Genomic DNA, 72,089 nt, shown 5'->3' with positions numbered 1-72,089 from the left:
TGTCAATTTTTGTGTTATGACTGAAGATTTTCTTTTTTGACTACTTTTATTGATACCTTAACTGCTGCATCAACTGCTACTTTACTGCTACCTTAAAAATTAAAACTCGATATAGAGCAGTAGCAATGATTTGTATTTTTATGCTACTACTCCATTTACAATTCATTTTTTATTACTACTGCTCTGTTAAGAGTTTTATATTTTGAAGGTAGCAGTAGTTTTAAAAAAACAAGAAAACGAAAAAAGACAAATGCTACTGCTACCGCTACATACACTTTTTTGAAGCAGTAGTTGTAGCAACAGTTAAAAATTTGTTAGTTATCGTAGCTTTTTAAACACTGATAATGACTGCACGTCATTTTAAAGCGCCTTCAGCTTGCTTTCCAATCCCGTTTAAAAATTTAAAGTCGGACAGAGACTGAATGAGTTCGAAATCGATAAGTTGACGAACATCACTGAAAACGGTTTTTTCAGAATAACTTCTGATTTTGAGGGTGTTTCTGAAATTTTTTGACACAATTTCTAATGTAGTCCTATAACCCACGCTAGGTCGTTTTCCAAGTTTTTTTCCATCGTAGCGCCGTGTAATTTATTATTGTGAGTAATATATGCACAGAAAAAACTATTTCTTAAACCGTTTCAATTCAAATATTTGTCACATATTGAACTGGTTTCAATTATTTCATAATTAAATCAAGTATTCATTTGCTCAAAAACAAAATTTCTTGATATTTTCTATTGAGTTTTGAATTTGATTATTTTGACAATTGAATATATAATTTTCGTTATTGGTTGAATTTCAAATACAAAAATTATTGAATAGATAATTTTCGTAATTGAAAACACATTTTTGTTATTTTTTGTGTTTCAATTACGAAACTTATCTATTCAATAATTTTTATTGTTTGTATATTCAATTGTCAAAATAATCAAATTCAAAACTCAAACTTCAATAGAAAATATCAAGAAATTTTGTTTTTGAGCAAATGAATACTTGATTTAATTATGAAATAATTGAAACCAGTTCAATATGGGATAAATGTTTGAATTGAAAAATAAATTTTTCTGTGTGGAAGCTATGACAAATTATGGCCGATCGCCATTTGGTCCCTATATGGGAGCTATGGTCAATTTTGAATCGATCTGCACAAAATTTGTAGTTGTGATTTATTTTTATATAAAACTTATTTATGGAAAATATTGATATCAAGTATTTATGAAGTATAAATCTAATAGTTAGATTTAAATTTATAAAATATAAAATTTTGTATGCGTGAAACTTTTTATATGGAAGAGATAACTGTTCGCGATTTAGAATTTTATTACCAATAAAAACCTGATATTTTAAAAATATATTTTGATCCTCCATTAAAATATCGAGAAAAACTAAAAAAAATAAACCTGAATATCTCTTCAACTAATAGAGATAACCTACACATGTAAGCGTATTTTTTGTAGATCTTCTCAAGGACTATTTATGTTTTAAATTTCAAATGGATTTTTGGCGATTTTTTGAAAAAAATTTAGACCCAAGGTGACCAACTTTGTGGGGCCGCCCCATTTGCGCTAGGAAGCTGAACAAATGTTCATGTGAAATTTCGTAACAATATCTCCAATAGTTCCCGAGATACCGAATTATTTCCAAAAAAACGTTTCTAAACCACAGTGCATCAGTACTAACACATCACACCCTCAACATTATGGTGGTGTATCGTACAAATATATTTTAGATTTTCCTTGTATATAAAACCGAGTTTAAACAAATTTAATTTCTTCATTTATGTATTTCGTACACCTACACATAACGCTTATTTTGTTATCTGTTTTGTCTGCCAGAATTTTTTATTGCCTTATAGATGTTATAATGTTTCATGGTAACGTATTTCAAATATTTCTTTCAAATTGAATCTTAAGTGTTATAAGATTTTATGAAATAAAATAAAATTAGTGGATTCACGTTTCATTGTGTCATAACGTTCTACTATTTCACATTGTAATGCACAGTGGTTACCTATATATGGACAAGCGGTCAGAAATCAATATCTCAAAAACTAAAAAACTATTTTGTTAGGAAAAAATATTAACAACTGTAGCCATTTGATGTTGGAAGGGTTAATTTGCTTATAGATTTGTTTTATATGAAATTATGAAATAATTTTTTTAAATTTTTATTCTATTCGTTTGAAATATACACTAAAAAAAAAACTAAATTAATAAGTTATATAATGCAGTATGAGGTATTATTAAGTAGTATAAGGTAATAAGGTAAAATAAGATATTAAGATATATCAAATATTAAGCAAATTTAAAATTCCTTGACTTAAACAACTTGTTTTCTTTGTTGGTATGTTTCGGGCTCCAAAAATAAATGGATATGAACTTAAAAATACCGATATTTTTCGTGTATGTTGCAAATACCGATATTTTTCGTGTATGTTGCAATCTAAACTGTGTTAAAATCCTATTGAGGCTCTGTGAAAAAAGCACCAAGCAATGTGACTAATACTGATTATGTCGTGTAATTTACAAAATATAAATTCCTTCCACACTATAAAAGACTACATTAAATAAATTTTGACCGCATGGCACGCTTGAACTTTACGTTTAACCAACAAAAAAATTAAAAATAAGTAAGAAATTTGGTCCATATAATACCCTACACTAAGTAAAAGAGCAAACACATTTTTCTTTTAAAATTTCAATAATTTATATTTTTGAGTGATTTTCGGAAATGGGCCTTATATGGGGGCTATGACCAATTATGGGCCAATCACCATGAAATTAGGTCGTGTGATTTGTGTCTATATGAAAGTTTACTATGTTGAATTTTATGAGTATACCGACATTTTTAAGCGATTTATGCAAGTTAAAGTGATTTTCGGAAGCGGGTCTATATGGGAGCTATGAGTAATTATGGACCGATCGTAACAAAATTTGGTGACATGAGTTTTGTATATATAAAACTTATTTGGAGTGCAATTTGTGGAGATACATTTATAAACTAAACATTTATGACCAATAAAGTCCAATTTCGGAAGGACATTTGTATGGGGGCTAGGTGAAATAATGGACTGATTTCAGCCAGTTTCAATGGGCTAGGTCCTTGGGCCGAAAAAATAATATGTACCAAACTTGATCGAAATATCTTCAAAATTGCGCACAAGATTTACATGGACAGCCAGCCAGCCGACCAGACGGATGGACGGACGGACATCGTTTAATCGACTCAGAAAGTGATTCTAAGTCGATCGGTGTACTTTAAGGTGGGTGTTAGACTAATATTTTTGGGCGTTACAAACATCTGCACAAACGCCTAATACCCTCCCCACTATGGTGGTGTAGGGTATAATTACCCCTAATACAAAGTGTTAAGTTAGTAGTGGTGTCTTTTACAGCCAAACAAGAGCAGCAGATTTGAGAAAATTCAATTCGAAATTGCCATCAACATTTATTTTGATCAGCATATAAACTCTAGGAGGGCCCTTAACAAACAAAAGTTGAATTTTGGCCAGTCTCAAACTCCATTTTGGTGAACATTGGTAAAAAATTGTCCTAAAAAAGTTTTGAGATGCATTTACAAGGGGAAAAAATTTAAGTTTTTCAGTTTTTGTAAAAATTTTGCCATTAAAAAAATTACTTTTTCAATTTAATTTAATAGAATAGATATTTTTACGTAATTGTCGTTCTAATGAGACATAGAAAACAGAAATTGGTTAAAAATGTTTGTTAGGTCACCGTATCATATTTACTAATAATCTTTATTGTTATTATTTATAGTTATTATTCATTTGATTCATTTGTTTTATTTTCCATTTTTTATTGTATTAAATTTGTTCATATTTTTGGCTCACTGTTGTCACTGTAATTTGTTAGCATTTTTGTTCATACTAATCACTGTAACTTATTTTGGTAATGACCCGTTAGTTTTTATTATATGTTTCTCACTTCAATTCTTGTAACAAGTATGTTGTTGTTGTTCTTAAAAATGCAATATATTTAGTATTTTGTTTTTGCATACATTCATATACATATAGGTACATACTTATTAGTAATAAGTTGAATTGGTACATTGGAAGTGAGAGACAAATAATAATACATACAACAACAACAGTGTAGCCCTTATTTACATGATCAATTGTTAAGGTAGGGTCACACACGGCAAATATTTGCTCAAAAAAGCGTAACCACTTTTTTAGCACAAATTTGTTTGACGTGTTTACTCTTACAAGTGTTTTGTAAGATCAAACAGCATCAAATAAAATTAAACTCAATTTTTTGTTTTGAATCATCCTAAGTAAAATAAGTTTTTGAAATAAATAAAAGAATTCAAATGTATTTTATTTAGTGGTTACGTCTTTTTCGTCAAATATTTGTCATGTGTGACCCTACCCTTAGGCTTAAGAACTTTAATTTTAAATAAAGAAAACATTGTCATAGTTGAATTCAAGCAAGAATCATCTCCTCTTTTATTTTGTCGGTACCACGGTCGCAATTTCTTTTAGTTTCGGTTTATATCACTGCCCAACAAACCTTTTCAGCAACATATAGACTACAATTCGAAATATACAGAATTGCTCTATATCGTTGCCGGTGAAGAAAAAGCTCTTCATCGTACATTTTGGCGCCCAACGTGGGGCAAGATATTTATCCAAACTTTTGCTAAATTTGTCGTCCTGCCGGTCCGTGGTACATTCCATTTGTTCGTTGAAGTACATCTTAAATCTACAAGTGTACAGGTCGTGCGTGAGTGGATTGTTCGTTGTTAAACAAACAAAAAAGAAAAACAATTTTGTTAAAAAAGAAACTTTGTGGTACAAACTAAAAATAAAAAAAACAATTTTATTAAAATAAAAGCTTTTGTGAAAAATAAAGAGACAGTGTATTTAAAAACATTTTGGAACAAATTGTTGTGGCATAAATTGAACAAACATATAAATTAAAAATATTTTTTTTTTGTGGAAAAATAAATAAAAAACAGTGACTTTAATTTTTGCCGCTTATCGTTATATACAAAAATACATAACAGTGCGTGATTTATTTGGTTCCAGTATATAGTGTAATATTTTCTGTACATCAAAATTTTTGTCGCTCGCAATATTGCGGTACATATATAAAATAAATATATAAGGCTTGTATATAATCATTTTTTGGCGTAAATTATTGGCGTCGATTACAGTGCTAATCACAAATTGTGTCTCCATTTTGTGAATTCTTTTTGGAAATTTTTTGGCTCACCTAACCCAACTTTTTGAAACTTTCGAGATGACTTTGGAAGAAGTTAAGCAGCAACGGGCTAATACTAAGAAAAGTATAACCCGCATCAAAAACCAAGTTGAAGCCAATGGAAGGGGTGAAGGTAAGACACTTTCGTCAGCCGAGTTGAAGTGCCGTTTGGGGATTTTGGAGTCATATTTCAAGCAGATACTGACGTATCAAACCCAAATTGAGAAATATGATCCTGATGACAATGGTAGGCCCGAAATTGAAGACTTGTACATCGCAGCGAAGATGAATATTCAAGCGCAACTTGGTGAGGATGTCCACAATACAACCATGTCCGACTCTACAATTTGTTTTCCTGTTAACAACAATAAATTGCCTCAGCTCAAATTGCCCACATTTAGTGGTAAGTACAGTGAGTACAAAAATTTTATAACGTCGTTCAACCAAGTTATCGATCGTGAGTTTGGTCTATCGAATATCGAAAAATTTAACCATTTGCTGAACTGCCTCCAAGGCCAAGCATTGGAAACGGTCAAGGCTTTCCAGATCACTAATGAAAATTACCCAAAGGCTCTGGAAAGGCTGAAAACGCGTTACGACAATAGCTCACTGATTTTTATGGAAAATATTACCACTCTATTTGAACTTCCAGCCATGTCCAAATACAATTGCGCACAATTACGAAGTCTCGTTGATAATGTTTCTGCTCTTTATAGCTCTCTTTTGTCTCTAGGCTCAGATAGTGACATTGCTAATTCGATGCTGATCTACATAGTTTTGGAAAAGGTTGATGATGAGACAAAAAGAAAATGGAAAGACTCTTTGGATTTCACTGAACTGCCATCATGGGATGATTGCTCCAAGGTTCTTGAAAGGCATTGCCAATTTTTGGAATCGGTTGACACCAGCCATACAAATGTGGCCCACCGTAAGCCTGACAATCATCAATCTGGTAAGTCCAAATATAAAAGCTCAAAAACTGGCTATTCTTTTTCGGTTTCGAAACGTGTTTGTGTTCTTTGCACAAAAACTGACCACACAATTACTCGTTGCCCTCGCTTCAAAGATATGGATGTCGGTCAACGTTTTGAAAATGTCAAACGACTAGGGCTTTGTCTTAATTGTTTGTCAAAAGGGCATCAAGTTAACAGCTGTTCCTCTACATTCAAGTGCAAATCTTGTTCTCGCTTGCATCACAGTTTGCTTCATCGGTCTCAGTCAGCTTCTAGGCCCTCGTCCCCGACTGCTGAACCATCTACTTCTCGTGCTGCCTTGAATGACTCTCATGCCTCGGTCCATACTCATATGGAAAAATCCTCACCGGAACAGGTGCTTCTTGCTACTGCCATGGTTCTAGTTCGTGACGCTACAGGTCACTATCAATTCGGACGTGCTTTGTTGGATTCTTGCTCTCAATTGAATTTCATTACGGATGAATTTTCTCAAAAATTGCACTTGCCTCGTAGAAAACAAACTACAGAAGTCGCTAGCATTGGTAATACTCATAGTAAAACGAAATATAGGTCGTCAACAAATGTGAAATCTCGAGTTACTGATTTTGAAGTGTCCCTTTCATTTTGTGTCACACCTCATATTTCTTATCAACCTGATGCTGAATTAGACGTCTCAACCTGGAATTTGCCCCCAAATACTCAGCTTGCAGATGAAAACTTTTTCAAATCAAAACGAATTGACTTGCTTATTGGTACAGAAACTTTCTTTGATATTTTGTCAGTTGGTCAAATTAAACTTGGTCCGAATTTGCCAAAATTACATAAAACTCTATTTGGATGGATTGTAGCTGGTCGTTATTTATCAAACCAATCGAACGATACTGGTTCTTCTTGTATGCTATCGATGGAAGAGGAAGTTGATTTAAAATTACAACGATTGTGGGAAATCGAAGAAATTCAATCTGGCTCAAATACTTTGACTCCAGAACAAGCTGATTGTGAATCGTTTTTCAATAATACTGTCCATCGTGAATCTTCCGGTAGAATTGTTGTTAAATTACCATTCAAAGAATCCGCTGACACTTTAGGACTCTCGCGAAATATGGCTCTTAAAAGATTTGCATCTCAAGAGAGACGATTTGCTCGTGACAGCAATCTCAAATCACAATATGTGAATTTTATGAAGGAGTATGAAGATTGTGGACATATGAGTCTTGTTCGTAGTCCCCGCTTAGATGTGCCTCATTATTTCATCCCTCACCATTGTGTTTTCAAACCTAATAGTACTTCAACAAAATTAAGGGTGGTCTTCGATGCGTCCTGTCCGTCATCATCTCAAAGGTCTCTCAATGACATTCTTATGGTTGGTCCAACGATTCAAGATGAGCTGTACAAAATTTTACTTCGTTTTCGTCTTCATCGTTTCGTTATTACAGCTGATATAGTAAAAATGTATCGGCAAGTGCTTATTGACTCTTCCCATAGAAAATTCCAGTACATTTTGTGGAGAAATTCTGAAGAAGAAGAAATTCGCACTTATCAGTTGAATACAGTTACCTATGGAATGTCTGCTGCTCCCTACCTAGCCATTAAAAGTCTTCACTATCTCGCAGACCAGTACATGGACCAATTCGAACTTGGTGCAAAAACTATAAAGTCATCATTTTATGTTGATGATTTTATCGGTGGTGCAGATTCAATAGAAGAATTGACTAAAATTAAGACAGAGGTGAATGAAATTCTAATTCGTGGTTCGTTTCAATTGGACAAATGGCACTCAAATCATAGAAGTTTTCAAGACGACAAAACTATAAAAGATCTAAATATTGATGAATTAGCTGTGACCAATGCTCTTGGTATTACTTGGGATCAACAAAAAGATGTATTTCTATTTTCGTTTACACCTAAAGTTCAAATTGATGGAAAAATCACCAAAAGAACAATTTTGTCGCTCTCGTCATCACTTTTCGATCCCTTAGGACTCTTAGCTCCGCTTATTATAAAATCCAAAATCATCATGCAAGAATTGTGGATTCTCAAAATTGGCTGGGATGAATCTATCCCTCAAGAACTACATTTGGCTTGGGAATATTTTGTTTCTGATCTCAAAACGTTAAATTCCCTTGAAATCCCTCGTTTTTGTCTCGCTGCTGAATCTCAATCAGTTCAACTTCATGGCTTTTGTGACTCATCAATTCGCGCTTATGGATGCTGTTTCTACTTTCGTGTTAAAACTAATTCAGGAAATGTCTCTGTTCGTCTTTTTACTGCCAAATCTAGAGTTGCCCCGACGAAAAGAAAATCATTGCCAAAACTTGAACTATGTGGCGCACAACTTTTGGCTAAATTATACTCTAAAGTCAAAAATCTTTTCGCAATACCAAATCTTGAAGTATTTCTATGGACAGATTCTCAAATAGTTCTTCACTGGTTAAAGCAACATTCTTCTACGTTATCCGTTTTTGTTGGCAACAGAGTATCGGAAATTCAGGATCTAACTACTGGCTGTATTTGGCGACATGTTCCAACGCATTTTAATCCTGCTGATATCGTGTCTCGTGGTTCAACTGTAGAAGAACTCGCTTCATCTATCTGGTTCAATGGACCAGCATTTCTCACTCTCGGTGCTAGTAAATGGCCTCCTAATAAAATAGATCAACTATCCATAGAAAATCAACAAGATATCGACCGAGAAAAACGCAAAACTGTACTCTCCCTGGAAGCAACATCTAATTACATTCTGGATTCGGTTGAAAATTATAGCTCATATTTAAAAATTATTCGTATTGTTGCGTGGATGCTCCGTTTTTCTCAAAAAACAAAAACTAATATTTTCCATTCTGATTCTTTACAGCCCCAAGAATTAGAAAACGCCTTGCTCAGAATAGTTTTTAATCTACAGCAACATCATTTTCAAGATGATATACAACGAGCTCTGAAGAAAAAAGATCCTCAAGGTGCACTAAAGTGTCTCAATCCCTTCATCGATTCATCAAATGGATTCAACTTGCTCAAAGTCGGTGGTCGCTTGGAATTCGCAGCAATTTCTGAAGGTCAAAAGCACCCTATAATCTTGCCCAGCAAAAATCATTTCGTCGACTGTTACGTGCGTCATCTACACATCAGCAACTACCACGCAGGACCCAAGGCTTTAATGTCGTTAATCCGCCAGAGATTTTGGATCATCAATTCAAGAAACCTATGTCGTCGTATCGTTAATTCGTGCCCACAATGCATTCGTTATCGCCCAAGGTTGCTTCAACAAATGATGGGCAATTTGCCCGTAGAACGACTTAACCCTTCAAGGCCCTTCGCCAGATGTGCTGTTGATTTTTGTGGTCCAGTAAACACTTACCTAAGAATTAGAGGGAAGGTACCATACAAGACATATATTGCTGTTTTTGTTTGTCTCGCAACTAAAGCAGTCCATCTAGAAGTTGTATCAGACTTATCAACAGATGCCTTTATTGCTGCTCTTAAAAGGATGATTGGACGAAGAGGTCTACCCACAGATATATTCTGTGACAATGCCACCAATTTTGTTGGTGCAAACTCTAAGTTGGCTCAACTAAAATCGTTCCTTTTTGATCCTAAAAATTCCAATTTTATAATAAATTATTGCTCAAATCAATTTATTAATTTTCGCTTTATTCCCCCTAGGGCACCACATTTTGGCGGATTGTGGGAGGCGGCCGTCAAATCGGCCAAGGGACACCTAACCAGGACCCTCGATAACACAAGGCTCACATATGAGGAACTTGCAACTGCAATGATTGATATAGAAGCAATTCTAAATTCGAGGCCTATTTCGCCCCTATCATCCGATCCCAGTGACTTTGAAGCCCTTACACCAGGCCATTTCCTGATAGGCGCTCCCTTACGCAGTTTGCCAGAACGTGATGTCCCTCCAATTGAAATCAATAAACTTGAGTATTGGGCCCGAATAAGCGCCATAAAACAACATTTTTGGAAGAAGTGGTCCCACGACTACATAAACGAGCTCCAGACCCGCAATAAATGGACTAGCACCAACTCAAATATTTGTACTGGCTCCCTAGTAATCATTAAAGAAGATAATTTACCACCGCAGCGTTGGCTCATGGGTAAAATCATCAATATTGTTCGTGGTAGAGATGATCGAGTTCGAGTTGTCGACATCAAAACAACAAAGGGAATTATACGTCGCCCTATCCACAGACTGGCTTTACTATTTTCTTGAAAGTGTCCTTTCAATGGGGCCGGAATGTTAGGTCACCGTATCATATTTACTAATAATCTTTATTGTTATTATTTATAGTTATTATTCATTTGATTCATTTGTTTTATTTTCCATTTTTTATTGTATTAAATTTGTTCATATTTTTGGCTCACTGTTGTCACTGTAATTTGTTAGCATTTTTGTTCATACTAATCACTGTAACTTATTTTGGTAATGACCCGTTAGTTTTTATTATATGTTTCTCACTTCAATTCTTGTAACAAGTATGTTGTTGTTGTTCTTAAAAATGCAATATATTTAGTATTTTGTTTTTGCATACATTCATATACATATAGGTACATACTTATTAGTAATAAGTTGAATTGGTACATTGGAAGTGAGAGACAAATAATAATACATACAACAACAACAGTGTAGCCCTTATTTACATGATCAATTGTTAGGCTTAAGAACTTTAATTTTAAATAAAGAAAACATTGTCATAGTTGAATTCAAGCAAGAATCATCTCCTCTTTTATTTTGTCGGTACCACGGTCGCAATTTCTTTTAGTTTCGGTTTATATCACTGCCCAACAAACCTTTTCAGCAACATATAGACAACAATTCGAAATATACAGAATTGCTCTATATCGTTGCCGGTGAAGAAAAAGCTCTTCATCGTACAATGTTAAAGTTATTAAAAATTTCCCAGGCCACTGGAACAATAAATATAGGAACGAAATTAACATATTTTGATATATATTGAATATAACCATGTTTACTTGTATATGAGTTTTTCGCTTCGTAGGATACCAAAAAAAATGTTTTTAACTATACAGAAAAAACGGATTCGTAATAGCAACTCCATTTTCAAATTTTTAAAAATTTAGTTAAACAAATTTCAGAATTTTTTGATCATCTCATTTGGGATTTATTGAGAATATATCCATATCAATAAAAATCAAATATCGTTCATTGGTAATTGCATCAGTAGAGAACGGCCGGACCGATTTAGACAAAATTTTTTTTTTAAATGTTCGTTATAGCCCAACTTAGGTTTTTACGGAATGAAAAATTGAACACTTTTTTTAGTTATCTAAAATTGGTAAACGGCTACATCGATTTGGCAAATTTGTTGTTTAAATGATCATAGTAATCCAATTTAAGTTTTTACTGAAAGAAAAATTTACGATATATCTAAAATTGCAGGACGCCTGGACCGATTTTACTAATTTTTTTTAATGTTCGCAATACATAGTCCGCAAAAGTTTTTACATAAATAAAAATTGTCCACGTCCACTAATACGCCCACATATTAAATACATCTGCAAAATACATCTGTCTGTGATCAATCATATTTCAGACCAAAATTCGATTACTTATACAAAAACTCGCAATAGTTTAAATCGATAATATCTTGGCCAATAAGCGTTTAATCATGAAAAGCAGCTCTATCTGTGATCACTCATATTTCTGACCAAAAAGTCGATTTTTATATAAAAACTCAAAATATCTAAATTCGCTAATAACTTGGCCAATAAGCGTTTAATCAAGAAAAGGACCTCGATTTGTGATCACTCATATTTCTGACCAAAATTCGATTTTTTATATAAAAACGCAAAACATCTAAATTCGCTAATAACTTAGCCAATCTGTAATCACTCATATTTCTGACCAAAAATCGATTTTTTATATTCGATTTTTTATATAAAAACTCAAAATACCTAAATTCGCTAATAACTTGGCCAATAAGCGTTTAATCAAGAAAAGGAGCTCGATCTGTGATCACTCATATTTCTGACCAAAAATTGATTTTTATATAAAAACTCAAAATATCTAAATTCGTGATCACTCATTTTTCAGACCAAAATTCGATTACTTATATAAAAACTGTACATTGATTTACATGTATTCTGTTGTTGCAAGAACTATGAATAAAAATTATCATTCAATAATACGTTTTTTTTTTCTTTTTAACTATTTTTACCCTTTTCAAACCGCTTCTCACAAATTCACAAATCGAACACAAGCATTTTTTAACTTGTACAGCTATTAAGGGTTAATTTTAATTTTTGTGCTATTATTATAAATACTAGACATCATGTTATACTTTTCTTGAGTTTCATCAAAATCGGAACAAAAATATATAACATTTCGCTATTTTTCCATGAGAAATTCCAAATATTGAAAAATTTGACCTTTGACCTTCTCGATTTAAGGGTTAACGTTTTCCGATTTTAGTAAAACTTTCAGACTATATTTAAAATTACATGGACTATAATATTCTGAATAGCTTTTACTTAAAAATCATAACAGTAAGGAAAATCGGCTCATTCGCCAAATTATGGCCAACAAATTAGTTTTTCTCGAAAATCGCAAAATTTAAATCGTAGTTACCAAGTGATGATCAACAAATTCTGAAATTTGTTTAACAAAATTTTAAAAAATTTTAAATTGGAGTTTTGAAACGCCGTTAAAAAAATAATTTTGTTTGGTCATACCAGCGAATAGGTTAACGGTATCCTACGAAGACAAAAACTCATATACAAGTAAACATGTATATATTTTAAGTAAAAATAAGCTCTAATATTATTTCTCAAAATATGTTAATTTTGTTCCTACGTTTCTTGTTCTAGTGGCCTGAGACACGTTAATGGCTTGGCGATTTTTCAATTACTTTAACATTTTTTAACCAATTCTTGTGTTTTATATCTTATTAGAACGACAATTACGTGAACATATCGATTATTTTAAACTAAATTGCAAAAGTAATTATTTAATGGCAAAATTTTTACAAAAACTAAAAAAATTGCATTTTTTCCCCTTGTAAATGCACCACAAAACTAAATCGCAAGTCGGCACGGGTTACAATCATGATAGAAAGACAAAATTTAATATTTAACTATAGTTTTATATATATAAAAAAATTAGCTAGTAGGGAATAAAAATATGAAAAAATTATAAAAATATCTCCTACAAGATTTAATTTTGGATCGTACAACTCATTGTTATGGTACCACCGACCTGAAAAATAATCTGTTTTCCTTTTACTCTTGAAAACTATGGCAGCCGCTTCACCGATTTCATGTCAAGTGAACCAATATTTAAATGTCTGCCGATCGGAATGAAATTTGCACCAAGGTTAGTGGATAGTAATTGAGACAACATTTTTTAACAAGATCGGTCAAGAACTATCTTTTACATTTAAGCCAAACGGGTGGTTTTTCTCATCCATGTAACTTAGTAACTATTGTTCTTAGCAAAATTTGTCCCAAATAGTTTAGATTGCAATTTTTCGAAATATAATTCGAAAAATAATTTAAATTTTTTACTTTTTTTGCAAATTAATTTTTTTATCAAAAGGGCACATTTTTTTCTCAAAATAAAGCTTAGGTATTTTCCTTGAAGATTTTTTTTTGTCGCTTAGTGCGATTTTTTACTTTTTTTTCAAAATGGACCCTTTTTTATTTATTTGGTAGATATCCCACTCACACCCCACTTAAAGGAAAAGACTCTCTTTTGAGAAAAAAAAAATAAGAAAAAGGCAATATCTCCAGATTTTGACCTGATTTTTTTAAAACGGATTATATACCATTAGATTTTATGGCCCAAAATATGGGTGTTTGGAAGATTTGTTCATTTCAAAAGTTTAAATTCTACTTACAGTATAATCTATGAAACTAAATTAAAGGTTAATATGTATTCCAAGAAATGCTAAAAACCTGTCCTTACTTAAATGTTTAGAAGTCATTAAAGCATTGATCACTTTGCGTGAAGGTTACACTAAAGTAATTTAACTTAAATATTTCACAATTAACACACCCTTTAATTCACTATTTATACCCTACACCACCATTGTGGGGAGGGTATAATACGTTTGTGCAGATGTTTGTAACGTCCAAAAATATTGGTCTAACACCCACCTTAAAGTATACCGATCGTCTTAGAAGCACCTTCTGAGTCGATTAAACGATGTCCGTCCGTCTGGCTGGCTGTCCATGTAAACCTTGTGCGCAGAGCACAGGTCGCAATTTTGAAGATATTTCGATAGAATTTGGTACATATAATTTAGTCATAGTTCCCATATAGACCCGCTTCTGAAAATCACTTTAGCGTGCATAAATCTCTTAAAAATTTTGGTATATACACAAAGTTCAACATAAATAACTTTCATATAGACATAAATCACACGACCTAATTTCATGGTGATCGGTCTATGATTGGTCATAGCTCCCATGTAAGGTTTACTTCCGAAAATCACTCACGAATATAAATTATTGATATTTTAAAAGAAAGATGTTTTTGCTCATTTAGTTGGTGTAGGGTATTGGTTTAGGGTCAATCTCGACCATACTTTCTTACTTGTTTTCTTTGAAAATAATTCCTTTGATAAAAAAGAGAGAAAAAAACATTCAACAACACTTTAATCAATTTATGGTTTATTAAGCAAACATAAAAATACCTTTGTATTTAATAAGTTAAATATTTTTTTTTGTATTTATTTTATAATTACACATCTTTAATTTCATAGCACACGCTCATTTAAATCCTGACGACCTTCACACTGTTAAACACTGAATGCAAAAATTAAATGAAATAACATGAAAAATACACACTTGCAACACTCACTCACTCACTCACACAAAAGCCATGTTGAGTGACTGACTGTGTATGGGTGAATGAATGAATAAATGACTGAATGAGTCATTTAAATGCAAGTGCTAAAGAAAAATCTTTTATATACACAAATATACACATATGTATGGATGGATGTTCATGTACATATAGTGGGGAAGTGAAAAAACGACAAAACTTAAAAAAAGAATGTTGCAACAACATTTCAGGTTTTTTGCGCGAAATTGTATGTATGTATGGGTATGTGAGTGCTTTTTAATGTGTCATTTAAGAAAATAAGCGTAAATATGGAGTATGTAGTTAAAAAATGTTCATATACAGCTACTAACACTACCAGCATAACTGCTACTCAGAAAATGTATTTTTGTGAATAAGTGGAATTTTAAAATGTAGTTGTATTTAAATTCAACTGCTTAATGCATTTAAAACTCACACAGATACATAGACAGTGTCGGTCAAAACACACTGGACATAAACTGCTACTATTACTAAAGGCAAAACAAATTGGATTGTTTAAAAAAGATATAAATGATACGAAATGTTCCAAACATGATTTAACTAAAAAATACAAAATTATAAATGTTTTTGTACTTAAAAAAGAAAAATAATAAATTTTTCAGTTTTCAAAAAAATAAGGTATTTTGGTCTATTTTCAGATACATTATCTCAAAAGTAGATAACAGATCATCATTCCTTTTGATTCCATTGATAGATATATTTTTTAAGAAAATAATAAATAAAAATTGTAGTGTTTGCTTTGTGTTTGTCCACGTAAAACGATAGTTTTTCAATATTTCCCAACTTTCTTCTATTCAAATCATCTTGAAAAAAAGGGTTTTTGTTTTTCCTGTCGTGGTAGCGATTCTCGTGGAATTGTCCATATAACCGTGAAAACCCATTAGACATACCTTCTTTTACGGATTGTGAGCAATATTTTTAAAAAAAAAAAATTTTAAATAAATTAAAAAAATTTGTGTTTTTTTAAATCTTTTTTGGAATACATAATTTTAAATCATAATATCCTTTAAAGATTAACATAAATAATCAATATTTGACCTGTGTAATACTGATCTATTACACAGGTCAACAGCAAAAAAGGCTGCATTAACCACTATTAACCACTGATGCATCATGGATAGATTTTTTTTAAATTTTTTTTTCTAAAATTGTGAATTTTTTAGTTATTTCTCCATATAATTTATGATAACTCAAAAAGGGTTAGTTCGATATTATTGAAGTAAACTTAGAAAAGTTTAAATTTATATAACCTTTAATCTTTTTGTGTTTTAAAAAACTCATGAAAAATCGAAAACGGCAGAACTTGTTCAGGTTTACTACTTTGTCATAAAGCCGCATATAATAGCAACAAAATAAGATATTGAAGATAAAAATCGATTGATTATTTTCGAATTTATTCACAATTAAGTGAATTCGCTCATTTTCACAAAATTTAACTTTTTTGTTTGATATACATAAAATTCAGTACTTAATGTTCTTCTTTCGATTGATTGAATTTTGAAAACATTTTCCCCATGCTATGTACAAATTTTCACATATATATTGCGTTTCAATCGGCAAAATAATACATTGAAGCAAAAAATGTATTATTTATGTGAAAATATAAAATTTTTTTGTTTTAAAAAAATCATGAAAATCGAAGAAACTTCTCTATAGAATTTTAAATTTGGACCATATTTGTACCACAATACATCAAAATTGTGTAGTGGTTTAAAAAGCCTCTAAAATTTTTTCGATTTTGTTGCCCTGTGTTATCTATCATATGTTTATCTTCAGATTATTTGGATGCTTTAAAAATCGGATTAGTGTATTAAAAGCAAGGCTCTGATTTGTTTGTATCCATGTTCAATACTGTAAATATACAAATTAAACTTTGCAATGACCACAAGGTTTTTAATAATTGGTTTTCTTTTCTATTATCGCTTTTTAAGTCTTACCATTTCTAAGCTCACTGAGGAAACGTTTGATAGTGATGAAGGAAGGATGATTGAAGTAAGTCAACCAACACACATAACAAGAAATATTAATACATATGTATTTTGTTTTTAGAATCCATACATATAAGGTGATTCCTTCATACCACTAATAGTCCGACCAGGAATTGGATTTCAAGACGAAACAACTAATATGAATCACGACGATAAAGAAAATAGTTTAATGTAAATAAGGAGTGAGATCGAAAAATTCTTAACATACATATATGTTTATAAAAAAGAAACCACTAAACTTACAGCTTTAATTTTTTTTTTATTTGATTGAAATTATTATTACAATTTACAAAAAAAAATATTTTTATAGTTTTAATCACTAGTGATGAAATTTTGAACCTTTTTCGGAAACCCTTCCATTAACGTTTTTATAGTGCTTTCTGTCACTTTGCTCGAACATGTAGTCCATCTCCGTTTAAAATCTACCACACTTTTGGACACCTTTTTTGTACTCTTCAATTCTCTTTTAACAAGAGCCCAATATCTCTCCACTGGCCTTAGCTCCGGGCAGTTTGGAGGATTTGCCTCTCTTGGTACAAATACCACATTATTGTTCTTGTACCACTCAAGGGCTTGTTTGCCATAGTGACAGGATGCCAAGTCAGGCCAAAAATAAGTGGACACATTATGAAGTCTTATGAATGGAAGCAGCCTTTTTTGTAAACATTCCTTGATGTAAATTTCGGTATTTATAGAGCCCGTTGTAACAAATGAGTGGCTTCTTTTGCCGCAACTGCATATTGCTTGCCATACCAAGAACTTTCTGGGAAATTTTGTCTGCTTTTGGGTCCTAAACTTTTCTTCAACATTCCCTCGAGCATCAGCAACATAAAATTTTTGACCTGGAAGTTGCGAAAAATCTGCCAGAACATACGTTTCGTCATCCATTATGCAGCAAGAATATTTTTTTATAAAACTTGACTTCAATTTCCGTGCTCTGTTTTTGGCCTCTAAATTTTTAGTAGCGTTCCTGTCAGGAACTTTTTGAGCCTTGTATGTTTTTAAACCTGCATTAGCTTTAACTTTTCGTACCAAATAGTCCGAGCACTGAGCTAACCGGGCTGCTTTCCTACCGGATGTGTTGGGAGCTCTTTTGAAAATGCGTTCTATTTTTTTGGCTTTAGAAACATCATGTGGACCATTCCTTCTACCTGAACCAGGTTTTCTATCAACTGACAAGTTCTCCCGGTACTGTTTAATAACATTGGAAACAGTTTGACGGCAGACCTTTGTATGCTTGGCCAACTTTTTGTAAGACCAAGTTGGGTTTTGTTGAAAATATTTAATAATTTCAGTACGCACTTTTTTCTGGTCACTCATTTTAATCAGATTAACAAAAAAATTAATATAATTGACATTACACATAATAACTGACATGTTTTTCAAAGGTAACTTGATCAAAAAAAAATTCAAATAATACTTGGGTTAAAAAATGTAATGAAAAACGTGTGTTAAGAATTTTTCGATCTCACTCCTTATAAGCTTTTTATAAAGCAAAAATAAATTTTAAATATTTTTTAATTGGATCAAAAATATTATTTTATTAATATTAATTTAAAACCAAGTAAATTTTTCATTGATTTTATAAAAACAATGTTTGAACTTTTTGTAATTTTCAAATACTAAGTTTTACACAGAAAAAATTACATTTCAATTCAAACATTTATTCCATATTGAACTGATTTCAATTATTTCATAATTAAATCAAGTATTCATTTGCTCAAAAACAAAATTTTTTGATATTTTCTGTTGAATTTTAGTTTTGAATTTGATTATTTTGACAATTGAATATACAATTCTCGTTATTGGTTGAATTTCAAATACAAAAATTATTGAGTAGATAATTTTCGTAATTGAAACACAAAAAATAACAAAAATGTGTTTTCAATTACGAAAATTATCTATTCAATAATTTTTGTATTTGAAATTCAACCAATAACGAAAATTGTATATTCAATTGTCAAAATAATCAAATTCAAAACTCAAAATACTTGATTTAATTATGAAATAATTGAAACCAGTTCAATATGTGACAAATATTTGAATTGAAACGGTTTAAGAAATAGTTTTTTCTGTGTATGAATAGTGTAAATATAAAAAAAATACAAATTTCAGTGTTCAGTAAAAAAATTATTTGACTTTATAAATTTAGTAATTGGATTTGAATTTTTGTTTTTTCTGTGTATTTTTGAGAAATTTTATATTGAACGATTTAAGTTTTATTTAACTTAATACAACTATAAGTTTGTTCTGGCTCACTATTTACTAAAATAAATTAATTTTAGACCGATATAAGTAAAATGGCAGAAACAATATATTGCACAAAAAGAATAATAATATAATATTGCGTGTGTTACTCAAAAATGAGGGATTTTTTAAAATTTTAAATTTATAGCCATTGTTAGCTATGACCTTTTCACATCTTTCTGGCTACATATGGATTGCGAGCCAAAAGAAATGCTCATCTTTTGAGGCCAAGCACGAATCAAGTCAACATCGTATACTCTGTTTCAAAGTGAAGTGTATTCTAGAGAGAGATTTCTGCATCGATCGAAACAAATAGTAGTAGAACGGAGCAGGGTCTGGACTATAAAGCGAGTGAGGAAAAACTTCCAAACCACTTCATTCTATATAGTTTTTAACATATATTGCATTATGTGGCCGAGTGTTGTCATGATGGAATATTAATGTTTCATGTCTGGCCGAATATTCTGCTCATAATAGATAGAACCCTTTTGCTCCCACCATACATGTTTGCAAATTTCCCTGCTTTTGGATGAATCCTGCTACTCGGAGACGTTTTGAAGTTGCTGCTTGAGTAGATCCCGTTGATTTGTAAGTTCTTGTTGAGTTTGACAACAAACTTCATAGAGTAATGCCTTCAATACTTGGTCTTCAAAATGGCCTGAGCGATCTTTGTCTAACGTGTCAAAATCACTACTTCTGAACAGCACAAAGGATCTCTCTGACATTAAAACTCATTGAACACATTCACCATAAGCTTTGGTTTTATTTCAAATTAAAGAAGTAAAGCAAAACTTCCCATTGCTGGCACAAAATTCGACATTTTCGAAGAAAAACAAAAATTTGTAGTTTACACTATGTTCAATAGCTAAGAGAGAATAAATGACAGATATATACCCTTTAAAATGGCATATAAGTTATTAAAAACAAAAACCGCAGATTGCATATCCTATCTTGTCCAATATGTTTTGACCGATACTGTAGGTACATACGTACGAATACAAATAGTCACAGCTATAAACAGCAACTCCTGTGTTCACACAAGAAGAATTTTTAAATTGAAATGCATCAGGGATTCTTCGTACGAAGCATACACGATAAGTGTTTTCAGAGCAGTAATGCAATTAATTAGCCTCAGCCCAGAATATTTCCTTTCCTATCATTCTATTGAGATTTGTTAAAGATAAGCTTGTCGATGAAAATTGTATTCCTTGATCATTCATTTTAAAATACTCGTATCTTAGCTCACAACCGAGTTAAGTACATTGATCAGCGACTCTGTTAGGCTACCTGGTCGTATTATATAAAACAAGTAAGAGAGCTATATTCGGCTGTGTCAAGTCTTGTATACCCTTCACCAAATTATACTTCAAGATAACAAATTTTAAATATTTTAGGTAAACAAAATTAATTTTTTTTAATTTTTAGAAAAAAAAAATTTTTTCGAATTGTTTTTTTAAATTTAAAATTTTTTTTAGTTTTTTAATTTTTTTTCTAATATCTAGCGAAAAAAAACTTTTGGGGAAAAAAAAATTCGGGTTAAAAAATAATTTTTCCGTTTTTGACCCATAGTAGGTCCAACTTACTTTGAAATATCTATCATTAGATAATAATATACTTTTTAGGGTCGGAAAATTATATTGTGGATAATTATATGGTGATAAATTGTAGAAGGAAAGGTGGTAAAATGAAGAGAAAAGCTTTTATTTGACAACTCTGGAATTGCGCGTTATGTTTGCTATTAGTGCAGGTTGCAGCGCCTCTGGTGGTGAGATGGCGCATTATTCAAGCCAACAAACTTTATTTTACTTCGGTGGCGTTTCAATGTTATATCACCGAAGGAGGGCGCTGTGATAAATATTAGTTATTAGTAAACTATAATATTATTGTAAACTGATGTTGTTGATTGGCAGCGGCTGGGAATCGAACCCAGGCCGCAAATACCATATCAAGCTTAATGAACAAACGCACTAACCACTTAATCCACAGCACCCTCATTAACGTTGTGAAATGTCAACAGTGATTTAAATACTACAGTGATTTACCAAAAAAATGTAATAAACATTTGATTTTAATCTACAGATTGGCTTTTTGGATGTATACACTTTTCCGATTGCCCTCTTATTTCAACTCTGTCTATATAGTTGTGCATGTTTGTGAGTGCGAAAAAAAAGGAAATAATTTTTAACATATTAATTACACACACTCACACAGGTTTATTCTGTGCATTTTGTTTGTGAGATTGTGTATTTGCACCTGAATTTTCTTTTCTTATTCACTAAGTGACATTACAATTACAGAAAATAAATTAAGGATTTACGGATTTTACTTGTAAAATAACAATGTAAACACAATTATATGAAATAAAAAGGTGTAAATTGGGGTTACTAGATCTATTTTTTATGCACTAATAAGTTAAGTGGATTTATATAAGTAAGTAGTTTAAAATGGCAAATGTTAAACGGTTTTTATTGTCTATTAAACATTAAATAAGGAATTAAGGAATTAATGGATGAAACATTTTTGTTTTTGCATTGATTCTGGAATTAAAGGAGAATAAATACAATTTTTACTTTGTAGAGTGAGATAAGTACAATGTTCTGGTAGAGTTATTTAAATACTTGCAGCTTTGGTTAAGGTAGGGTCACACATGACAAATATTTGACGAAAAAGACGTAACCACTATATAAAATATATTTGAATTCTTTTATTTATTTCAAAAACTTATTTTACTTTGCATGATTCAAAACAAACAAATTTGTTTTATTTTATTTGGTGTTGTTTGATCTTACAAAACAATTGTAAGAGTAAACACGTCAAACAAATTTGTGCAAAAAATAGTGGTTACGCTTTTCTGAGCAAATATTTGCCATGTGTGACCTTACCTTTAGAATCGGTTGTTTTATATTGGTTGTTCTACAAAGCTCTTTGCCCTTAAATGTTTGCTTCAATAGCTTTCTAAATACTTTATATAGTAATTCTACTTTTACTTGCTAATTACTGTCTACAAGTTAGCGTAGCACAAAAAATAGTGCTAATAAATATGGGGGATTTCACGTCAAGTGAAACAACTTTTAAAATCGATGTCTTCCGATTTGCACCAAGGTTAGACCTATTGGATAGTAATTCAGACACAATTTTTCAACAATATCGGTCAAGAACTCTTGGAGTTAGAAGCTATTTTGGCCAAACTTGTGATTTTTCTCATCCATGTAATTTATTCCTATTGTTCTTAGCAAAATGTGTCCCAAATAATTTAGACAGCAATTTTTTTAATCTTTCGAAAAAAAAAATTTAAAAAAAAAAAATAAAAAATTTTTAAGATTTTTTTCCAAAATAAAAACCTTTTTTGATTTTTTTAAAAATGGGCCCTCTGTTTTTTCTTAAAATAAAGCTCAGATATTTTCCTTGAGGACCTATTTGGTCGATTAGTGGGATATCTATCAAAAAAAATGTTTTGTAACTCAAAACATGCAATTTTTTACTTTTTTTTGCAAAATCAAAAACTTAATTTTTTTTTGCTCAACAGAAAGCTCAGATATTTTCCTTGAAGACCTATTTAGTCGCTCAAGCTACGTTTCCGCATATATCGTAATCGGCACCGAAAATATAATAGTTTTTGTCAATAATAAATTCTATTTAATTTCCAAATGACAACTTTAAAAATAATTTCGTTTCTGTTTTATGCCGCAACGCACCCAACTGAAACGAAAACAATTCAGAAACGAGACGGTGATGAACACCAACGTTTTTCAGTTTCAGTTTTCGTTATCGGCGCCGATTACGGTGTATGCGGAAACCCAGCTTTAGTGGGATGCGAGTGGGATATCTATCAAAATAAATGTTTTGTAACTCAAAATATGTAATTTTTGACTTTTTTTTGCAAAATATAACTTTTTTTTAAAAGAAAGCTTGGGTCTATTCCTTTAAGACCTATTTGGTTGCTTAGTGGGATATTCAATTTTTGGCCCATTTGAAAAAAAAAATTTAAAAAGTTTTTGATTTCGGAAAAAAAAATATTAATTTTTTTTTTAAATTTTTTTTCGAAAGATTGAAGAAATAGCTTTCTAAACTATTTGAGACACATTTTGCTAAGAACAATAGGTAATAAGTTACATGGATGAGAAAAATCACATGTTTGGCCAAAATGTCAAATTTTGACCACCTCTAACTCCGAGATTTCTTGACCGATCTTGTTGAAAATTTGTGTGTGACCTATCCAATAGGTCTAACCTTGGTGCAAATTTCATCGGAAGACATCGATTTTAAAAGTTGGTTCACTTGACGTGAAATCCCCCATATATGTATATCTACTAAACTACTTGTCCGATTGCAAAGTCATATACCAACAAATCGTAGAGAAGAAAATATATTTTTTGTGTTTACTCTATTAGAGATGTGAGATACTCTGTGTTGTTTAGCTAGGTTTAGCTAATTTGGCAAGAAGTATAATATAATAATTATAATATAATGTCAAGAAATTTCATATTTTGATACTACTTGAAAATACGTTTACATGTGTGTGTTATCTTATTTAATTCAATAAATAAAATTGTACTTAGTTCTTCTTTGGCGACTTTGGTGAGACAGATTTGTTTACGTTCACGATCATCGAATATATCATATTGTTATGAAATTTCATTATCAATTTAAATTAAATGGTCTGTAACGACTACCTGCATCATTCATCATGTTTATTAACATTTCCCTCAGTACAAACTTCTACTTATCAAGTTTAACATTGAACATTGAAGCTGTTAGAAGATCTAGTAATAGAACATTCTAATTCATTAAACTGCTGGAAGATGGCACTGTGTATATAAATAGTGGCAGCGGGTTGCACTCAGTTTAGTTTATCATAGGCGCTATAAAAAGTAACATCAACTGTATTACCAGTGTATTCTTCTACATTACCAGTATGTTTTTAAAGTGTGTATTAAAGAGAGTACTATTTAAATTGTAGTGTAAATTTAAATAAATAAATAAAGAGTTGTTACAAATTTTAAACTACTTGAGTAATAGGTTTTGCCGGACTCATTTTGAATTATAATACCTTTAAAACCCATTAGAAAATTTGGTCCAAATATTACAATAACAAAAGATAAAATATTCGTAATTTGTTTGATAATTTTTTTATTTGCATCATGATCAGTTTATTGTATTTTATTTTTTTAGCTCAATTGGACTTTGCCTTCCCGTGCCGAAAGAGTCCTGAAGTTTACAAAAAGGCTATCGCTAACAGCTTCTGCCTGACTGATACCTGTGCTATTCTTTAAAGCGGAGATTCCCAGAAGTTGTTCATCATCTCCTTTGATTACCCAATATTACAACAACAAACTTTAAATTAATATTTCTCTTTAAGTACCTTTACAAGCGACAAGTCAAAACCAAAATCGGGATTCCCAGATGTTTACTTTCTGCTATAATATATGATTAATAATGAGCAATTGACTAGTAGATGCCAGATGTTGCAAAATGCCAGAATAGTTGAGAAAATGAGTGAGGTCAAAATTAGAAAAAGTAGTAGTAATTTTAAAACTTCGTGGCACTTTCGGCACGGGAAGGCAAAGTCTGAATGAGCTAAAACTTTAACAATCGTATTTTTACACTAAAAGGAACAATAGACGTGAGCATCAATCAAAATCGGAAATCGATTTTATAAAATCACCCTAATATACAGGTATCTACACAAATTTCGCTACAAATAAGTTTTATATATATAGAATTCATGTTACCTAATTTCATGGCGATCGGCCCATAATTAGTCATAGCTCCGAAATAAGGCCCGCTTACAAAAATCACTTTAGCGAGCATAAATCTCTTAAAAATACAGTTATACATATACATAAAATTCAACAGAAGTTAACTTCATATGGACGTAGATCATATTTTTATGGCGATCGCCCATATAAGGCCCGGTTAACTTTAACGAGCAATAAATCTCATAATAATGTTGGTATAAACAGAAATAACTTCCATATAGGCATAAATCACATAACCTAATTTCATGGCGGTCGGTCCATAATTAGTCATAGCTCCCATATTAGGCCCTCTTTCGAAAAACATTCACGAAAATAAATTGTATTGTAGGGTATTATATGGTCGGACATGACCGGATGTATTTTCTTACTTGTTTTTATCAGCTTATAACTTTTTTAATAAGAAAAGCTGATTCAAAAAACAAAAAAATTGCATTTTCATACTAAATGCTATACAAAAATTAAAATTTCAAATTTAGCCTTAACTGCAGAACCGATTTTAATGAAATTAAAACTGGAGAAAAATTCAAGGAAATATCTGTCCATAAAAAAAAAAAATAAAAAATCTCTACATAACAAAAAATCTAGGTACTTTTTTGGGAATATTCAAAATTTTAATGCATGTAACTTTTTCTAGGTACGTGATAGCTGTTAGCAATTTATTTTGATTTTATTCAGAATTTTATAGCAAAAATATCAGATGTACTTTTTTTGATGTTCATGTTAAATTTTGACCTACTATAAAAAAAAATCAGACTATAAGTTTATTATACAAACATTTTCTACTCAATTATAGGGTCGCTATTCTGTTCCAATCAAAAAGTCTCAATTTGTCTCAAAAAGTCTCAAAAGTATATACATTAATATTTCTTAGGTTAAGTTCAATAATGTTCTGATCTTGGTGTGTTGATCCGAAGCTGATTGGAAATTCATTTCTTATATAACAGAATTGGAGTAACGTTATCTACTATTGGTATTGTTTTCATTCGTTAATAATGTGTTTTTAGTCTCATAATTATAACCTACACCACCATAGTGGAGAAGCTATAATGCGTTTGTGCAGATGTTTGTAACGCCCAAAAATACTAGTCTAACACTCACCTTAAACTATACCGATCAACTCAGAATCACTTTCTGAGTCGATTAAACGATGTCCGTCCGTATGGCTGGCTGCCCAGCCTATTGAAACTGGCTGAAATCGGTCCATTATTTCACCTAGCCCCCATACAAATGTCCTCCCGAAATTGGACTTTATCGGTCATAAATGTTTAATTTATATATGTATCTCCACAAATTCCGATCCAAATAAGTTTTATATACACAAAATTCATGTCTCAAAATATTGTAACGATCGGTCCATAATTAGTCATAGCTCCCATATAGACCCGCTTCCGAAAATCACTTTAACGTGCATAAATCGCTTAAAAATGTTGGTATACACACAAAATTCAACATAGTTAACGACCTAATTTCATGGTGATCGGTCCATAATTTGTCATAGCCCCCATATAAGGCCCACTTCCGAAAATCATTCAAAAATATAAATTATTGAAATTTTAAAAGAAAAATGTTTTTGCTCTTTTACTTAGTGTAGGGTATTATATGGTCGGGCTTGACCGATCATACTTTCTTACTTGTTTATACAGGTATCTCTACAAATTTTGCTCCAAACAAGTTCTATATATACGGAATTCATGTCACCAAATTTTATTGTGATCGGTCCATAATTAGTCATAGCTCCAAAAATCACTTTAACGTGCATAAATCTCTTAAAAATGTTGGTATATACACAAAATTCAACATAAATAACTTTCATATAGACATAAATCACACGACCTAATTTCATGGTGATCGGTCTATGATTGGTCATAGCTCCCATGTAAGGCCCACTTCCAAAAATCACTTAAAAATATAAATTATTGAAATTTTAAAAGAAAAATGTTTTTGCTCTTTTACTTAGTGTAGGGTATTATATGGTCGGGCTTGACCGATTTCTTTCACTTCAAACACACAAAAGAAATACAAGCCATCTGAATTCATCATCAGAAATCCACGAATATTTTTGAATTTTCTCATATAAATAAAAAAAACATTTTAAAATCCTCTATGAACTCTTTAAAAATAACTTTTTCAAAATTTTATTATTTCATTCTTGAAAGCGTAATTATAACAACTTTTAACATCCATACAAATCCACTTGGCAGTATGGATAAATTTGTATGTGTACCAATGGCGAAATTTAAAACATTTTTGAAATCATTAAAACGTACAATAGTCAAAAAGCTAACTTATCATATGTATGTATGTATGTATGTATGTACATATGTTTGTGCATTCAGTGAAATCATCCACACATTCATGCATTCATACACACCTACACAACAGGCAGAGTGTAACACATTTACATGAGGATACAAATCCATACTCGTATGTATTTTATGTCAGAGTTTTGTATTACACCATCCAATTTTCAGCAAGAAGATTTTAACTGTCAGCAACTTTCTATGACTTAATTTAAATTTACGATGCCAACAGGAGATGAGATGCAACACTATTATTTACACAAACGCACAAATGCAAAATAACAAAAACAAAAAATATAAAAAAAAACAAAAAATGAAGAGAAATAACGGACGACTTTTGTTACAAATACTAACAACTACAATAGCAACGGCAACAAAACTAGCAGCAGTAAGAACTTACACTCATATATCACATCTATACAAACATACGTATGTATATAGGATAACAAAAAAATACGTGTAACTGTAATAACCCAGTGAACATTATTTTTATTCAAATAAAGATTGAATTTAGTTTTTTATTTCGTTTGGAGCTCTGTATTTTATTTGTAACGTTTCGATTACTTCGGTTTTGAAGTTGGGGAATTACTTTGTATAGTCCTTTTTATAGCAAAAATATTACACTTTATTATACCCTACACCACCATAGTGGGGAGGGTATAATGCGTTTGTGCAGATGTTTGTAACGCCCAAAAATATTAGTCTAACACCCACCTTAAAGTATACCGATCGACTTAGAATCACTTTCTGAGTCGCAATTTTGAAGATATTTCGATCAAATTTGGTACATATTATTTTTTCGGCCCTATTGAAACTGGCTGAAATCGGTCCATTATTTCACCTAGCCCCCATACAAATGTCCTTCCACCTTAAAGTATACCGATCGACTTAGAATCACTTTCTGAGTCGCAATTTTGAAGATATTTCGATCAAATTTGGTACATATTATTTTTTCGGCCCTATTGAAACTGGCTGAAATCGGTCCATTATTTCACCTAGCCCCCATACAAATGTCCTTCCGAATGTATCTCCACAAATTCCGCTCCAAATAAGTTTTATATATACAAAATTCATGTCACCAAATTTTGTTACGATCGCACTTGGGAGAAATCAACAATTTAGTGGCGCAAAATAAAAAAAAAAAAACTTTCGCATATTTGATTTATTGTTATGTAGTTTCAATCTATAGTTGTTGCTGTACTTAAAAATATTTAACATTTATTAATAACTTCAGTATTTTGGTTTTGACAACTATTTAAATGTAAAAAATTTTTCAGAAATTTTTTTTATGAAGAATTGGTTTCAAAGTTGTTGTTAAGCTGGATAGTACAAGGTTTTCTTTAAGTTGTATTTTTACTCTTTTTTATGTAGATGGAATATGAGGCTTGGTAAATCAGAAAAATAAAAATTTTCCGCTATTTGTGATAATCAATGGCCATATTCTTATAGAATTTTTTTTTTTTACTTTTTGAATTTTCGGAAGGTTGCCAGTTACTAATGCTGTGAGATGCAGTCCTAATTTTTATACCAATAACAAGGCTATATTATAGACTACATATGGTGAAAAATTTAGCTGCGAAAAAGTGCGAGGTGAATTTATATAATTTTTTTAAGAAATTATTATCGTTTGAACGATGTAAAATCTCGTACTAAATTGTTCCTTATTTTTTTAAGATTGTATATAAGAAGTGCTATTGGTAATTACATTATATAAAAATGAAATTTATGTAATTCTAACTACTTACAAGTTGCTAAAAACAAATGCCCATATACCAAATTTGACATAAAATTATGAGTCCTTTTAAATATGGTAGCGGGTCCAAATATTTCCCGATTTTCTCCATTCCGATTTTGGTTGTTGCACAGTGTAATTGTTATTCGTTTTTAAAAATAAACTTATTAATAAAACTAAAAAAAGTTTAATTTCATATGAATATTTCGACCTATGCCGGCAATAGGGTAAATGTCCAAAATCTATAGATTTAAATAGTTACTTGCTATAAATAAAATTACTTATATAATTTAAATTTTTTGAAAGATATATTAAAATAATTTCTTACAATTGAAAATAGTATAGAATTTCTTCCGAGGTAGTGTAGTTTAGCAGCCACTACCGCTCATTCTACTGAAGTAGCAGTACCCATTTTGCATTACTTTATTAGCTTACCTCCTTGCCTGCAATATTTCCATATAAATGAAATTAATATGGCCAAGCGTTTAGAAGATACGAATTTAGTTCCACTAAATTAGGGTTTTCTCCCACTGTGGATCGGTCCATATGGGAGCTATGACTAATTATAATTATCATATAGACCCGCTTTCGAAAATCACTTTAACGAGCATAAATCGCTTAAAAATGTTGGTATACACACAAAATTCAACATAGTTAACTTTAATATAGACATAAATCACACGACATAATTTCATGGCGATCGGTACATAATTGGTCATAGCTCCCATATAAGGCTCACTTCCAAAAATCACTCAAAAATATATATTATTGAAATTTTAAAAGTAAAATGTTTTTGCTCGTTTACTTAGTGTAGGGTATTATATGGTCGGGCTTGACCGACCATAATTTTTACTTGGTTTCCTTTGTTGATTGCTTAAATTAGTTATTGAGCCAGACAAATTAGCTATAGTTCTGTCTGTGTGATGATTATATTTTTTTTTATAATTATTAGTGTTGTCTTCGTGTTACAGAAAGCTTTAGAGCAGTCAGATCTTTTATTGATCTCCATTTCATTTGATCTACAATTATTATAAGTCTCTCAATCTTCTGTTCAATTAGTTTTATTGTTTCATCCTGACTGTGCCCTTCGCATACTTCCATGTTGTCTCTGCTGACTTATATGTAAATCGATGCAAAACAAGTAAGAAAGTATGGTCGGTCAAGCCCGACCATATAATACCCTACACTAAGTAAAAGAGCAAAAAAAAATTTTCTTTTAAAATTTCAATAATTTATATTTTTGAGTGATTTTCGGAAGTGGGGTTATATGGAGGCTATGACCAATTATGGACCGATCACCATGAAATTAGGTCGTGTGATTTATGTCTATATTAAAGTTAACTATGTTGAATTTTGTGTGTTTACCGACATTTTAAAGCGATTTATGCACGTTAAAGTGATTTTCGGAAGCGGGTCTATATGGGAGCTATGACTAATTATGGACCGATCGTAACAAAATTTGGTGACATGAATTTTGTGTATATAGAACTTATTTGGAGCGGAATTTGTGGAGATACATATATAAATTAAACATTTATGACCGATAAAGTCCAATTTCGGGGGGACATTTGTATGGGGGCTAGGTGAAATAGTGGACCGATTTCAGCCAGTTTCAATAGGCTTGGTCCTTGAGCTGAAAAAATAATATGTACCAAATTTGATCGAAATATCTTCAAAATTGCGATCTGTACTCTGCGCACAAGGTTTACATGGACAGCCAGCCAGCCAGCCGATCAAACTCAGAAAGTGATTCTAAGTCGATCGGTATACTTTAAGGTGGGTATTAGACTAATATTTTTGGGCGTTACAAACATCTGCACAAACGCATAATACCCTCCCCACTATGGTGGTGCAGGGTATAAATATACTTATGTGTGGTACATAAATATATTTAAAAATCTCAAAACTCCAACAAATCTGTCGTGGGTGCGACACGTTTCAAATGACATATACTAATGTTCGTCCAGTGGCTGAAAATCTCCCAAAATCATTAATGATGTCATCTAACACCATAAATAAAATAATATCTTCATATATATCATAAATTAACATCACAATGCATTATACATCATCTATTTTGATACAAATATTAGCAATTATAATGTCGGTCTTTGATTTATTGGGATTTAAATTAATTTAGAAGCTTGTGATTTTTCAAGGATCATGGCAAAAATATTGGGGTTATTTCAATTCGAAAGAAAACATTTAAGAAATTTCCATCTAAAAAGCATACAAATTTAAAAAGTAAATATTTTAGTGTCGAATTACACAATAACCCTGCAGCTATTATTCGGAACAGCGTTCTTTGATTTTAATGATTTGTCCTAGAAATAAATATCTAAATTATATTAGTAAAAAATAAAATTCACAGCAAAACTATTTTGCAATTCTCTTTTAATATATGAGGAGCCGCAGAACAAAACTTACTTTTTCGCATTTTTTGACAAATTGGTATTTTTGGTATTTTTATTTGGGTTGAAATCTTCTAGAAACAATCAAGTTAGCACAATGTTTTTAATTTTTTTTAGTAAGTAAATGGTGTATAAAAAATTGGTGCTTAACAAAATGTACAACACTAGTATAAAACGACAAAAATAATATATTTAATTTCAAAGTGTAATTTTTTATATATTAAATATGGATTAAAAACATTCATTCAAAATATTATCATTTACAAAAAAAAGAAAGAAAAAAAGTACTTTTTAATTATTTTTTTAACAAAACGTACTTTTTGTACTTTATTTTTTAACAAAAGGTCCTTTTTCCGATATAAAAATGGTTTTATATCAAACATCCTAAACATTTAATGTGGTAACTTATGGCAGTTAGATGTATCTATAGATAAGTAAGAAACTGGTTACCATTTTCAGGTTCATGCAGTTTTTTAAGGGGGCGAAAAAAAAACTCAATTTCCCAAAAATTTTAAATAGCAGATAATACATTTAAATTTTACTTTTTTTATTGCTATTATAAAAGAGCAATTTGTGTTGCAAATGGTAAGATTCGGTCTATGATTTCTCCTAACACCCATATAAATATATTCCCGGAACATAGCTCTATGATACATAAATATCTAAAATAGTAAATGAGCAAAAACATTATTCTTTTAAAATATCAATAATTTATATTCGTGAGTGATTTTATGAAGTGGACCTTATATGGGAGCTGCTACCAATTATGGACAGATCACTATGGAATTAGGTAGTGTGATTTATACCTATATGAAAGTTAGTTATGTTGAATTTTGTGTGTATATCAGCATATTTAAGAGATTTAAGCACGTTAAAGTGATTTTCGGAGAGGGTCTATATGGGAGCTATGACTAGTTATGGACCGATCGTAAAAAAATTTGATGACACGAATTTTGTTTATATGAAACTTATTTGGAGCGAAATCTATGATACACATATAAATTAAACATTTATGACCGATAAAGTCCAATTTCGGGAGGACATTTGTATGGGGGCTAGGTGAAATAGTAAAACGATTTTAGGTAGTAGGTTTCGTCCTTGGGTCGAAAACATTATATATACCAATTTGCGCACAAGTTTTGCATGGACAGCCAGCCAGCCAGACGGAAGGAAATCGTTTAATCGACACAGAAAGTGATTCTAAGTCGATCGGTATACTTTAAGGTCGGTGCTAGGCTAATAGTTTTGGGTGTTACAATCATCTGCACAAACGCATTATACCCTCCCCACCATGGTGGTGTAGGGTATAATAAATGTACAAATGTATATTGGTGGTGGCTATATAAGATTCGGCATATCCGAATGTAATACTCTTACTTGTTATAACCTTCACCAGAAGTGGCAATGGTATAAATACGTTTGTTATAGATAGCGGAGTCGATATAGCCATGTCTATCTGACCGTCTGTATGTTGAAATCAACTTTCCGTTGCCCCCAAATAATTTACATCTATTGATCCGGTTTGGTTGCTAATTAAAATCGAGAAAATCGCACCACAAATGGCTGAGAAATAAGGAAAAAACCAGGACAATATATATTTTTTACCTATTTTTGATCTATATCTGGATTATCAAGTCATTAATATGGACAATATGGATATCTAATGATAGATATTTCAAGGACCTTTGCAGCGATGTACTTATATAACGCCCTAGTATGTCGGATGCACAATGGGTCAAAATCGTTGAACAATTCGGCTCCGATATCTATAACGATCCAGAATATATATACTTTGTGGGGTCGCAAAAGAAAAATTTAAAAATTGCGAACGGAATGTCTAACTTATAAATACCCTTGCCACTTGTTTCCCTAAAAATATTTAAAAAGTTAATTTTAAAGTATAATTTGGTGAAGAGTATATTAGTTTCGGCATAGGCGAATATAATACTCTTACTTGTTTACTCTTAAGTTTCTTCGTGTTTATTTATTTGTTTGGTCGTAGTACCTATCATAAATAGTAAATAGTTATTTCTAAATATTTTGAGACATACAATTGCAAGATTCAGGAGGGGAGTCATCTCCTATACAAAGTAAATAGTTATTTCTAAATTTCTTGGCCACTATAACTACGAGATTCTTCAAACTTTGGCTCTCTCATCATTTTATATGGTTTCGTTAAAAATTGTAGGGATAGGATTAGTGGGCGTGGTACCTCCAACAGAAAGTTATTAGTTAATTTGAATATATGGTGTTTAACCTCCTATATAAAGTACATAGTCAATTTTGAATAACTGGATAAGATTCTTCAAACTTTGACTAAGGAGCAGGTGGAACTTAACTGGTTTGTCTTTGCCTATTTATACATAGATACTGTATAATTATTCTAGTAAAAATTACATATTTCATTATTTATGCCTTGTTTATTGGGTCATCTGCTATCTGGAAAACACCCAATAAACTTGCCAGCACAAAGAAAAAGTAAGAGTTTAGGAAAAAATTGTAATATCCCCAAATGTTACAAAATGCGAGTAGTTGTAGTCGTAAACGAATAAAATTTTGTACAAAAAGGGTGATGCAACTGGAAATGTTATTTTCAATTATTATCAATGGGTTTTTATTATCTATAAGGTTTTCGTTTGTCAAATTGTTTTGTATTTTCTAGCAACGAAACATTTCTGCCGGTTGCTGGTGTAGTTTCGTTTCAACTTATTAGTTATTAGTTTGTTTAAGGTCCACACGATTATGGTAAAGACTATTTTGTTTGAAACTATTGTGGGATGGCAACACATTAAATGTGTGTGAATTTTGAATTGCTTAACATGGTGACAATTGTCAAAAAAAACAGTGTAAATTCATGCTGTGATTTTCAAACATGCTCGGCTGGATATATGTATAAATTGAAATTGCAAACACAAATTAAGTATGTGATTAAGGCCCTAATTTTGTAAATTACGTCACCAAAGTGATGTTTATGTGCAAAGCAAAAACAACATTTCACACATTTTAAAAATTTGTTTTTGTTAAGTGTAGCATATTTTTAGCAGCGAATTTAAACATGATATTCACAGCTAACACTTTGATACAAAATCGAACTTTACGAATCTGAATGGGATGAAACCAAAAGCAAATGAAAGCTTACGTTTTGTATAACAAAATAATCAAGGCTTTTTTTAGTTCAGCGCTAGATTTTTTTACACGCATTCGAAGTTAGTGATTTTGGAACTCTGGCTAACAAGACAAAATCATTAAAAATTTGATAAAACAATGCCTATTTTTATACCCTACACCACCATAGTGGGGAGGGTATTATGCGTTTGTGCAGATGTTTGTAACGACCAAAAATATTAGTCTAACACCCACCTTAAAGTATACCGATCGACTTAGAATCACTTTCTGAGTCGATTAAACGATGTCCGTCCGTCCGTCTGGTTGGATGGACGGCTGGACGGCTGTCTGTCTGTCTGGTTGGCTGGCTGGCTGGCCGGCTGGCTGGCCTGCTGTCCATGTAAACCTTGTGCGCAGAGTACAGGTCGCAATTTTGAAGACTGGCTGAAATCGGTCTATTATTTCACCTAGCCCCCATACAAATGTCCCCTCGAAATTGGACTTTATCGGTCATAAATGTGTAATTTATCTATGTATCTACACAAATTTCGCTCCAAATATGTTTTATATTTACAAAATTCATGTCACCAAATTTTGTTAAGATCGGTCCATAATTGGTCATAGCTCCCATATAAGGCCCACTTCCGAAAATCACTCACGAATATAAATTATTTATATTTTAAAAGAAAAATATTTTTACTCATTTACTTGGTGTAGGGTATTATATGGTCGGGCTTGACCGACCATATAATAGTTTTTTGGGAAAAAAATACGTCTATTTTTTATTAGGTAAAATTCAAATTTAGGGCAAAAATTTTCAAATCGCATAGTCGGTATTAAAATATAGGAATCCATTTTAGATGGCCCAATATGTTCTTAATTATTTTGTAAAAGGTTTTCGATCTTCCCGTCTCTAGTATGGATAATATAGACAAAAAACTAAAAAATACCATTTTTGGGATTTTTCAAGACTTTTTTGGGAATTGCGGGATTCCTGATTACAAATTTCAAATTTTCAATTCTAATTTCACCAGTCGATTCTGCATCAAAAATTAATACAATTAATGATTTTTGAATCCTTAAAAATAGTTACAAAAACCCACAACAGAGGGCGCAAATCTCATAGAGGGCGTATCTGTCGTCCTAGAATTTTATAAATCTAATTGTATATTTTAAATTACAGCACTTTTCAAAACTGTCTATACATGCACACTTTTAGTACAACGTTGAATGTTGAAATAATTTAAATTTACACCTAGAATATGTAGACTATTATGCAAACATACATAGATATAATCACATACTCAACTACACACTTATTTATGTACACATGATTATAAACATTACTAGTTGGGAGCGTTTTCATTATGCGCTGAATATTTTGTGCCCTTTTTTATACCAACCATCCAAAAAGATGGGTGGTATATTGATTTCGTCATTCCGTTTGTAACATATCGAAATATTGGTCATAGAACCCAAAAGTATATATGGGGCATTTCATGTCAACTGAACCAACTTTTGAAATCGATGTCTTCCGATTGGATAGTAACTCAGACACAATTTTTCAACAAGATCGGTCGAGCACTCTTTGAGTTAGAGGGGGTAAAAATTTTACATTTTGGCCAAGCAGGTGTTTTTTCTTATCCATGTAACTTATTATCTATTGTTCTTAGTAAAATGTGTCCCAAATAGTTTAGATAGCTCTTTCTTCAATCCTTTTGATGTTTTTTTCAAATGGGCCCTTTTTTATTAAAATAAAGCTTAGATTATTTCCTTGAAGACCTATTTGGTCGCATAGTGGGATATCTATCAAAATAAATATTTAGTAACTCAAAACTTAAAATTTTTGAATTTTTTTCTAAATCAAAAACTTTGTTGACTTTTTTTTTCAAAATGGACCATGTTTAACAAAAGCTGAGATATTTTTCTTTTTTCAAAAAGGGCCCATATTGGAAAAAAGTTCGATTTTTCAAAAAGTCAAAAATTGTATGTCTTGAGTTACAAAATATTTATTTTGATAGATATCCCACTAAGCGACCAAATAGTTCTTCAAGGAAAATATCCAAGCTTTAAGAAAAAAGGGCCCTTTTTAAAAAATGTCAAAATAGTTTTTGATTTTGGAAAAAAATATTAAAATTTTTTTATTTTTTTTTAAATATTTTTTTTTACAAAGATTGAAGAAAGAGCTATCTAAGCTATTTGGGACAAATTTTGCTAAGAACAATATTTTCGTTTTTAGAATAGAATGAAAATTGTAGAAGTTTTTCAACTTTTCATTAAAACATTTTTTAATATTTTCTCCCTTAACGCTTAATTTCTGACTTAGAGGTACTAAATTAATACGACCTACCCTAAAACAGTTTTTATACACTTCACCGTGAGTGGCAAGGGTATATGTATATAAGTTTGACATTCCGTTTGTAATTTCTACCTTTTTCATGTCCGTCTGTATGTTGAAATCAACTTTCCGTAGCCCCCAAATAATATACAAACATGATTGATACATAAAATATATCGCGAATTCTTCCGGCCCGAAAGGAAAAATCGGTTCACAAATGGCTGAGATATAAGGAAAAAACCGGGAAAACCTCGATTTTTGGCCTATTTTTGATCTATATCTGGATTACTAAGTCATTAATATAGACAATATGGATATCTAATGATTGATATTTTAAAGTCCATTGCAACGATGTATATAAGGTTATAGTAATTTGGAACTAGAATGGGTCAACATCGGGAAAAATATTTTTTAATACGAATTTAATTTTATTATTGACAAAAATGTATGACAAAAAAAATTTTTAAAAATTTTGAATTTTTTTTTTAAAATTTTCAAAAACAAATTTTGAATTTTTTTTTTTAAATTTTTAAATTCCTTTAGTTCGCTTTTCAAGTTCTGACAAAAAGTGTTATTTTATAGCAGTGTTATATGAACATCAATTTAGCTTCCAGCTTTTGTGAAGACGGGTCCATTATTTACCCTATCCCCTATAGAACCCTTGTATCATAAAAATATTTTATTTGCATATATTGATGATGGGTATACAAGATTCGGCATAGCCGAATATAAGTAACACTCTTACTTGTTCACTACTATTTTTTTTTGTTCAACCACCTTTGTCATTGCTGCTGCCGCTGTGACAGCGTTTATCCATAGCTTTCATATGGGTTGCAAAAAAAAAAAATAAGAAGTGAATGTGGAATAAATATATTCCATCGTAGATTTAGTTAGCAAATGTAAGTATTTTGATATTTATGTCTCCCAAGATAGTTACTACTATGGAAACTTACAAAATGGTAGTGTCCTGATGCACTCAACAACTTTTTGTTGCTATGACTTTTGGTATTGGGTGGGAGTGAACGTTTGTTCATGTTTCTAAGATAAGACATCAGATATGTGGAAATCAAATAGTAAGTATTCTTGCCTATTTCAAGTTATGTGTGAAAATGAAAACAAACATTCTGCAATTATTGTTAATTAATCTCAAAGAATTGCTAGTTCAATGTTAACATTCGGATGCCATAGAAATAACATGTTATCCCATCCAACAGAATAATATGTACTTTTTATATGAATGAAGTGCTGCAATCAGACGAAAATTTTCCTCTTTTATTTTCTGCTTTAGTTACTTACTCCTCCTACTAGTGGTGTGTGTGTGTGTCTGTGCAGCAATGCTCAGCGCCAGTTTACTTTATTAAACCCTTTGTATGCTTATGGTTATGTAAGAGGTAAAAGTTGATACTCAAATATGTTAATATCCATTATTTCCCATCTACATTTGTAGATTCGTGCAAAAAAAAATGATGTAAAAAACATGTAGACAAACATCCATTCATTATTGTGACTCCAGTATAAAGTTGAACCTGATCATAAGTACGAGTAACATTGTTTGTTTGTAGCAATTTATGTTTGATGAGTTCGAATGTGTGCCAAAGTGGCATTGTTCGAGTTGCAACAACAGCACTCGTTCACTTATAGAAACTCATTTACCAAGTCGTTACATATGTTTCTATGTTCAGTTGTTTGCTGGAAAATGAGCAAAAGAGCAAAAGACTAGTCCAGTGGAAATTAGAGATCCCACTTTTTCATTTTAGTTTGAAAATTGACAGGAAAAAGCTATAAATTATATCAAAGTTTGAATCATAATTCATAAAACAGTAATAGACTATATTATCGAAATTTGCCCTGAGATTTTCTTTTGTGAAAACTTTAATGATATTATATTGCTAATGTCTGCATATAAAGACAGCAATTCCTGGTTTTCTGAATATTATGGAAGATGTCTAGCTTAGACTTTGTTTAAACTGGACCATGCTAACTCTAACTTGCTGGAAAATAATTGTTTGGTTGTTAATTAGAAATCTTCAATTAAGCTACATGCCTTCTAAAATATAATATGTTTTCACTATTTTGCTTATAACAATGAACCATAAACTTAATTCTTATTCTTATCTCTAAGTACACACTATTCGGATCGAAGGACCAAATGTAAAAGATTAGAAACTATCCAAATCGATGGATCAAATGTTAAAGATTACACGTTATTCTGTTCGAAAGACTAAATGTTCGGTTCGAAGGACCAAATGTAAACGTTCCATACTATGCAGTTGAAATGATCAAATGTAAAAGTTTACCTTATCAATTCTAATCTTGAAAATATAGATATTTGAAATACTTCATATACATACTTTCAAAGTAAAAATTAATAACTCGGAAAATATTAGATTTGAAATGACAATAGTTATTTCCTCTAAAAACTAATATTTTTTATATACCGAAAACTAGAGGATTTAGATTATTTTAAAGTAAAAAAATATTGGATTTAAAATGAAAATAGATAGATGAAAAATAAGTCGGTTAAAAATGTAAGCCAAAAATACTGAACCAATGTTGTTAGTAGGGTATTTGTACGATGAAGAGCTTTTTCTTCACCGGCAACGATATAGAGCAATTCTGTATATTTCGAATTGTTGTCTATATGTTGCTGAAAAGGTTTGTTGGGCAGTGATATAAACCGAAACTAAAAGAAATTGCGACCGTGGTACCGACAAAATAAAAGAGGAGATGATTCTTGCTTGAATTCAACTATGACAATGTTTTCTTTATTTAAAATTAAAGTTCTTAAGCCTAACAATTGATCATGTAAATAAGGGCTACACTGTTGTTGTTGTATGTATTATTATTTGTCTCTCACTTCCAATGTACCAATTCAACTTATTACTAATAAGTATGTACCTATATGTATATGAATGTATGCAAAAACAAAATACTAAATATATTGCATTTTTAAGAACAACAACAACATACTTGTTACAAGAATTGAAGTGAGAAACATATAATAAAAACTAACGGGTCATTACCAAAATAAGTTACAGTGATTAGTATGAACAAAAATGCTAACAAATTACAGTGACAACAGTGAGCCAAAAATATGAACAAATTTAATACAATAAAAAATGGAAAATAAAACAAATGAATCAAATGAATAATAACTATAAATAATAACAATAAAGATTATTAGTAAATATGATACGGTGACCTAACATTCCGGCCCCATTGAAAGGACACTTTCAAGAAAATAGTAAAGCCAGTCTGTGGATAGGGCGACGTATAATTCCCTTTGTTGTTTTGATGTCGACAACTCGAACTCGATCATCTCTACCACGAACAATATTGATGATTTTACCCATGAGCCAACGCTGCGGTGGTAAATTATCTTCTTTAATGATTACTAGGGAGCCAGTACAAATATTTGAGTTGGTGCTAGTCCATTTATTGCGGGTCTGGAGCTCGTTTATGTAGTCGTGGGACCACTTCTTCCAAAAATGTTGTTTTATGGCGCTTATTCGGGCCCAATACTCAAGTTTATTGATTTCAATTGGAGGGACATCACGTTCTGGCAAACTGCGTAAGGGAGCGCCTATCAGGAAATGGCCTGGTGTAAGGGCTTCAAAGTCACTGGGATCGGATGATAGGGGCGAAATAGGCCTCGAATTTAGAATTGCTTCTATATCAATCATTGCAGTTGCAAGTTCCTCATATGTGAGCCTTGTGTTATCGAGGGTCCTGGTTAGGTGTCCCTTGGCCGATTTGACGGCCGCCTCCCACAATCCGCCAAAATGTGGTGCCCTAGGGGGAATAAAGCGAAAATTAATAAATTGATTTGAGCAATAATTTATTATAAAATTGGAATTTTTAGGATCAAAAAGGAACGATTTTAGTTGAGCCAACTTAGAGTTTGCACCAACAAAATTGGTGGCATTGTCACAGAATATATCTGTGGGTAGACCTCTTCGTCCAATCATCCTTTTAAGAGCAGCAATAAAGGCATCTGTTGATAAGTCTGATACAACTTCTAGATGGACTGCTTTAGTTGCGAGACAAACAAAAACAGCAATATATGTCTTGTATGGTACCTTCCCTCTAATTCTTAGGTAAGTGTTTACTGGACCACAAAAATCAACAGCACATCTGGCGAAGGGCCTTGAAGGGTTAAGTCGTTCTACGGGCAAATTGCCCATCATTTGTTGAAGCAACCTTGGGCGATAACGAATGCATTGTGGGCACGAATTAACGATACGACGACATAGGTTTCTTGAATTGATGATCCAAAATCTCTGGCGGATTAACGACATTAAAGCCTTGGGTCCTGCGTGGTAGTTGCTGATGTGTAGATGACGCACGTAACAGTCGACGAAATGATTTTTGCTGGGCAAGATTATAGGGTGCTTTTGACCTTCAGAAATTGCTGCGAATTCCAAGCGACCACCGACTTTGAGCAAGTTGAATCCATTTGATGAATCGATGAAGGGATTGAGACACTTTAGTGCACCTTGAGGATCTTTTTTCTTCAGAGCTCGTTGTATATCATCTTGAAAATGATGTTGCTGTAGATTAAAAACTATTCTGAGCAAGGCGTTTTCTAATTCTTGGGGCTGTAAAGAATCAGAATGGAAAATATTAGTTTTTGTTTTTTGAGAAAAACGGAGCATCCACGCAACAATACGAATAATTTTTAAATATGAGCTATAATTTTCAACCGAATCCAGAATGTAATTAGATGTTGCTTCCAGGGAGAGTACAGTTTTGCGTTTTTCTCGGTCGATATCTTGTTGATTTTCTATGGATAGTTGATCTATTTTATTAGGAGGCCATTTACTAGCACCGAGAGTGAGAAATGCTGGTCCATTGAACCAGATAGATGAAGCGAGTTCTTCTACAGTTGAACCACGAGACACGATATCAGCAGGATTAAAATGCGTTGGAACATGTCGCCAAATACAGCCAGTAGTTAGATCCTGAATTTCCGATACTCTGTTGCCAACAAAAACGGATAACGTAGAAGAATGTTGCTTTAACCAGTGAAGAACTATTTGAGAATCTGTCCATAGAAATACTTCAAGATTTGGTATTGCGAAAAGATTTTTGACTTTAGAGTATAATTTAGCCAAAAGTTGTGCGCCACATAGTTCAAGTTTTGGCAATGATTTTCTTTTCGTCGGGGCAACTCTAGATTTGGCAGTAAAAAGACGAACAGAGACATTTCCTGAATTAGTTTTAACACGAAAGTAGAAACAGCATCCATAAGCGCGAATTGATGAGTCACAAAAGCCATGAAGTTGAACTGATTGAGATTCAGCAGCGAGACAAAAACGAGGGATTTCAAGGGAATTTAACGTTTTGAGATCAGAAACAAAATATTCCCAAGCCAAATGTAGTTCTTGAGGGATAGATTCATCCCAGCCAATTTTGAGAATCCACAATTCTTGCATGATGATTTTGGATTTTATAATAAGCGGAGCTAAGAGTCCTAAGGGATCGAAAAGTGATGACGAGAGCGACAAAATTGTTCTTTTGGTGATTTTTCCATCAATTTGAACTTTAGGTGTAAACGAAAATAGAAATACATCTTTTTGTTGATCCCAAGTAATACCAAGAGCATTGGTCACAGCTAATTCATCAATATTTAGATCTTTTATAGTTTTGTCGTCTTGAAAACTTCTATGATTTGAGTGCCATTTGTCCAATTGAAACGAACCACGAATTAGAATTTCATTCACCTCTGTCTTAATTTTAGTCAATTCTTCTATTGAATCTGCACCACCGATAAAATCATCAACATAAAATGATGACTTTATAGTTTTTGCACCAAGTTCGAATTGGTCCATGTACTGGTCTGCGAGATAGTGAAGACTTTTAATGGCTAGGTAGGGAGCAGCAGACATTCCATAGGTAACTGTATTCAACTGATAAGTGCGAATTTCTTCTTCTTCAGAATTTCTCCACAAAATGTACTGGAATTTTCTATGGGAAGAGTCAATAAGCACTTGCCGATACATTTTTACTATATCAGCTGTAATAACGAAACGATGAAGACGAAAACGAAGTAAAATTTTGTACAGCTCATCTTGAATCGTTGGACCAACCATAAGAATGTCATTGAGAGACCTTTGAGATGATGACGGACAGGACGCATCGAAGACCACCCTTAATTTTGTTGAAGTACTATTAGGTTTGAAAACACAATGGTGAGGGATGAAATAATGAGGCACATCTAAGCGGGGACTACGAACAAGACTCATATGTCCACAATCTTCATACTCCTTCATAAAATTCACATATTGTGATTTGAGATTGCTGTCACGAGCAAATCGTCTCTCTTGAGATGCAAATCTTTTAAGAGCCATATTTCGCGAGAGTCCTAAAGTGTCAGCGGATTCTTTGAATGGTAATTTAACAACAATTCTACCGGAAGATTCACGATGGACAGTATTATTGAAAAACGATTCACAATCAGCTTGTTCTGGAGTCAAAGTATTTGAGCCAGATTGAATTTCTTCGATTTCCCACAATCGTTGTAATTTTAAATCAACTTCCTCTTCCATCGATAGCATACAAGAAGAACCAGTATCGTTCGATTGGTTTGATAAATAACGACCAGCTACAATCCATCCAAATAGAGTTTTATGTAATTTTGGCAAATTCGGACCAAGTTTAATTTGACCAACTGACAAAATATCAAAGAAAGTTTCTGTACCAATAAGCAAGTCAATTCGTTTTGATTTGAAAAAGTTTTCATCTGCAAGCTGAGTATTTGGGGGCAAATTCCAGGTTGAGACGTCTAATTCAGCATCAGGTTGATAAGAAATATGAGGTGTGACACAAAATGAAAGGGACACTTCAAAATCAGTAACTCGAGATTTCACATTTGTTGACGACCTATATTTCGTTTTACTATGAGTATTACCAATGCTAGCGACTTCTGTAGTTTGTTTTCTACGAGGCAAGTGCAATTTTTGAGAAAATTCATCCGTAATGAAATTCAATTGAGAGCAAGAATCCAACAAAGCACGTCCGAATTGATAGTGACCTGTAGCGTCACGAACTAGAACCATGGCAGTAGCAAGAAGCACCTGTTCCGGTGAGGATTTTTCCATATGAGTATGGACCGAGGCATGAGAGTCATTCAAGGCAGCACGAGAAGTAGATGGTTCAGCAGTCGGGGACGAGGGCCTAGAAGCTGACTGAGACCGATGAAGCAAACTGTGATGCAAGCGAGAACAAGATTTGCACTTGAATGTAGAGGAACAGCTGTTAACTTGATGCCCTTTTGACAAACAATTAAGACAAAGCCCTAGTCGTTTGACATTTTCAAAACGTTGACCGACATCCATATCTTTGAAGCGAGGGCAACGAGTAATTGTGTGGTCAGTTTTTGTGCAAAGAACACAAACACGTTTCGAAACCGAAAAAGAATAGCCAGTTTTTGAGCTTTTATATTTGGACTTACCAGATTGATGATTGTCAGGCTTACGGTGGGCCACATTTGTATGGCTGGTGTCAACCGATTCCAAAAATTGGCAATGCCTTTCAAGAACCTTGGAGCAATCATCCCATGATGGCAGTTCAGTGAAATCCAAAGAGTCTTTCCATTTTCTTTTTGTCTCATCATCAACCTTTTCCAAAACTATGTAGATCAGCATCGAATTAGCAATGTCACTATCTGAGCCTAGAGACAAAAGAGAGCTATAAAGAGCAGAAACATTATCAACGAGACTTCGTAATTGTGCGCAATTGTATTTGGACATGGCTGGAAGTTCAAATAGAGTGGTAATATTTTCCATAAAAATCAGTGAGCTATTGTCGTAACGCGTTTTCAGCCTTTCCAGAGCCTTTGGGTAATTTTCATTAGTGATCTGGAAAGCCTTGACCGTTTCCAATGCTTGGCCTTGGAGGCAGTTCAGCAAATGGTTAAATTTTTCGATATTCGATAGACCAAACTCACGATCGATAACTTGGTTGAACGACGTTATAAAATTTTTGTACTCACTGTACTTACCACTAAATGTGGGCAATTTGAGCTGAGGCAATTTATTGTTGTTAACAGGAAAACAAATTGTAGAGTCGGACATGGTTGTATTGTGGACATCCTCACCAAGTTGCGCTTGAATATTCATCTTCGCTGCGATGTACAAGTCTTCAATTTCGGGCCTACCATTGTCATCAGGATCATATTTCTCAATTTGGGTTTGATACGTCAGTATCTGCTTGAAATATGACTCCAAAATCCCCAAACGGCACTTCAACTCGGCTGACGAAAGTGTCTTACCTTCACCCCTTCCATTGGCTTCAACTTGGTTTTTGATGCGGGTTATACTTTTCTTAGTATTAGCCCGTTGCTGCTTAACTTCTTCCAAAGTCATCTCGAAAGTTTCAAAAAGTTGGGTTAGGTGAGCCAAAAAATTTCCAAAAAGAATTCACAAAATGGAGACACAATTTGTGATTAGCACTGTAATCGACGCCAATAATTTACGCCAAAAAATGATTATATACAAGCCTTATATATTTATTTTATATATGTACCGCAATATTGCGAGCGACAAAAATTTTGATGTACAGAAAATATTACACTATATACTGGAACCAAATAAATCACGCACTGTTATGTATTTTTGTATATAACGATAAGCGGCAAAAATTAAAGTCACTGTTTTTTATTTATTTTTCCACAAAAAAAAAATATTTTTAATTTATATGTTTGTTCAATTTATGCCACAACAATTTGTTCCAAAATGTTTTTAAATACACTGTCTCTTTATTTTTCACAAAAGCTTTTATTTTAATAAAATTGTTTTTTTTATTTTTAGTTTGTACCACAAAGTTTCTTTTTTAACAAAATTGTTTTTCTTTTTTGTTTGTTTAACAACGAACAATCCACTCACGCACGACCTGTACACTTGTAGATTTAAGATGTACTTCAACGAACAAATGGAATGTACCACGGACCGGCAGGACGACAAATTTAGCAAAAGTTTGGATAAATATCTTGCCCCACGTTGGGCGCCAAAATGTACGATGAAGAGCTTTTTCTTCACCGGCAACGATATAGAGCAATTCTGTATATTTCGAATTGTTGTCTATATGTTGCTGAAAAGGTTTGTTGGGCAGTGATATAAACCGAAACTAAAAGAAATTGCGACCGTGGTACCGACAAAATAAAAGAGGAGATGATTCTTGCTTGAATTCAACTATGACAATGTTTTCTTTATTTAAAATTAAAGTTCTTAAGCCTAACAATTGATCATGTAAATAAGGGCTACACTGTTGTTGTTGTATGTATTATTATTTGTCTCTCACTTCCAATGTACCAATTCAACTTATTACTAATAAGTATGTACCTATATGTATATGAATGTATGCAAAAACAAAATACTAAATATATTGCATTTTTAAGAACAACAACAACATACTTGTTACAAGAATTGAAGTGAGAAACATATAATAAAAACTAACGGGTCATTACCAAAATAAGTTACAGTGATTAGTATGAACAAAAATGCTAACAAATTACAGTGACAACAGTGAGCCAAAAATATGAACAAATTTAATACAATAAAAAATGGAAAATAAAACAAATGAATCAAATGAATAATAACTATAAATAATAACAATAAAGATTATTAGTAAATATGATACGGTGACCTAACATTCCGGCCCCATTGAAAGGACACTTTCAAGAAAATAGTAAAGCCAGTCTGTGGATAGGGCGACGTATAATTCCCTTTGTTGTTTTGATGTCGACAACTCGAACTCGATCATCTCTACCACGAACAATATTGATGATTTTACCCATGAGCCAACGCTGCGGTGGTAAATTATCTTCTTTAATGATTACTAGGGAGCCAGTACAAATATTTGAGTTGGTGCTAGTCCATTTATTGCGGGTCTGGAGCTCGTTTATGTAGTCGTGGGACCACTTCTTCCAAAAATGTTGTTTTATGGCGCTTATTCGGGCCCAATACTCAAGTTTATTGATTTCAATTGGAGGGACATCACGTTCTGGCAAACTGCGTAAGGGAGCGCCTATCAGGAAATGGCCTGGTGTAAGGGCTTCAAAGTCACTGGGATCGGATGATAGGGGCGAAATAGGCCTCGAATTTAGAATTGCTTCTATATCAATCATTGCAGTTGCAAGTTCCTCATATGTGAGCCTTGTGTTATCGAGGGTCCTGGTTAGGTGTCCCTTGGCCGATTTGACGGCCGCCTCCCACAATCCGCCAAAATGTGGTGCCCTAGGGGGAATAAAGCGAAAATTAATAAATTGATTTGAGCAATAATTTATTATAAAATTGGAATTTTTAGGATCAAAAAGGAACGATTTTAGTTGAGCCAACTTAGAGTTTGCACCAACAAAATTGGTGGCATTGTCACAGAATATATCTGTGGGTAGACCTCTTCGTCCAATCATCCTTTTAAGAGCAGCAATAAAGGCATCTGTTGATAAGTCTGATACAACTTCTAGATGGACTGCTTTAGTTGCGAGACAAACAAAAACAGCAATATATGTCTTGTATGGTACCTTCCCTCTAATTCTTAGGTAAGTGTTTACTGGACCACAAAAATCAACAGCACATCTGGCGAAGGGCCTTGAAGGGTTAAGTCGTTCTACGGGCAAATTGCCCATCATTTGTTGAAGCAACCTTGGGCGATAACGAATGCATTGTGGGCACGAATTAACGATACGACGACATAGGTTTCTTGAATTGATGATCCAAAATCTCTGGCGGATTAACGACATTAAAGCCTTGGGTCCTGCGTGGTAGTTGCTGATGTGTAGATGACGCACGTAACAGTCGACGAAATGATTTTTGCTGGGCAAGATTATAGGGTGCTTTTGACCTTCAGAAATTGCTGCGAATTCCAAGCGACCACCGACTTTGAGCAAGTTGAATCCATTTGATGAATCGATGAAGGGATTGAGACACTTTAGTGCACCTTGAGGATCTTTTTTCTTCAGAGCTCGTTGTATATCATCTTGAAAATGATGTTGCTGTAGATTAAAAACTATTCTGAGCAAGGCGTTTTCTAATTCTTGGGGCTGTAAAGAATCAGAATGGAAAATATTAGTTTTTGTTTTTTGAGAAAAACGGAGCATCCACGCAACAATACGAATAATTTTTAAATATGAGCTATAATTTTCAACCGAATCCAGAATGTAATTAGATGTTGCTTCCAGGGAGAGTACAGTTTTGCGTTTTTCTCGGTCGATATCTTGTTGATTTTCTATGGATAGTTGATCTATTTTATTAGGAGGCCATTTACTAGCACCGAGAGTGAGAAATGCTGGTCCATTGAACCAGATAGATGAAGCGAGTTCTTCTACAGTTGAACCACGAGACACGAAAAGATTTTTGACTTTAGAGTATAATTTAGCCAAAAGTTGTGCGCCACATAGTTCAAGTTTTGGCAATGATTTTCTTTTCGTCGGGGCAACTCTAGATTTGGCAGTAAAAAGACGAACAGAGACATTTCCTGAATTAGTTTTAACACGAAAGTAGAAACAGCATCCATAAGCGCGAATTGATGAGTCACAAAAGCCATGAAGTTGAACTGATTGAGATTCAGCAGCGAGACAAAAACGAGGGATTTCAAGGGAATTTAACGTTTTGAGATCAGAAACAAAATATTCCCAAGCCAAATGTAGTTCTTGAGGGATAGATTCATCCCAGCCAATTTTGAGAATCCACAATTCTTGCATGATGATTTTGGATTTTATAATAAGCGGAGCTAAGAGTCCTAAGGGATCGAAAAGTGATGACGAGAGCGACAAAATTGTTCTTTTGGTGATTTTTCCATCAATTTGAACTTTAGGTGTAAACGAAAATAGAAATACATCTTTTTGTTGATCCCAAGTAATACCAAGAGCATTGGTCACAGCTAATTCATCAATATTTAGATCTTTTATAGTTTTGTCGTCTTGAAAACTTCTATGATTTGAGTGCCATTTGTCCAATTGAAACGAACCACGAATTAGAATTTCATTCACCTCTGTCTTAATTTTAGTCAATTCTTCTATTGAATCTGCACCACCGATAAAATCATCAACATAAAATGATGACTTTATAGTTTTTGCACCAAGTTCGAATTGGTCCATGTACTGGTCTGCGAGATAGTGAAGACTTTTAATGGCTAGGTAGGGAGCAGCAGACATTCCATAGGTAACTGTATTCAACTGATAAGTGCGAATTTCTTCTTCTTCAGAATTTCTCCACAAAATGTACTGGAATTTTCTATGGGAAGAGTCAATAAGCACTTGCCGATACATTTTTACTATATCAGCTGTAATAACGAAACGATGAAGACGAAAACGAAGTAAAATTTTGTACAGCTCATCTTGAATCGTTGGACCAACCATAAGAATGTCATTGAGAGACCTTTGAGATGATGACGGACAGGACGCATCGAAGACCACCCTTAATTTTGTTGAAGTACTATTAGGTTTGAAAACACAATGGTGAGGGATGAAATAATGAGGCACATCTAAGCGGGGACTACGAACAAGACTCATATGTCCACAATCTTCATACTCCTTCATAAAATTCACATATTGTGATTTGAGATTGCTGTCACGAGCAAATCGTCTCTCTTGAGATGCAAATCTTTTAAGAGCCATATTTCGCGAGAGTCCTAAAGTGTCAGCGGATTCTTTGAATGGTAATTTAACAACAATTCTACCGGAAGATTCACGATGGACAGTATTATTGAAAAACGATTCACAATCAGCTTGTTCTGGAGTCAAAGTATTTGAGCCAGATTGAATTTCTTCGATTTCCCACAATCGTTGTAATTTTAAATCAACTTCCTCTTCCATCGATAGCATACAAGAAGAACCAGTATCGTTCGATTGGTTTGATAAATAACGACCAGCTACAATCCATCCAAATAGAGTTTTATGTAATTTTGGCAAATTCGGACCAAGTTTAATTTGACCAACTGACAAAATATCAAAGAAAGTTTCTGTACCAATAAGCAAGTCAATTCGTTTTGATTTGAAAAAGTTTTCATCTGCAAGCTGAGTATTTGGGGGCAAATTCCAGGTTGAGACGTCTAATTCAGCATCAGGTTGATAAGAAATATGAGGTGTGACACAAAATGAAAGGGACACTTCAAAATCAGTAACTCGAGATTTCACATTTGTTGACGACCTATATTTCGTTTTACTATGAGTATTACCAATGCTAGCGACTTCTGTAGTTTGTTTTCTACGAGGCAAGTGCAATTTTTGAGAAAATTCATCCGTAATGAAATTCAATTGAGAGCAAGAATCCAACAAAGCACGTCCGAATTGATAGTGACCTGTAGCGTCACGAACTAGAACCATGGCAGTAGCAAGAAGCACCTGTTCCGGTGAGGATTTTTCCATATGAGTATGGACCGAGGCATGAGAGTCATTCAAGGCAGCACGAGAAGTAGATGGTTCAGCAGTCGGGGACGAGGGCCTAGAAGCTGACTGAGACCGATGAAGCAAACTGTGATGCAAGCGAGAACAAGATTTGCACTTGAATGTAGAGGAACAGCTGTTAACTTGATGCCCTTTTGACAAACAATTAAGACAAAGCCCTAGTCGTTTGACATTTTCAAAACGTTGACCGACATCCATATCTTTGAAGCGAGGGCAACGAGTAATTGTGTGGTCAGTTTTTGTGCAAAGAACACAAACACGTTTCGAAACCGAAAAAGAATAGCCAGTTTTTGAGCTTTTATATTTGGACTTACCAGATTGATGATTGTCAGGCTTACGGTGGGCCACATTTGTATGGCTGGTGTCAACCGATTCCAAAAATTGGCAATGCCTTTCAAGAACCTTGGAGCAATCATCCCATGATGGCAGTTCAGTGAAATCCAAAGAGTCTTTCCATTTTCTTTTTGTCTCATCATCAACCTTTTCCAAAACTATGTAGATCAGCATCGAATTAGCAATGTCACTATCTGAGCCTAGAGACAAAAGAGAGCTATAAAGAGCAGAAACATTATCAACGAGACTTCGTAATTGTGCGCAATTGTATTTGGACATGGCTGGAAGTTCAAATAGAGTGGTAATATTTTCCATAAAAATCAGTGAGCTATTGTCGTAACGCGTTTTCAGCCTTTCCAGAGCCTTTGGGTAATTTTCATTAGTGATCTGGAAAGCCTTGACCGTTTCCAATGCTTGGCCTTGGAGGCAGTTCAGCAAATGGTTAAATTTTTCGATATTCGATAGACCAAACTCACGATCGATAACTTGGTTGAACGACGTTATAAAATTTTTGTACTCACTGTACTTACCACTAAATGTGGGCAATTTGAGCTGAGGCAATTTATTGTTGTTAACAGGAAAACAAATTGTAGAGTCGGACATGGTTGTATTGTGGACATCCTCACCAAGTTGCGCTTGAATATTCATCTTCGCTGCGATGTACAAGTCTTCAATTTCGGGCCTACCATTGTCATCAGGATCATATTTCTCAATTTGGGTTTGATACGTCAGTATCTGCTTGAAATATGACTCCAAAATCCCCAAACGGCACTTCAACTCGGCTGACGAAAGTGTCTTACCTTCACCCCTTCCATTGGCTTCAACTTGGTTTTTGATGCGGGTTATACTTTTCTTAGTATTAGCCCGTTGCTGCTTAACTTCTTCCAAAGTCATCTCGAAAGTTTCAAAAAGTTGGGTTAGGTGAGCCAAAAAATTTCCAAAAAGAATTCACAAAATGGAGACACAATTTGTGATTAGCACTGTAATCGACGCCAATAATTTACGCCAAAAAATGATTATATACAAGCCTTATATATTTATTTTATATATGTACCGCAATATTGCGAGCGACAAAAATTTTGATGTACAGAAAATATTACACTATATACTGGAACCAAATAAATCACGCACTGTTATGTATTTTTGTATATAACGATAAGCGGCAAAAATTAAAGTCACTGTTTTTTATTTATTTTTCCACAAAAAAAAAATATTTTTAATTTATATGTTTGTTCAATTTATGCCACAACAATTTGTTCCAAAATGTTTTTAAATACACTGTCTCTTTATTTTTCACAAAAGCTTTTATTTTAATAAAATTGTTTTTTTTATTTTTAGTTTGTACCACAAAGTTTCTTTTTTAACAAAATTGTTTTTCTTTTTTGTTTGTTTAACAACGAACAATCCACTCACGCACGACCTGTACACTTGTAGATTTAAGATGTACTTCAACGAACAAATGGAATGTACCACGGACCGGCAGGACGACAAATTTAGCAAAAGTTTGGATAAATATCTTGCCCCACGTTGGGCGCCAAAATGTACGATGAAGAGCTTTTTCTTCACCGGCAACGATATAGAGCAATTCTGTATATTTCGAATTGTTGTCTATATGTTGCTGAAAAGGTTTGTTGGGCAGTGATATAAACCGAAACTAAAAGAAATTGCGACCGTGGTACCGACAAAATAAAAGAGGAGATGATTCTTGCTTGAATTCAACTATGACAATGTTTTCTTTATTTAAAATTAAAGTTCTTAAGCCTAACAATTGATCATGTAAATAAGGGCTACACTGTTGTTGTTGTATGTATTATTATTTGTCTCTCACTTCCAATGTACCAATTCAACTTATTACTAATAAGTATGTACCTATATGTATATGAATGTATGCAAAAACAAAATACTAAATATATTGCATTTTTAAGAACAACAACAACATACTTGTTACAAGAATTGAAGTGAGAAACATATAATAAAAACTAACGGGTCATTACCAAAATAAGTTACAGTGATTAGTATGAACAAAAATGCTAACAAATTACAGTGACAACAGTGAGCCAAAAATATGAACAAATTTAATACAATAAAAAATGGAAAATAAAACAAATGAATCAAATGAATAATAACTATAAATAATAACAATAAAGATTATTAGTAAATATGATACGGTGACCTAACAGTATTCAAATTATTCGATTTTTCTCTTGTTCGAATAAGAGATTTTAACTTGTTCGAATAATTCGATTACATGTTTAAAATTAATCGAATTATTCGAATAATTAAATTAATTCAAGTACAATATAAACGTATTAAGAACTTTTTTATGTCGTTCATTAATTTGGGTTTTAAGATGAGTAACTTATTCTTTAGTAAATGCATTATTCACTTTTTCTAAATTATTTATAACGTTACCGAATCATTGCTTAATCTTCGCTTTATCAACAATTTTTTTATGTACATGGTTTACCAATACCCACCCAGGTGGTACTGCACTTTTATACATATAAGCGACGAACAAAATTTTAAAAAATCAAAAGAACCTCATAAAAAGTTCAAAATGATTTTAATAAATTCTATAGAACTATAAAATATGTTCAGTGAGTCTTAATTTAATTTAAATCTAAACAAAATTAAAAAAAAATATTAAACTACTAAATCCGTAATGGTTACCCGAGTGACCATTGGTAAAGCGAAGGTTAATCAAGTGGTCTTAGGGAATTACACAAATCTGTCCAAAGTCTGACAGTGCATGATTGACGCATTTATAAATACGCAACAAATTTATTGCCATGTTAGACAATGATGTCCAACGATGTTTAACATCATGTATAAGACGAACTCTATGTTTTACTTGCAACAAATATTTTGTGTTTATCATTAGATTAATTAAATATTTTGCAATACTTACGTACATATGTGGCTAATAATTTTAACCCTCTAACCGGCAAGGCTGCCTTTAGGCGGGGTATGTTAAATGTATGTAATGCTGCTTTATTTACTTTTTTCTCCCGTTATAACGGTAAATATGTGTAAAGAGACAAACAATTTACTTATTGTGATAAATATGAACGTGCACTTGTCTTTTGTTTTTTTTTTATTCCAACGTATTTTTTTTTTATTCAAACAATAATCTGGCCTATTTTTTTACCTCAAAATAAAATTGGTGGGTTAAGATCATATATATTTTAAGATCGTGGGATCCTCAATATCACTTTCGACGACCGTTTCAAAATCACAATCGCCATCACTTTCAACACCCCTTTATTTTAAGTTAATATTTTGATAATTAATTCGGATAATATTTCGCCAGCATATGTCGAAATCTCATTTGTGGCGGGATCAATTGGAATTTTTCCATTTCCGATGTTTAACAATTGTTTTGAGAATGTTTCGGCAGAATGCTATTGCAGAAAATGCACATGCATGGTCGTTGGTAGCGTTCTGTTTCAGTAGATTCATTTCCAGTGAAATAAATTTGGAAGAAATTCGCATCATCATTGGGAAGCCGGAGCAATGATCCAATTCTGTGGTACATTTGGATTTGAAATTTAAAGGTGGTCATGAAATTTTCGAGATCATAAAATATTTAAGCTTGATTCCGTTCCATCTATTCTCTTAGTTTCAGAGAATATTAGCTACAATACAAGCCTATTCCATTAGTGCGATTCACTAACTTTTATAAAGATAATCGTATCGTTAAAATAAATATAACGAAAATTTATCTAATTTGCTATTCAGTAACATTTTTAACGACATTCGCTGTCGGTTGAAGTCAGTAGTACGATTCACTAACTTTTATAACGATTATCGTATCGTTAAAATAAATATAACAAAAATTTATCGAATTTGCTATTCAGTAACATTTTTAACGAAATTCGCCGTCGTTTGAAGTCAGCTGTTACTTTAAGCAGTTTTTCTTTCGTATGTTAGCGACAATAATTTAAGTTGTGTTTATTTAATCGATAAAGTGTGTTTTGCAATTTTTTCTTCGTCATCTTCATCTTTTGTAGCTGGAACTATCGTAAAAATAATGGAAATACAATTTTGTTTACTTAACTTATTAATATTTACAATAAAATATAAAAAAATAAGCTGGAAAATAGGGGAATTTTAAGATTATACTACTAATTATTCACCTAAAAGAAGTACTTTTTTTTGTTCGCGATGTCCCAAAAGTAATCCTTTACATTTTGGCCGGAAATAAGTTGTTTTGTTAGTAGAATTATTTATAAAATTATGTATTTACTAAAAAAACTAAATAAAAAAAGAAAGTCGCAGCCAACTGTGGAACCAACAGCCTTCCGATTGCAAGTCAACGTTGTACTCACTACACCACTTGTTAATTATTTCATTGTGTGTCAAATGATGGTTTTCTGCTTTTCGCTTATTTTGATATTTTGTAGAAAGAGATGTTATATCTTAAACAATCGTTAAAAATAAATTACTGAATCACACTATCGTTACTGCAAGCGATTATTTATGTCGATAAACATTACGATTGTCGGTTCGTTAAAAGTTATTGATCGCACTACATATTACCCAAACTTATCTATTGATTTGCTAATAAAAATATTTGTTTATGTTTAAAATTTTTAAAAATTTTATAGATTTTGTTTTCTACAGCATATATTTTGAAATTTTAAGAGCATATTTTTCTTTTTTGACACCCTATTATGATAATATATGTATGTTAAATGCTAATCACGTTTAAACTCAAAGTGTTTTTATATTAAACATGGATTTTGTATGAATTGTAGTGCTTAGCTTTTTAAATTCAATAAGTTTCCAATAGAATTCGTTTCCTTTATTAATGCAAAATTTAAAATAAACTATACAGATACAAATATAATTCTGCTCGTATAACATGACTGAATTGTTCTTAAAACTTTTCTTGATTAAAATTTCAGTTCTTTTTTTTTTTTGTTCAACTTCGTTTCCTATTTTCCACACAAAAAAAAAACTTTCTTTTTTTTTAATTAACAAAAAAATTTTTTCATTAAATCTTTTTTTGCATTGTTGCTTTTTGTACGTATTGTTTTTCTTTCCAACAAACTTGAAGTGATGAAAGTATCAGGATTAAATTTGCATAAAAGTGACCCTTTATAGCACCTTTCTCTTCCCACACTCATCCAGCATTCGTTGGGTGAAAAATTACCATGAGAACGATGTTTGAGTTTAATTTATTTTTTACACTATTTTCTGGAGTTTATAAACAATTTCTGTTCTTGTTTGTCTCTACCCACTAATCTTGTTGCAACACACTCTTATCAACAGTTTGTGAGTTTGGCAGTTTTGCTACATAGTTTAGGGTGAGAAGGTAGGGTCAGTAAAATATTTAGTTGATATTAATAGAATTGTACATATTATACTTTTTATTTTCAGACGGATTTTTTATTTTTTGATTAAGTAATTACTATAATTAAGTCATTAATGATTTCTATGTTGGTTTTTGTCTTAATTTGTTTGATATCACCCTTTTGTGTAACTTCCCCTCATTATTGTTTGTTTTAAGTTTTGTTACCTTATAGTTTTATGTTTTTTTATATTTGCAATAATTTTACGCTCATTTTAGTAATTTTGTTCATTTTGTTGTGTCGTATTTGTATTTATACAATTTTGTTTGTCGTTTAGTTGCTGCTGCTTGCCGGTTGCTATGAACACAAAAACTTTTCTTTTAGTTATTAAAAAATATAGAATTTTTTTTGCTTGCATTTATTTAGCAATTTCTGGAATGGCTTTAGGTTAGATTTTTAAGTGTACTTTAAGTTCTAAGGTAAAATAATAAAATTAAAATAATTATTGCATTTAGAGTTATGTAGGCAAAACAGTTAGTTTATAATTTCAATAGTCTGGAGGGATGCTGCATTTAAGTAAAATATATTTTTTTTTTTAAAAAACAAGTAATTTTACTTCTTCATAAAATAATGTTTTTCCGATTTTAAATTGTGTGTTTGGTTAAGAGTTCTATTTATTAATGCTTGCACATTTGTAATGACTTCATAAAACTACAAAGAAAAAAGTCATGATCGGTCACATCGGGCTAATGCAGATCGACAAAATTAATTCGGCGACCTGATAACAGTTCCAATTAATCAGTTTCTTTCAGAAAAGCAGCTCGTAAAGTAAAATGTTCTTTTCAGAAAAAAAAAATTAAAAAAGGCACCATTTTTGAAAAAAGTTAGATTTTGCAAATAAGTCAAAAAATTTTATCCCTCTCGCATTCCACTAAGCAACAAAATACGTCTTCAGGGAAAATATCTCAGCTTTCTTTTTAGCAAAAAATATTAAAACAAGTAAGAGTACTATATTCGGCCGTGCCGAATCTTAAATACCCTTCACCTAAATATGATGGTATAACAACTGAAATAATATAACAATTGCTAGAAAGACTAGTTTACGCAGAAGATATTTTATTTCAAATGTACAAAAAATTGTATCTAATTCAGTAGTTTATAATTGAAATTCCTATTAGAAGGTATGAATTTTAACAATTCATATACTTAATAATTAATTATAATTAGTTAATACGTTTGGATCAAAATTTTTCCCTTTTAACCTCAAGTGATGAAACAGAGTATAAAAAAATGTATACAAATATATATTTAGACAAATTTCAAAATACTGGATTGTGGGACTTATATGGGAGCTATGACCTATTATGATTCGATTGTCATAAAATATTATAAAGTGATTTTTATGTATTTATATGGGAGCTGTGGCCAATTATGGACCTATATTCTCAAAATTCAGTAGTATGATTTTGAATACAAATTACTCATCTGTGTACTATTTTGTTTCAATATATGGAAGGAATTTGGTCATTATGGTCCTAAGTATTTGAGGGCTGTTTTTGTAGAATTTCATATAAACAACGCTATTAACAAGAGTGGACCTTATATGGGAGCTATGCCGAATTATGGACCAATATTTAAAAAATCTTGTAGTACGATTTTTGGATACAAATTACTGATCGGTATAAAATTTTGGTTCAGTACAGATTATTTTGTATATTTGTGCAGGTTAATGTGTTTTCCGGAAGTGGTTCTTATATGGAGGCTATGACCAATTATGGGCCTGTCATCATAAAATTCGGTAAAATTTTGTTTTGATATTGATATTTTTTAGATATTTATTTATATGTAGGTTAATGTGTTTTTCGGAAGTGCTCCTTATATAAGAACTATAACCAGTTATGGGCCGATTTTCATAGAATTAGTTATAGCGATTTTGGTATATATGGTGACTATTTATGACGAATTTCAAGTTAATATCGATATTTATAAGACATTTATGCTTATTTAATTGATTTTCGGAAGTGAACTTTATATGGGGACTATGGTCAAATATGGGCCTATCCACAAAAAATTAGGTGTTGTGATTTTTTTAAGGACGAAACTAATTTTTTCTGAATTTTGTGTGGCTACTGCAATTTCGTAGGCATTTACAGACTATAGAACAATATTTCGGGTAGAAATTTGTATGGGGGCTAGGTGAAATCATAGACCGATTCTTATAATTTTTACCAGAGTTTGTCCTTTTAACAAAAAATAAGGTGTGTAAAATTTTATGGTATTATCTGCAATATATTTGCACAAATAACAAAAATTATTTTAAAATTATCAAGTTTTTTTTTAGGTTGTCTCACATTTTGGTTCATAACTCTGGGACTGAACCGATTTTTCTGATTTTCAATACCAAACTGCTTTGCAAGTCTAACAATTTTGTTTGTGTATTTTGGACGTGTTTTACACAGACATACAGACAGACAGGCAGACAGACGGAAAGACAGACGGACAGTCAGACGGACGGACATGGCTCAATCGACTCAAAATTTCATAAGGATCAATAATATATATACTTTGCTGGGTCTCAGATGAATATTTCTCAATGTTACACACGGAATGACAAACTTATATATACCCCCATTCACCACTTATGGTGGTAGAGGGTATAAAATGGGTTAATTTTGAAAATAAAAGTCAAAAACGTTTTTGATTTTGCAAAAAAAGTAAAAAATTTTACATTTATTTTGATAGATATCCAACTAGCATCCCACTAAGCGACCAAATAGGTCTTTAAAGAAAATATCTAAGCTTTCTTTTGAGAAAAAAAAACAAAAGAGCCCATTTTGAAAAAAAACGTCAAAAAAGTTTTGGATTTTGGAAACAAAATTTCAAACTTTTTTTTATAACCTACACCACCATAGTGGAGAGAAATTTCGTACATATTATTTTTTCGGCCAAGCCTATTGAAACTGGCTGAAATCGGTCCATTATTTCACCTAGCCCCCTACAAATGTCCTTCCGAAATTGGACTTTATCGGTCAATTTATATATGTATCTCTTCAAATTCCGCTCCAAATAAGTTTTATATATACAACATTCATGTCACCAAATTTTGTTACGATCGGTCCATAATTAGTCGTAGCTCCCATATAGACCAGCTTCCGAAAATCACTTTAACGTGCTTAAATCGCTTAAAACCGATCTTGTTGAAAAATTTCGCCCCAATCGGAAGAATCCGATTTTAAAAGTGGGTTCACTTGACATGACATATTTGTATTGAATTTTATTTGAATACCAACACTAGCATGTGTTCGGCTTATATAGAACTTATTTGTGCTGAATTTCGATTGGATGTCTACATAACTAAGGTATTTATGAGAGCGTATCTAATTTTAGTTAGGTCAATCATATGGGGGCTAGGCGAAATATTGGAACGATTCTAACCAAATTCAATAGGCTTGCTCCTTTGGATAAGCTTGTACCATTCGAATTATAAAATACTAATTTTAAATTAAATCAGTTTTAGCTATACTCGATGTAGGGTATTATATGTTCGGGCTGGATCCATTCTTCTTCTACATGTTTAATTTTATCATTATGAGTCTAGAGCTATAGTGTTTTCTTTAAAATTTTAATATTTATCATGTTATTGTAAAAAAAATAATGATTTTATTTCAATTAATTAGTGATATTTTGTTACACCCTTCACCATTTTTTATGAAATTTTTTCTTACCCATCATCCAATAAACTTAAAATGAACTCGACAACTTTAATTAACATTTTAATGCATAATGCACAATGGGGCAGAATCAAATTTTTTTGGAAATAAATTTGGCACTTCAAAACAGCTGCTCCCATCGGGATAAAATTTGACGCGGGCGTAGACAAGGGTATCTTTGACATGCAAAATGTTTAAACACGTGCCATCTTATTGTTTCATATCTGATGTCAAAGAAATGATGAAAAGCGCTTGGCTAGGTATATTTCTCTCTTATAATTTCCGAGTTAAAATTTTTAAAATTTTTGCCATACCTTTGTCCGTTTTTTTGGACCGAATGGACTTGAATTTTTTTTGGTTAGTTAGAGAACTAAATTACAACTAAAGTATCCTAATTTTAGCTACCATAGCGTCGACCATGGATCGGACCAGCACTTTAGAAATGCCAGATTTATTTCCAAAAAAAATTGATTCTGCCCCATTGTGCAATGCTTTACCCATACAGTTTCCAAAAAACCGCAAACTATACAAAATTAACTCTCTAAAGTATCATTAAGTCAATGTATCAAATGTCAAGTCAATATGATGCTGTTGTTGAAGAATAAATCAGCAGATCGAAGTCATCCAATGCAAATGATATAAGAGAAAATACTCGCATTCATAAACAAACGTGTACGAATGAGTAGTACAATAGGCAATCAGTGATGCAGATGTTGCATGTCTAGACAAATGTCAATTAATTTCACATTTCATACGCTGCACAGGATATAGTGGTATCAATTATTAACGTATATGCATCAACTGTATAAAAATTTTAAATGAAAAATTATGTCGAAAAATTATGGGAAGACTTGAAGAATAATAATTAATATGATAATATGAAACACAAATAGAAAAGTTATTATTTTTTAACTAGTGTAACCAAAAATGTGGAAATGCTAATATCAAAAATCATTTTGTGAATAGTATAAATCATTTTTAATTATTTACTAATCTTACCTGCTACAGTGTTTCAACCATAATTTAGAATATGGGGGATTTCACGTCAAGTGAACCAACTATTCAAATCGATGTCTTCCGATCGATGAAATTTGTACCAAGGATAGACCTATTGGATAGTAATTCAGACACAATTTTTCAACAAGATCGGTCAAGAACTCTCGGAGTTAGAGGGGATCAAAATTTGACATTTTGGCCAAACATGTGATTTTTCTCATCCATGTAACTTATTACCTATTGTTCTTAGCCAAATGTATCCCAAATAGTTTAGATAGCTATTGCTTCAATCTTTCGAAAAAAAATATTTAAAAAAATAAAAAAATTTTAATATTTTTTTCCGAAATCAAAAACTTTTATGCCTTTTTTAAAAATGGGCCCTTTTTTCCCTTAAAGTAAAGCTTAGACATTTTCCTTGATGACCTCTTTGGTCGCTTAGTGAGATGAGAGTTCGATATCTATCAAAAAAAAAAATTTTGTAATTCAAAACATGCAATTTTTGATTTTTTTTGCAAAATCAAAAACGTTGATGACTTTTTTTTTCGAATTGGGCACTCTTTTAAATTTTTTTTTTGCTCAACAGAAAGCTCAGATACTTTCCTTGAAGACCTATTTAGTCGCTTAGTGGGATGCCATTGGAATATCTATCGAAATAAATGTTTTGTAACTCTAAATATTCAATTTTTGACTTTTTTTTTTTTTTGCAAAATCTAACTTTTTTTTAAAATGGGCCCTTTTTTATTTTTTTGTTTGTTCAAAAGAAAGCCTATTCCTTTAACCCTTTCAGGGTCAAAAATAATTTAGGCGAGCTAAAATATGAAAATTTATATTTATACTAATTTGAATACGTTGAATCCGGGAAAAATAAAATGTTTGTATTTGGTTGCTCCCAAGTCTGTCTGTCTTTTATTTAAAACAAAAAAATTAAAACTAACTGTATTTTATTATACAGTAAAAGCGCATAGAAACAGAGTATGTTATAATGTCGAATATATTCGACAATACCACTGAAAGGGTTAACACCTATTTGGGTGCTTAGTGGGATGCGAGTGGGATATATAGCAAAAACAATGTTTTTTAACTCAAGATATAACATTTTTGATTTTTTTTTGGCAAAATCGAACTTTTTTCCAAATTCCATGTTCGATATCTATTAACAAAAATGTTTTGTAACTCAAAACATGCAATTTTTGACTTTTTTTGCAAAATCAAAAACTTTGTTGACTTTTTTTCAAATGAAAGTTTAGATCCATTCCTTTAAGAGTTTTTTGGTCTCTCAGTGGGATGTGAGTGGTCTATCTATTAAAATAAATATTTGGTAACTCAAGACATACAATTTTTGTGTTATTTTGCTATATATCCTACTCACATCCCACTAAGCAATCAAATATGTCTTAAAGGAAGAGACCCAAGATTTCTTAAGAGCAAAAAAAAAAAAATTAAAAAAAGTGCCCATTTAAAAAAAAAAAATGATTTTGCAAAAAGGTCAAAAATTGCAAACATTTATTTTGATAGATATCGCACTCGCATCCCACTAAGCGACTAAATAGGTCTTCAAGGAAAATATCTGAGCTTTCTGTTAAAAAAGTCAACAAAGTTTTTGATTTTGCAAAAAAAAGTCAAAAATTTTATGTTTTGGGTTAGAAAACATTTTTTTGATAGATATTGAACTCGCATCCCACTAAGCGACCAAATAGGTCCTCTAGGAAAATATCTAAGCTTTATTTTAAGAAAAAAAGGGCCCATTTTGAAAAAAAAAGTCAAAAAAGTTGATTTCGGAAGTTTAGGTAGCTATCTAAGCTATTTGGGACACATTTTTCTAAGAACAATAGGTAATAAGTTACAGGGATGAGAAAAATCACATGTTTGGTCAAAATGTCAAAATTTTACCCCCTCTAACTCCGAGAGTTCTTGACCGATCTTGTTGAAAAATTGTGTTTGAATTACTATCCAATAGGTCTAACCTTCATGGTGCAAATTTCATCCCGATCGGAAGACATCGATTTTAAAAGTTGCTTCACTTGACATTAAATCTCCCATATATATAGAAGCATTACTGAGAATAAAAAACATATGATTTTCGATGCTCCCAAGATCTTTGTTCTCCGCCATATACATAAAACTCAATTTTTTTTTTTTTTTAAAAAGAGAAGTATATAAATGTGTTACTTTCTTTGGAAAGGGGATAGAGTGTAGAAGAAAAGGTGGTGAAAGGAGGAGAAAAGCTTTTATTGACAACTCTGCAATTGCGCGTTATGTTTGTTAATAGTGCAGGTTGCAGCGCCTCTGGTGGTGAGATGGCGCCTTAGTCAAGCCAACAACCTTTATTTAATTATTTTACTTCGGTGGCGTTTTAGTGTTATACCACCGAAAAAGGGCGCTGTGATAAATATTAGTTATTAGTAAACTAATAATTATTATAAACTGATGATTGATTGGCAGCGGCTGGGAATCGAACCCAGGCCACAAATACCATATCATGCTTAATGATCAAACGCGCTAACCAATTAAGCCACAGCACCCTCTATACTGACAACTTTAGCAAAATTTAATGCACATTTTATTTTTGTAATTAATTTAGTCATAGATGTTTAAATATAAATTTAAAGTGCAATATTTTCTAAGGACGGAGTTTAACTATTAAGCTAATCTATAAAATTAATTAACATATCTAAATATTAGTTCGAAATAAATGTGGATCAAATTGTTCCTAATATTTGCAATCCTATTAAAATGTTGATAAACATTTCAGTTTTAGAAATTCAATAGATCTAAATCTTTGTTTATTAACAAAACTCAATGAAGTTTCCAAGGTTTTTTAAATTTTTAATTCTAAATAACAAAGTATAAAAAAACTTGTCAAAAGGTCAAAGGGAATCCCTTAATTCCTAAAAATTTAAGCGAAAATCCCAAAAATGGTATTTTTTACAATTTTGCCAATAGTGTCCGCATTGGGACTGAGAAAATACTTTGTGGGCCAAACTTGAAATTTTGATAAAAAAAATAGGTCAAATTCTAAAGAGCATAGGGGCGACATATTCATAAAATAGGACATAATTTTTATACCAAAATGTTGTCCATAATATGCCTAACAGAAAATTATTAAATTGTTATATGTTCTTAAAGAAAGTTTAAATAAAAATATAGTTAAGTCACCTTTTGTCCAAAAACAGCAAAAATCTACTATTTTTTAATTTTAAATTGAAAATGTTTATTTTTGGATCCATAATATTACTCTGAAACCTTCTGTATATTATTATAAATTTAGTTGTATGTATAACTAAAAAAGAATTCGGTTCAAAATTAGCCCTACATATTTAAAAAATCGGAGCAAGGTATTGCAGAATTTTAAAATTTTAATTTTTAGATGCCTATAACTCGGAAATTTTAAGAGATAAATTGCACACGAGTGGGAAACAAAAAAATAGCACGTGTTTAAAAATTTTACATTTCGGAAAATAAAAATTGATTTTGTCCCACTCAATACCTAGCAATCCTTATCAACAGTGAGTATTTATCAGTCGCTAGCTCCTTTCGTTTGGGACCTACCGTTGGATGTGTTACAACGTTGTTACAAAATCAACGTTGTTACAAAATCAATATACCCCCTATCTTTTTTGAAAGTGGTTTTAAAAATGTTAAATGTTATGGGTTAAAATTGGGACATGTTTGAAACTGAAGAAAGAAAATATCCTCCCCCAAAACCAAAAAGTTTTAATATAAAAAAGGAAAATTATTGACGAGGATCCGCGCTTGGACGAGTCATTGAGTGAGACAGGCCTTATAAATATATAGATATCAAATTAAAATTTTTTGAAACACAGCACTATAATTCAAATTTCTCGTTTATACCTAAAGGTACCAAGAAATACATATTGAAATTTATCACAAGTTCCTCGATGTCAAAAAAATTCGCAAACTAACTCAGAAAACGGGCTTTCCCAGGAATGAGACCTAGTTATATATTTTTCACCCCTGTAAACCCTAAATTTATAAAATTCGTTAAAAGTGCGAAAAAACGCGGATGTACCAAATATTCCAAAATTAGATTTTTACCCGTACAAGTACAATTATCAAAATATTTGTATACCGCTTATTTTTTTGACGGCATTCAGTTGCTTTTTGAATTTTGGTTCCATTTGTCTAAATTTCGGAGATATTAAATTACAGATTTTATTCGTTTTTACCCTTTTAGAGATCGAATTTCTACACGCAGAGAAAAAATATAGTTGTCCATGGTTACTGTAACCATTTAAATAGTGTTTTAAGTTTTTTAACAATATTATAGTCACAGTAACTATTTACATGGTTGTGGTAACCATAATATGGTTAATTTGCAATTCACATGATTGTGTCAACCATATATATGGTTACAGTAAACAAGTATATGTTTGTGACAACCATTTACATGATGAATAATTTTATCATAATATGATAAGTCCTTCATCATATGAATGGTTGTCACAAACATATACTTGTTTACTGTAACCATATATATGGTTGACACAATCATGTGAATTGCAAATTAACCATATTATGGTTACCACAACCATGTAAATAGTTACTGTGACTATAATATTGTTGAAAAACTTAAAACACTATTTAAATGGTTACAGTAACCATGGACAACTATATTTTTTTCTCTGCGTGTAAAAACCCTTCTTAGAGGAAAGAGGTACATGTGCACCGAAATTCAAGTCTATAGCTTAAGCCGTTTGAGTTGATGAGTCAGTGAGTCAGGCCTTTTATTTTAATTGTATATAGATAATATATCATTTTATTTGGACTTCATTAACCCTTGAAAACCCAAAATCAAAAATAATTGTTTAAAACAATAAAACCGTTTATAAGGTTAAACTACGAAATTTAAATTATATTAATACACAAAAATTCTACTGGGGTCATTCGTCAGATGTGACTTGGTTATGCAAGGTATTCTTCTATGGTGGCCAAAAGCAACCAATCTTCCAGGAACGTCGCGAGCAGCTGCATGATATTTATTTATTGTTCATATTGCAGTACAATGTAAAATAAAGTATTGAACAAAATTTAATCTTTTATACCCATCACCAATATAATACGGGTACAGATTTTTTTTTTTTTTTTTGAATTTAGCATAAAGACCTTTATCTGGTTGAACCGATTTGACTAATTTCATATTTCTATTACTAGTAAATATCAGTGGTTAATTTATTATAAAACAGATTTTGTATTGAAATTTTGTTTTATAAATCTTTAATAAATTTAGAAATTGATTATGAATACGACCTTTAATTTATAATATTTTTGCTTTTTTATTGCTATTTTTCAAGCGGTTAAGCTTTTTCTGGCCTTTTTTTGAAGTGAATATTGCTTCTTTTTTTGCCAGCTCCTGATTTTTGCCCACATCTTTTTTTGCAACACTGATTTTTGCCAGCATCTGAAAAATGGACATTGTTGGTTCTATATGTGTCCATTTGTAGTTTAAAATATTGTGCCCCTGAGCCTTAATCTTTGTAATTTCATTAGCAGTTTAGTTATACCCTAAACCACCATAGTGGGGAGGGTATATTGGGTTAGTGCTGATGTTTGTAAAATACCAAAGTATTGTCCCAACACCCACCTTAAAGTATACCATCTGCTCAGGATCACTTTCTGAGTCGATTTAGCGATGTCCGTCCGTCTGTCCGTCCATATAAACCTTGTAATAAAACTACAGGTCGCAATTTCAAAGATAATTCGATAAAGTTTAGTACAAGCTTCTTTAATGCCTCACGATTGCCCTATCTGAAAATAGTTAAGCTCTCATAAATACCTTAGTTATATACATAGATAATATCTATTAGATATCCAAACCAAATTTTGCAAAAATAAGTTTTATATAAGTCAAACTCGCCTCACCAAATTTTGTGATGATCGGTCCACAATTAGTCTTAGCTACCATATAGGCCGACTTCCGAAAATCACTTTAATTAGCATAAATCCCTTAAAAATATTGGTAACATAATAAAATTCAGCACATATAACACGACCCTATAATTCTGAAATGGCATGTTGAGTAGAGCATTTTTGTAAAATAAACTTATAGTCCAGCTGGTCTGAATTTTTTTTACAGTGGGTCAAATTTTTAATTTTTTGATCGACAGTGAATATCTGAGAGAATTCTTATGGTCAGAGTTATATTATGGAAATTTATGGGGATCATTTTTGTGGAAGATCTTAACCATTTAGCTCCTCTCTTTAGGGGTCAATTTGACCCTTTTTTGAGAAAATCAAATAAAGTCCTTTCGAAAAGGACATTTAAGGATTCAAATATTCAACGAAAATTTTTGCCGGAAAATTTCAGTGGGGGTCACCAAAGATACCAAAGTTGTAAATAAAGCTCTTTACGCTTAATTCGCAAGATTACACGCCACCTTGGGTCTCACATTTTTTAAAAAAATCACAAAAAATCTATTTATGATCCGAATGAGCTGATATTTAAAATATAAATAGTCCTAGAAAAGATATACAAAAAATATATATACATATGTAAATTATCACTTTTAGGTCAAGAGTTATTTATATTTATTTATTTTTTAAATTTGTTCCATCTTTTTTTAGTTTTTTAGATATGTCGGTGGTTCGAAATTGTTTTTAAAATATCACCAATATTTGCGATAAAATTTCGAATACTATAAAAATAACTTGTTGACAGTTATGTCGTCCGTATAAAAAGTTACACGCATCCAAAGTTGGAATATGTAAAAGTGGCCGTCACACATTTTGCATGTCACACATTTTGCATGGAATATATAAAAAAAATTCAAATTTTTCAAAAGGGAGCAAGTTTTGTGGATCTCCTGATGAACAAATATAAGCTTTTTGTATAAGTAGTTGGTATTGGTGAAAATCTTAGGACTTGAAGATTAACAGTTTAGTGAAAGGAAATAATTTTATGTATTTTTCGGACTTCATTTACCTTAGAAACTAAAAAATTTGAATATTGGGATTTTCCATGAACAAAAATATAAAATTTTAATTAATGTAAAATTTTAACGGTTGAGTGTAGATCCAAATGTCCTTAAAGGAATGGAATTATAATCTTTAACACTTTTTATTTTCAAATACCAAAATTCCTAATACGGGAAAATGTGTTCCTTTTAAAAGGACTTAAAATGTTCAAAGGAGTAAATTTTAAAGGACATTTTTAACATCTTTTTATCCTTACAGGATAAAATAAAGATAATACAAAATATTTTATAACTCTTTTTGTTCTTCTGACATAAAATTTGTTTTTGTTGGATCAGAAACTTTGAAGTCCTTTAAAAAGGACAGAGGATCACGAAATGAAAAACTGAAAACGCAGTTTTTATCCATTTAATTTATAGTTTTAGACGTATATCATCCGGTTCATGTCTAACGATTTTTTTCTCTTTTTGTAGTACCGTGGAATAATTTAAAAACTTGGGAGCACCGAAAATTCCAATATTAGTGCCAACCAAATGCTCACTTTTGACAACGTTATACCGTAAAATTAGTCCAATCAGTTGATTTTTCAAATATATGTATGTAGATGCCAACAAAATTTGTTATCTGAACGAGCTGAAAATAAATAATATTTATGAAACAAAAAACTTTTTTTCCAACTATAAGTACAGTTTGTTTCTAATATTTGTATATGTACCTATATACATATAAATTATTTATTACAGTAAAAGTATTGAAATTGTAGTTTTCTCCCCCATGAGTTTGCACTAACATACAAGTAGCAGTGTTATACTGGGCTATGCCGAATGTTAATACCTACCTTATGTAGGACCTATGTATAATTATTGGTGGCGGCATGGTGTAGTGGTTAAAGTGCTTGCCTACAAATCCAAGCACCCCAGGTTCGATCCCTGGCAGAGGACGAAAAATTTTCATCATGGTTTTCGAGTTTTTAAAATTAACCCCCCTCTAAACAATCCATCCAAGAAGACCCCTGACCACCACTCCCCCCTGGAAAAGAGGATAACATCATGATAAAGGTCAGGCAGCCCGCCACCCCCTGGGAAAAAGGTAGGAATCAAAGAATTAAATTAGCAAGAGGGCGTTGTTTATATGCAACGACAGATGGCAGCACCATTATCCTATACCAGCTACAGCAGACCAATCATCCACTTAGTTGGAACAACAACCGATTAACGAAACTGACACAAGGCAAAAATAACAATAGGCTGGATCTTATGGCAATATCATACATGTATCCTTGGACCCGCTACAGCAGACCAATCACCTACTTAGCAGGAACAACAACCGTTTAACGAAACTGATACAAAAATAACAACAGTCGGGTTCTATGGGCAACATCGTACATGAAGACGCACGATACTCCAATAACAACGAGTGCAATCTTACATGGGAAATATGCGAAAAACAACTGCAAAACAAATCGTATAAGATGGAGATGCTTTGTGGAAGCCAAATGCTACCAAGAGGGGTAATGGAAGAGAAAAAATGTATAATTATGGATCGATAGTATCAAAACGCAGTAGTAAGATACATATTCATTTGTTGGCCTTAAAGGGCAATTCTCATCAAATTGTATGCATTTGGACTAATCGTCACAAAAATCAATAATTCACTATCAATATTTAAAAGATTTTTATTTAGATTATTGTGCTTTTCGGAAGTGGTTCTTATATGGGAGCTATGACCAATTATGGGCCGATCTTCATAATACTAGGTGTGGCGATTATTATTATGGCGAGGATTAGCGATGTCGGATTCAAAACTTATATCTAATTGTGTCGAATTTCAACCTGTTAACGATATTTGTAAGATATTTATTAGTATTTATTTAAGTGAAATTAGGAAGTGGACTATATATGGAGGCTATGGTCCAAACAAAATTTTTGTTTTGTGTTTTTTTTAACATGGAAATGTTGGATAGTGATAATCTATAGGGATTTATGTAACATAGAGCCATATTCCGGGATGAGATTTGTATGGGAGCTGGGATAAATCATTTACCGATTTCTGTCATTTTCAAAAGAACAGTGTACGCAAAATTTCAGGATATTTCAGCAATATCTTTGAAGAAAATAGCAAACAAATTTTGAAAAATATTAACTTTTTTGGAGGTTGTCTCACATTTTGGTCCATACTTAACTGATTTTGCCCATTTTCAATACAAAATATTTCTGATCAACAAAGAATATTTTGGGTAAAATTTCTTTAACACACAGACAGGCGGAAGCACATAGCATTTTAGTAGCACCCATAATATAATAAATATTTTTGTGGGTCTGCGATGAAACTTCAATGTGGAATGACAAATACTATATACCCCCATTTTTTTCGTGGCAAGTATAAAAATCACGAAAACTATCATGTGGTTTTTATTAACAGACCTTTTATTTATTTATTTTGTTGTACTTTAGTTGTGCAAAACTTTGCTTATAGTTATTGATAAATGTTTTATTTTGCTTTTTTTTCTGTATGAGTTGTACGAATGAATAGTGCAAATATTACCTTGACCCATTTAACGGGTGTAAATACTAGCTACTGGCTCGTTTAACTATAAGACTTGACAAGTTTTTATTTATTTTGCTTTTCATGCTTGCAATTCATTTTTTTGCTATTCTCGTTTTTTTCTTTATATATATTGATTCATTATTTATTTATATCTGGAGCATGTAATTTTGTTTTTTCCATGTTTTTATCTTTCACTGAGAAGCCGCAAGTTTTACTTTTTGGCATACATATTGTAATTCAATGATAAAGGAAAAACGGCAAAAAATGTAAATATTGTTGTTTTTTTATGAAATAAACTTATATTTGTAGTTTGTATCATCTTTATTTCTTTTTTCATAGAGTGACCAGTAGATATGAATGTTTAAAATGGTGGTGATGGAATTTTGTTTGTCATATTATAATATTATAAATGAGTAACTAAGGAAAACTTAATTTTTTTTATATTTTATTTAGTTAAAATAACTGATACGAAATAACCAATGCAAATAATAGTAAATGAAAATTTTATAGTCATCGGATTTCGCTCACCTTAAGTTTTCTCACGAACTATTGAATTGGAGTATTGCACAATGCAATTCCGTTTTATTTTCCAATGAATCTATATTGAATTTTGAGAGTAAATCCCAAATACTGTACTAGAACATGTTATGATGCGGTATTGCTTTTCTGGTGAATCACAAAATCAACCATATTATGGACAAATAAGTGTATAAATATACTTGACATGATAAAATGCACCACCAGTGGATCTTTCAACAGAAAAGTTAGTTTATTTAGAATTTTGAACAGCAATCAGTCACTAACATTAACACTGAGTGTACTATAAATCTGATGTAGCAACGAGGACGGTATTTATGTCAAATGGAGATTTTGCAGATGTAAAAATTAAAAAAAAATTGATATATAATCTCCCATTATATTCCCATGACATTTTTAGTGGTTTCTAAATAAAAACAAAAAAAACGTTTTGATATGTAAAATATTTTCATGTAAATTTTACTTTTTATTTGAAAAAAAAAAACGAATAAATAAATAATAAAAACATTTTTATTAGGCTGCTTAATAAAATCTACAATATAAATATTATATCGAAATTGTTTTCAGCATAGAAGTTACTTACATATGTCAGAATATGACTGAAACTGGGTATCAATATTCTACCACTTTTATTTAAAAACAAGTAAGAGAGCTATATTCGGTTGTGCCGAATCTTCACCAAATTATACTTTAAAATAAAATAAATTTTTTTAAATATTTTTAGGTAAACAAAATTTTTTTTTTAATTGTTTTTTTTTTAAATTTTAAAAAATTTTTTTTTTTTTTAGTTTTTAATTTTTTTTGTTTTTGTAAAAAATGTATGACAAAAAAAATTTTTTGATGAAAAAAAAATTCGGCTTAAAAAATATTTTTCCCGATTTTGACCCATTGTAGGTCCAACTTACTATAGCCTTATCTACATCGTTGCAATGGACTTTGAAATATCTATCATTAGATATCCATATTGTCTATATTAATGACTTAGTAATCCATTTATAGATAAAAAATAGGTCAAAAATCGAGGTTGTCCCGGTTTTTTTCTCATATCTCCGTTATTTATGGACCGATTTTGCTGATTTTAAATAGCAAATTTCTCGAAAGCATGTCTGACAGAATTATTGAAGATTTGGATGCCGAAGATATCTGGGGTCTTCAAAAAATTGTTTTCAACAGACGGACAGACTTAATCGACATGGCTTAATCGACTCCGCTATCTATAAGGATCCAGAATATATATACTTTATAGGGTCGGAAATGAAAAATGTAGAAATTACAAACGGAATGACAAACTTATATATACCCTTCTCACGAAGGTGAAGGGTATAATAAAACATCAAAAAATCCATTGTGTTGATGATAAAAAAAAAAGTTTTTCAACCTTTTTTCAAAAAGTTTGTCTTACGAAACTAACTAATTATTGTCCGCAAATT

At 31.8% G+C, this 72,089-nt stretch overlaps 3 protein-coding genes across 3 annotated transcripts; 1 reads left to right on the top strand and 2 right to left on the bottom strand.

Annotated features, from left to right (window-relative positions):
• The first annotated feature begins 5,262 nt into the window (after window positions 1-5,262).
• On the top strand, window positions 5,263-10,395 carry LOC135952643 (uncharacterized). The gene has a single exon (XM_065502659.1). It carries the CDS (start codon window positions 5,263-5,265, stop codon window positions 10,393-10,395), a length of 5,133 nt encoding a protein of 1,710 aa, XP_065358731.1.
• A 29,745-nt stretch (window positions 10,396-40,140) lies between these two features.
• LOC135952633 (uncharacterized) lies at window positions 40,141-45,273 on the bottom strand. Its single transcript, XM_065502649.1, has one exon. The coding sequence runs from the start codon at window positions 45,271-45,273 to the stop codon at window positions 40,141-40,143; it is 5,133 nt and encodes a 1,710-aa protein (XP_065358721.1).
• A 1,310-nt stretch (window positions 45,274-46,583) lies between these two features.
• Window positions 46,584-51,539, bottom strand: LOC135952627 (uncharacterized). The gene has a single exon (XM_065502636.1). The coding sequence runs from the start codon at window positions 51,537-51,539 to the stop codon at window positions 46,584-46,586; it is 4,956 nt and encodes a 1,651-aa protein (XP_065358708.1).
• Window positions 51,540-72,089: the final 20,550 nt, after the last annotated feature.

This window comes from Calliphora vicina, chromosome 1 (genome assembly GCF_958450345.1).
Source record: "Calliphora vicina chromosome 1, idCalVici1.1, whole genome shotgun sequence".
NCBI classification, from domain to species: domain Eukaryota; kingdom Metazoa; phylum Arthropoda; class Insecta; order Diptera; family Calliphoridae; genus Calliphora; species Calliphora vicina.
This window is presented reverse-complemented; position numbering and strand designations above follow the sequence as displayed.

Excerpts from the sequence above, each read along its gene's own strand:
- LOC135952643 (XM_065502659.1), top strand. The coding sequence starts at position 5,263 with ATGACTTTGGAAGAAGTTAAGCAGCAACGGGCTAATACTAAGAAAAGT.
- LOC135952633 (XM_065502649.1), bottom strand. The coding sequence starts at position 45,273 with ATGACTTTGGAAGAAGTTAAGCAGCAACGGGCTAATACTAAGAAAAGT.
- LOC135952627 (XM_065502636.1), bottom strand. The coding sequence starts at position 51,539 with ATGACTTTGGAAGAAGTTAAGCAGCAACGGGCTAATACTAAGAAAAGT.